This window comes from Lepidochelys olivacea (assembly GCF_965140295.1).
Source record: "Lepidochelys olivacea isolate rLepOli2 genome assembly, chromosome: 2".
In the NCBI taxonomy this organism is placed as follows: domain Eukaryota; kingdom Metazoa; phylum Chordata; order Testudines; family Cheloniidae; genus Lepidochelys; species Lepidochelys olivacea.
Window position 1 is genome coordinate 171,095,087 of NC_140412.1, and position 72,089 is coordinate 171,167,175.

Here is a 72,089-nt window from a genome sequence, read left to right on the forward strand (position 1 = left end):
CATGTGCTCCCTTAGTATGGTAAGAGTAATCTGTTGAGTTTTTTCCCAAATAAAGGACCTGATCCTACAACCTTTACAGTTGCAAGTAGTGTCATTGAAGTTGATTTTGCTCAATAATGGACAACTGTGCTGTGTGATATCATGTGGAGTGGTTTATAAAGCTGCCTTTTTGTGCTTCTAAGAATAGTTTTATTGTAGGATGATTAGATCCCTAATAGTTGGCTGGCAGTAGAAGTAAAATATCATTATAATAGTTTGTGCTGGTAATTGGAATTCCATATACTCACAGCATGAGCAGTGTTGATTTGGCCATGTTATATTACTGAAGCTATCAAAGAGATTAGAATTAACTGGAACCCCTGCTGTACCCAAAAAAAAAGGCGTTAACTGAATCTTACATTCATTTTGTTTCAGTGCCGCCCATCCAAAGGCCGAAAGAGAGGCTATTGCTGGTGTGTGGATAAATATGGACAGCCACTTCCTGGATACGATGGGAAAGGAAAAGGAGATGTCCACTGCTACAACTTGGAAAGCAAATGAGGGGCAGGTGCCATCTCCTGTGGAATCTGTTTGTGGCAGTTCAACCCATCAGAGATCTTGGAGGGACTGGGGAAAAAGCATGGACTGCATTGGACTTGGAGTTACGAGTTCTGCCTCCTACTGATACTGGGGGATTCATTGACTCTATGGACTCTGCAGCTGCACCCTGTCACTGACACACTTCCTGCTTTCTATAGAACATAGGGAGCTCTGAATTCCCAATTAAATCTGCACTATTTATCCCCAGAAAGAAAAAAAGGCACTTCAGAATGGATTCAGGGAGTCTCCACTGACTTTTTAAAATAACGGCCTGTGACCAATTTGATCCCGAAAGATACTGTATTTTATTTTAAAGAATTTATAGATTGTAAGCTTGTAAAAATATTAAGAAAAACCCAAGGATTTCAAGTTTAAGCTTTTTCTATACAGGTCTGACGGGAAACTTATCTTCACGGGTAAAATGTTTTATAAAAATCTCAAAGAACTTTTTAAAGAAACGTGTTTCTAAAATAAAGACATGGCTATTTTTTTCTGTAAAGTATATTATGAATATTCTGTTAGTCTGTATTTAATATAATTGTTTTTTAATAAACTTTATTTAAATGTAACATGTGAATACCAAATGTTACACATTCATTTTGGTGTATGCTACTGAATACATGCAAGTCAAAAAACAAAGGGGATTGTAAATAGAACGACGTATATATCTTTACTTAATGGGGATGAGCCAAAATAGATTTACTGCCTGAAGAAAAAGTTTCCTAAAAAAGGCTGTTTCCCTATTTAAAGTAGCTAAAACCATCAAAATAACTTTTTAATCAATCTTTCTATTGGTTTTTCTAGTGCATTCCTCACTGTAGTACTTAGATGTTAGATGAGCAATTAATAGTGGCATTGAAATTAACGATAAACAACTCTTCTCTCCTACTCGTTTCAGCTACTCTAACACAATTTTTTCCCTTCTTCTCCTCTTTTAAAACTGTTAACACTAGATTAATTTTCTGTCTGTGGATATTCTGCCTTCCTCTTATGACATTTTTTTTAAAACACAAGCTTGTATCCATTTTTAATTGTCTTACTACAAAAACCTTAACTAAAGGCCATATTCTACCTTCATTCTACATGAGGCACTCATATTAAAGTCAGTGCCAAACATATACAGAAAAGAGGTATAGACCTAAATTTTAGGAGTCTCTGAGCTCAACTCTTCTATTGCATGGTCGTAACTTCCACTGACTTCATTGGGAGTTGTCTGCTTGCCTTTAAGAGCAGAAGAGTAACCATCCAGTTCTGAAAAATATGTCTCTCTGTCATGAATTCACTTAGATTTTCAATCTGAAGAGAGGTTTTATGTTCTGAGTTTGTGGTTCTTTCAAATATCTGGCATATGGTATCAATTGGAGTCAGATTCCCATTAAAAGTAATGGGAAAGTCTACATGAAAATCAGTTGTGGGATGTGGCCTATGGAACTGAGCATCTTTTCCGTTTTGGATAAGATTTGAAAAGTAATAATATTTTATTACAAACTGCATATAAGTAAGTGGTGTAACTCAAAAAAAATCACTGTTAATTGAATGTCCTATTGAATATTTAGCGAGTCAGGAATTACGTGATTTGTGTGACTGCAGCCACCAGCCTTGTATTTGGCTTGGATTATCTGAACAGCTTTACTTGCATCCCATGCAGTTTCTCAGTTTATAATCTAACAAAATGATCTTGCATCATCATTAAAACTGAAATCCTAACCCAAATCCTAATCCAAACTCAGGTTAGTGAAGTAGTTGTTACTCCAAAATGTGTACAGTCCTGAATATTTGAGTTTCAGACAGATTTGTGAACTGATGAAAATACTGCAATTGTAAAAGTTTTACCAAGAAATCATTGCAATTACACTTTTTTAAAGCTGTAAACAATCTACCCTCGTACTATCACACGAGCAAGAAATTGTATACAGCAGCTTTATGTCATGTAACTGTAGACATGAAACTAAGGGCTAGATTCATGAAATGGAGTCAATATTTAACAATATTCAATAATAATAACTAATAATAACAATTCTTCTTTGAGTGCTTGTTCATGTTGATTCCAATCAGGTATGTGTGCATGGTAGCATCCCTAGCAGCATCCATTGGGTGGGCCAGGATGGCGCCTGGAGTCGTGCCTTCATGGCGCTCAATATAGAGCCCTATTGACCCACCACCCCCTCAGTTCCTTCTTACCGCCAGTGACGGTTAGCTGGAACTTCCCTGTGCTCTTGTCTTACATTGTTTTTCATTAGTTTTCCATTGTTCGTTGATGGTGAGTAGTTAGTAGTTCGTTAGTGTTAGGTAAGTTTCTTTTGTGGGGGGGAAATCCCCTCCTATGCTCTCCCAACGCCAGGGCATTCCAGGGTCTCCGGGCTTCAAAACCTGCGAAGCCTGTGCCAAGTGTATACCCAGAAGCAATCCTCACACCTCGTGTCTAAAGTGTTTAGGAGAGGGCCATCAGAAGGATCGTTGTGCCAGTTGGAAGACCTTTTGGCCCAGGACTTTAAAAGATAGAGAGCAGCGCCTGAAGGTCCTGTTGATGATGGAGGCAGAACTCCGCCCCCAGTCCCACCCTGGGTCGACGGATCCTGCGCTGAGTACCTCCTCCTTGGTGCGGAGCACTCGAGCACCATCAGCACGAGCACTGGTGCTGGGTAAGGATAAGGATTCATGGCACCGTCCCAGCTCCACTCGCTGCTCACATGCGGTATGCAGGCACCATTCGCAATTGCCAGTGCTGCAAAAAAAGAGGCCAGAGAGGGGTCATCCTCCCCCTGCTAAGGCTAAGGAGCCTCCCGCTGTTATACCCGAGTCAAGCCACACTAAAGCTGTTCCACCAGGGATGGTTGTGTTGACTCCTGCCCGTGTAGAAGGGCAGTTGAGTCCGGGCCCTCCTCACTCTCTGAGGCCGAGCCGTGAGCTGCACCTCCCTTTGATACTGGAGGCGTTTGAAGTGGCTTAAGAACTGCTTCACCTCATGTCACCATTCTCTCCTCCCAGACGGGACAGGTCGACAGCAACGGTCATTCCCCAGGCCCCTTCAAGGGGAAAGCCCGCTATGATGGCCTGCTGATCTCCAACCCCAGCGCGCCACTCCCCGGCACCGGAGCACACCCAGCAGCCATGCTGATCCCTCTGAGCCCTTAGCACAAAAATTTGGTGTTCAGAAGTACTGCTCCCGCGGTGGTCATTGTTTTCAGTCACCTCGGAGTCAGAGTCGGGCTCCTGTCTGTCCCGGAGGAGCAGGAGCAGATGGTCCACATGAACTGGGGACCAACACCCTTACCTAGCACCTTGGACGGCCCAATGGCAGCCCCCGGTGCAGTGGCCCTTTTGGACTCCCTGGGCTTTTCATCAAAGACAAGGTCGTAGCCAAGGGTCTCATTCCAGGGTGACGTCAGTAGCCTCGGCCTCTTTTGTACCCCCGCCAGCATTGCCGGCACCAGCAGGGTTGGGGATAGGCCCATTACCACCCTGCACTGCCATCTCAATGCCTCTGGTGCAGCCAGCAGTGGGCCTGGGGGTCCCGGCAGCACTGGCACCGGCGGGGACTCCAGCACCGGCAGCAACGTCAACTCCGGCTCTGGAACCAAGAGCGATTCTGGCCTCGACGGTGATTCCGATATCGAGGATGACTGATGGCACTTTTGGCACCGGCAGTGCCTGTTTCGGTATATGCAGCCCCTACACTGAGGGGTGCAACACCATCTGGGTCAGCACCGGCCCAAGGAACCCAGGCGCCGCGGGTGAGAAAGGAAAGGAGCAGCCACCCCTCATGGGGGTCTCTTCCTGACCAGATGAGGCATTGGCAGGCACGGCGACAGCCCCAGCCCTGGACGACAACACGGTTCTGCAGCAATTGTTGTGGAGGGTTGCCCAGGGCCTGGGCATTCAGGCAGAGGAGGTAGTGGAGGATGCAGATCCAATGGTGGACATCCTCGCCCCCTCTGGACCTGCATGTATTGTCCTGTCCCTCAAAAAGACCATCTCTGACACCACAAAAACTCTGTGGCAGACCCCAGCTTTGTTACCTGCTATGGCTAAGCGCAACGAAAGATGCTACTTTGTGCCATCCAAGGGTTATGAGCATTTATACATGCATCCCACACCTGACTCTCTCGTGGTCGATGCTGCCAACCAACACGAGCATCAGGGTTTCCAAGGACCCTCCCAAAAGAATCAGGAAGCAAAAAGGCTTCACCTTTATTGGAGAAAAGTTTGCTCCACTGGAGACTTACAGCTCCGCATATCCAACCATCAGGCCATCGTCAGCAGGTACTCCTACTATACCTGCTCAGCGGTGGCTAAATTCATGGAGTTGCTCCCCTCGAACTCCCATGCCGCGTTTCCTCTCTTGAGGAAGAGAGACTGATCTCAAAGGTGTCCCTTTAGGCAGCACTTGACAGGGCAGATGCGACCATCAGGGTTATGGCCACAGGAGTGGCTATGAGAAGGGGCTCATGGCTCCAGGTTTCTGGCATCCCCTACCAGGTAGAGTAAACTATTCAGAACCTGCCTTTTGAAGGTGATACTCTCTTGTCAGAGAAAACTGACAAAAGACTAAACAGCCTTAAAGACTCCTGAGCCACCCTTAGGTCCCTGGATCTCTATACGCCTTCAACGCAGAAGAGACACTTCTGTCTGCAGCCTCCTCAGCGGTTCGGTCATCAGATCTGCCAAGAGGGCTTCAGAAGGAAAAATCAGAGCAGCAGGGGAAGTCTACGTCAACGCTCTGGCTAGGGCTCAGGACAATCCAACCCTCTTCAGGGGCCAAACCGACCTTTTGAAGGTGCAGTCAAGGACAGCGCACCAGAGGTAGATCTGGATCCACCCTGCCTTACATTTTCGTCCGACTATCCCCTTTCTACCGTGCCTGGTCCTGTATTATTTTGGACCGCTGGGTGCACCACACGATAGGGGATACTCCATCCAATTCTGTGCCCTCCAGCCCTTCCAGCCCCCTTCCCCGTCCCTCTTCAGGGTCCCCTTACGAGCAACTCCTTATACAGGAGGTGCAGTCACTCCTATCGCTAGGGGCAGTGGAGGAGGTTCCTCAGGAGCAGAAGGGCAAGGGCTTCTATTACCGGTATTTCCTAATACCAAAAATCAAAGGCGGCCCCAGGCCCATCTTGGATCCGCGAGAACTCAACAAGTTCATGAAGAAACTCAAGTTCCACATGGTCTCTTTGGCCTCCATCATCCAAACTCACTGGATCCAGCAGACAAGTATGCCGCCCTCGACTTGAAGCATGCATATTTTCATATCGCAATCACTTAGTCCCACAGAAAGTACTTCAGGTTTGTGGTGAACAATACCTACTACCAATTCACAGTCCTTCCATTCAGCCTGTCAGCAGCACCTTGAGTCTTCACCAAGTGTATGGCAGTTGTCTCTGTGTTCCTGCGCAGGCACCAGTAGAGGTGTTTCCATACCTCAACGACTAGCTGATCGAGGGCCGCTCCAGGACCCAAGTGGAAGCTCAGGTCGGATTCATCAGAGCCACCTTTGACAACCTGGGTCTCCTTCTAAACAAAGCAAAATCAACTCTGTCCTCCGTCCAGAGGATAGAGTTTATGGGGCAGTACTGGACTCGACCCAAGCCAGGGCATACCTGCTGGAAGCAAGGTTTCAGGCCCTGACAGATATCATTTGAGGCATCAGACAGTTTCCCATCACCACAGCAAGAAACTGCCTGCAGCTTCTCAGACACATGGCTGCCTGTATCTACGTGATGCCGAATGCCAGACTCAGGCTTTGACCTCTTCAGTCGTGCCTTGTGCCAGTGTATTGCCCAGCCGGGGACAGCTTGGACAGGATCAACCCTGCCTTGCCAGGTCATCGACTCCCTCATCTGGTGGCTCGACCCTCAGGAGGTGTGCTTAGAGGTCCCCTTCACCAGTCCACAGCTGTCTCTCTCGCTAGTGATGGACTCTTCAGACTTGGGCTGGGGAGTTCATCTGGGAGACCGCAGGACTCAAGGACTCAAGCAGACCTGGATCTCCACATCAACATCAGAGAGCTGAGAGCGATGCGCCCAGCATGCCAGACCTTCTGTGCACACTTAAACGGGACAATGTGTATCAGTTATGACAGACAATACAACAGCAATGTTCTATATCAACAAACGGGGGTGCACGCTCCTCTCCCCTGTGCCAAAAAGCCCTCATGCTGTGGGACGTCTTTGTGGAGTATTAAATACACCTGCAAGTGTTGTACCTCCCCGGAGTACAGAACGAGCAGGCGGACCACCTCAGCAGGTCGTTTCATGCCCACGAGTGGTCCCTTCACCCGGACGTTGCGTTCTCAGTCTTTCAGAGGTGGAGCTTTCCCTAGATAAACCTATTCACCATGCAACACAACAGGAAGTGCCAGCAGTTCTGCTTCTTCCAGAATCACAGCCTGGGCTCCAGAGTGGACGCGTTCCTCCTTCTGTGGGGAGGCCATCTTCTTTTCATCTTTACACCCATACCGCTAGTTCACAAGGTACTCCTCAAGATCCAGAGGGAATGAGCTCAGGTCATATTGATAGCACCAGCCTGCTCTCATCAGCACTTGTACACATCTCTCCTAGACATGTCTGTGAAAGCCCCGGTCACTCTTCCACTCTTCCCGGACCTTCTGACGCAAGATCACAGTCATCTTCAACATCTGAACTGCGACTCGCTTCACCTCACGGCATGGAAGCTCCGTGGTTGAACCCGATGGAGCTTTCCTGTTCAGACCATGTTAGACAAGTCCCCCTTGGCAGCAGGAAACCCTCTACGAGAGCTACCTACCTGGCCAAGTGGAAGAGATTTTCAGTCTGGTTGGCGCAGCGCCATTCGTTCCTGACACGAGCCTCAGTGCCACTCATTCTGGACTACCTCCTCCATCTGAAGCAGCAGGGGCTTTCGTTGCCTTCATTAAGGGTGCACTTAGCTGCCATATCAGCCTTCCATCCGGGCGCGGGAGGCCGCTTGGTGTTTGCTAACCTATGGTCAGCTGATTTGTAAAAGGACTCGACAGACTGTACCCTCACATCCGTTAGCTTGTCCCCACCTGGGACCTCAACCTGTTCCTCTCTAGGCTCACGGGACCACCATTTGAACCGTTGGTGATGTGCTCCCTGCTCTACCTCTCTTACAAGGTGGCATTCCTGGTAGCGATGACCTGGGCCAGGAAGGTGTCTGAGCTCAAGGCCCTAACATCAGAGTCCCCTTACACCAGGTTCTATAAGGACACGGTTCAGCTCAGACCTCACCCTGCTTTCCTCCCAAAGGTTGTGTCACAGTTTCATATCAACCAGGACATTTTTCTCCTGGTGTTCTACCCTAAGCCTCATTCCAGCAGCAGGGAACAGAGACTCCACTCATAGAAAGTCCACAGGGCGCTTGCCTTTTATATCGAGCGAACAAAACCATTCAGAAAATCAGCCCAGTTATTCATGGCAGTGGTGGACAGAATGAAAGGTCTGCCCGTATCATCGCAACGCATCTCGTCATGGATAGCATCCTGTATTCATGAGTCCTACAGCCTGGCAGGGGTTCCCACACCTCTGATCACTGTGCACTCCACCGGGGCGCAGGCTTCATCAACAGCGTTCCTGGCTCAGGTTCTCACTCAGGAAATCTGCAGGGTGGCGACCTGGTCTTCCATCCACACTTTTACCATGCACTACACGATTACCCAGCAGGCCAGAGATGATGCAACCTTCAGACGAGCAGTGCTCCAATCAGTGGAAGACTGATTCCACCACCTAAACTTTGGCTTGTGAGTCACCTTGGGCTTGTGGAATCAGCATGAACAAGCACTCGAAGAAGAAAAAACAATTATTCACCTTCTCGTAAATTGTTCTTCGAGGTGTGTTGTTTATGTCCATTCCAATACTCACCCTCCTACCCGTCTGTCGGAGTAGCTGGCAAGAAGGAACTGAGGGGGTGGCGGTTCGACACAGCTCTGTATTGAGAGCCACGAAGGCACGACACCAGAGGGCGCCCCAGCCAACCCAACAGCTGCTGCTAGCAAAAAACCTTCCGGCTACTGTGCATGTGCGCGTACACACCTGATTGGAATGGGCGTGAACAGCACATCTCGAAGAACAAGAGTTACGAGAAGGTGAGGAACATTCCTTAGCTGCTGGGAATGTAAGCTAGTATCTTCACAGAAAAGGAGGATGGCTGCCTACCAAGCAACATTCTTCCTGCATGCAAGGAAAGTTTTAAAAAATCTAACCGCCTGTAGTAACATTTCTGGTTAGCTTTTTAAGTCCTTGAAAGTTTGTTTTGTCCCTTAACAGCAATGAAAAATATCTAAATATAGGCAAAATGGGATGGTTGATTAAGGTTCTTTAATGACACAAAGCCCTTTAATGGGCCATTGATAAGGCTGCGATTTGGTGACTTCAGCCAGCAGGAGCTGGGAGCTGCAGGGTCCCCTGCCTCCTATGGAGGCATGGAGCTGTGGGGAATCCCCGCAGCTCCCAGCCACCGCGAGCATTAGGGGAGAGCCCCACAGCTCCCCGCTGCCACTCCCAGCCCCACAGGCAGGGTGGGAGGCATCGGGGGGGTACCCGACGTCAGGGGGAATCCCTGCAGCTCACTGCCATCCTGGGCAGCAGGGAGGACCCCACCCACTCACCGCTGTCCCAGGTAGCAGGGGAGACCAGGCGGCAGGGGGATCCCCACTGTTCTCATCTACTGCAGGCAGCAGTGGGGAACCCCTGCTGCTCCTTGCTGCCATGGGCAGCAATAGAGACCCCCGGAGCTCCGGGCTGCTGTGAGCAGCAGGGGGGACCCCAGCAGCTCCTAGCCATGGTGGGTGGCAGGGAGGATCCCCAGAGCTCCCTGCTGCTGCAGGAGGCAGAGGGGACCCCCACAGCTTGGAGCTGCCAGCGGAGGGGTACCCTGGAGCTGCCCCTTAGCTGCCCAGGCTACCCATTTTGTCATGGGTGTTTTTAGTGAAAGTCAAAGACAGGTCACGGGCTTTCGTGAATTTTTCATTATTGCCTGTGACCTGTCTGTAACTTTTATTAAAAATATCCATGACAAAAACTTAGCCTTAGACATCGATAGTTTACAAAAATGCAAAATGTTTGATAGCTCAAACATGCTTCTTAATTCATTACGGCAACCTGGGAGACATAAATTATTTTAAAAATATGATTCATTGATTAACTTGCATGCCTGTGCACTGTTAATTACTCTCGTCTTTTTGTGACATACAAAACACATAACCTTAGCAGTAAAAAGGATTTTATGGCTATGCACGAGCCAGTCAACTTTTCAACTTTATTAAAAAAAAGGTTAATGTATCTAAAAATAGTAAATAAAATGTTTCTCTTGTGTGTGCGTATATATATATATATATATATATACCATTTCCTTGATGAGTAGTTGCCTGCTATATATTTCACATGACCATGGTATACTTACTCTAATACCAGACACTGCAGTTTGTGTATACAAGTATCCCAGCAGACAACATTCTTGGTGTGAAACACAAAGTAACCTTATTGCTATCACAAAAAACACTCATTAAAACGAAGATGAACTGTGCTTTTTTCATGTTACTATTTCTGTTAAGACAAGGGTTCAATTCAACAAACACGTTACATGGGCATGTAATGATTTTCCCAGGGAATGTTGCATGGGAGTTGGACTGTATAATGAATGCCCGATTTAAACACAAAATATTTGTGGGTTATGTTTGAGCAGTACAGTGTGGGCAGAATCAGGCGAACATGCAAATATATATAGGTCAATCAATATCAGCTTAGGGAAAGATCTCCTTTCACCCCACCCATAGGTTAAAAACTAGTCCTGTTAATAGCTGTCATTAGTGGAGGACTTTATTCAGTAAAAATGCGTGGCCCCTGCTTGTTACTGAGGGCGGAAATAGAATCAATGCATTAGATAGATTACTGCTGTTTTTCATGCCTTCCCTCTCTTCAGCTCAATATTTTATTAAGCAAACGTGTATTAGCTAATATTTTTTAAAAGCTATTCTGAGAATTACAGACACTGCAGATGAAAACATTGTAAAATTCTCAAGAAAAACATTATTATTTCTGACTTTTTTTTCACGAGGTCGTGCAGAAAAGTACAAAAGTTAATCTTAATGTCCATATTGTGAATGATGGCTTTTCTGAAAGATAATTCATCTCTAGATATTACATAAGTACCATATGTAGAACGTATTGAGGCGGTAAGTGTTTATTTTAACCAGAGGAATAAATAGCTGCATAGTAAGTCCCCATAAATGACCAGAATGCAAGTTAAATCTGCCTGCAGGCAGCTCTATTATCTTTCAAGCCATTTGAGAAAGTTTCCTTTTTAAATAAACATACTTTGCTATAATCTTTTGAGCTCAGAATATCCTTGTCCACCATTTTGGCATGCACATCCTTCAGGGCATAACGTGAGCTATTTGTGACAGGGGAAAGGAGGCTTCAATGAATACCAAAACCACAGAATTAATTAGTTTTTAGTACAGTCTGAACTTTTTTTATGACTAAATTCCATAGAAACAGCATAATTCTTTATTGAACTGAGCCCTAAAATTAAGTAATTGTTTTACAGATCTTTTGGGAAATAGTTTTTTTGATATCTCGAGTCACTCTTTAAAACTCGGTGTCCAGGGATGGCTCCAGAGAGTTTATGTGTTAGCCATACAAATTGTAGTTAAAGTATGAAAAGTGCTGAGCAACTTTGCTGGATGCCAGAGCTTCGTATTTAAAATGACATTTTGTAATGGACAAGTTGTGCATTTTAAAATTGTTGGTGTCTGAATTATTAATATCTATCAGGACATGTTTGCTTCTTATAAAATGATCCTTGCTCCCCTTTGTTTATTTATTTATTGATAAATAATTCTAAAGACTGAGGATGTGACTGTTCCAGTGTGGTTGGGATTTTTGGGGGAGGAGGTAGAGGGGGTTGGTTTTTTGCTTTTAGTCATCACTGAATGTAATAAGACTATGTTTGCAAGTGTGGGAAGTTCATTTTAGGTAGTACTTACTATTAGGAGGAAAATGTTTTTGCATATCCATTGGGGGATAAATATCTTCTTTCATCTTGAACCCATTTAATTTATCAACATGTGGTGTCCGGGTGACCATTGCTCTACTGCATTAGATCAGCTGAGTGAATATGATGTATCTTTCTACTAAAAGAAAACAGTCCTAGGTGCACTGGTAAGCAACATAAATGTGTTGTTCATTAGGAGAAGAACTTTTTTAAACTCACTGCCTGCTTTTTGTGCTGTGTAACTGCGGCTGTCCTGGTGATAATTCCACAGGAAGTTAAAAAAATCCTACTCAAGCTGTGGTTTTGCCCTATTCTTCCTCCTAACAGGTGAGAGGGTCATGAGGTATGGTCTGAAATCCTGCAGAACACAACCACCAAGGCAAAGGATAACGCCCCAGATCCCAGCTCATCCTTGCAAAAGGCCTGCCCCTTGTATTACTTTTCTGGCTCTCCATTTATGCTGGCTAACATGGCATCCTTAAGCAGGGTTGCCAAATGCAAGCAGCCCTGTCATGCATTTCCATAGCCCAGCTGAAACGCCCGGCACCCAGCTAGGCTGTAAGAAGGGCTTGCAACTAATGACTGCTGTGGTGCCAAATGAGCTGCAGTCCCCTCTACCTCTCTTCTCCCACTGGTAGATCTAAGTGGAGAAGGAACAGCCAACGGAGGTGTCAGGAATACAAGGCAATGCACCCACCACGGGTCCCATGCTCACCCAGACACCCCAAACCAGCTAATTCCCACACACACACACACAGCAGCCAAAGCACCCATTCATGTACCCTAACACCTCCCAGCCACTCTCCAGCACGGTGGCTGCATCAGGGTGTGTTGATCAGAAGCTGAAGGTGATGGTTATAACCAAACTATTGCAATATGCAAATTGCCTGATTAACTTATTTGCATTTAAAGGCCTCCATGGAGCACCACAGAACTTGTCAGCGATGGTTTACATTGAGTTTTTGAAGTACTTTTCCCATGATAAGAACATGATCAGTCTTTCCTTAAACCTGTTTACTACTGAACTAACTGGGGGTAGAAGCACCCGCAGCCCAGGTACCACTCCAGATGGGGGGAGAGAGTGAGTGAGCCAGGGGAACTGGCTTCAGCACACACGTGTGTCTGCACATGCACGCTGCCCCACCCAAATATAGTAGTCAAACTATGCCTACAGTACCTGACCCTGGGAGCCCATCTCAGCTCTCGCTGCCCTTTAAGCAATGTTTCAATCTGCAGCTCATATGAGTTGCCCCTCCCCCATCATAAGAACAGCCTACTGGGTCAGACCAATGGGCCATGTAGCCCATCCTCTCTTCCAACACTGCCCAATGCCAGGTGCTTTGGAGGGACTGAACAGAACAGGCAATCATCAAGTGATCCAGCCCGGGTCACCCATTCCCAGCTTCTGGCAAACAGAGAGGAACACTCAGCACATGGTGTTGCATCCCTGCTCAGCCTCGCTAATAGCCACTGGTGGACCTGTCCTCCAGGAACTTATCTCATTCTTTTTTGAACCCTGTTATAGTTTTGGCCTCCACAACATCCCCGGCAATGAGTTCCACAGGTTGACTGTGCGTTGGGTGAAGAAATACTTCCTTACGTTTGTTTTAGACCTTCTGCCTATTAATTTTATTGGGTGACCCTCCCCCCCCCCCAGTTCTTCCGTTATGTTAAGGAATAAATACCATTTCCTTATTCACTTTCTCCACACCAGTCAAGATTTTATAGACTTCTAGCTTATCCCCCTTAGTTGTCTCTTTTCCAAGCTGAAAAGTCCCAGTCTTTTTAATCTCTCCTCATATGGCAGCCGTTCCATACCCCTCCTCATTTCTGTTGCCCTTTTCTTTACCTTTTCCAATTCCAATATATCTTTTTTGAGATGGGGCGACCAGATCTGCACAAAGTATTTAAGATGTGGGCGTACCATAGATTTATATAGAGGCATTATACTATTTTCTGTCTTGTTATCTATCACTTTCCTAATGGTTCCTAACATTCTGTTACCTTTTTTTGACTGGCGCTGCACATTGAGCAGATGTTTTCGGAGAACAATCCACAAGCACTCCAAGATCTTTTTCTTGGTAACAGCTAATTTAGACCCCCATCGTTTTGTGTGTATTGTTGAGATTCTGTTTACCACTGGGCATTACATTGCATTTATCAACATTGAATTTCATCACCCAGTTTAGTGAGATCCCTTTGTAACTCTTTGCAGTCTGCTTTAGACTTAACTATCTTGAGTAATTGTTTACCCTTTATTCCAGATAATTTATTAATATGTTGAACAGCACAGGGCCCAGTAAAGATCCCTGGGGGACAGCACTATTTACTTCTCTCCATTATGAAAACTGGCCATATATTCCCACTCTTTGTTTCCTTCTTTTAACCAGATGATGATTCATGAAAGGACATTCCCTTTTATCCCATGAAGGCTTACTTTGCTTAAGAGCCTTTGGTGAGGGACCTTGTCAAATGCTTTTTGGAAGTCTAAGTCCACTATATTGTCATGGAGTCCCCACGCGTTGCTCTGGAACTGCTCCCTATGAAGCCAGTCAGGACTCTGGGGAAGTCTCCTCTCTGTGAGCAGACTGTCTTCAGGGCAAGAAGCTCACACGGCTTCCACCCTCCTGGGTCTGACCTTGGAGCATTCAGCATCCTCTGCCCCTCTGTGCGCTTCCCATAGCGAGTCCGCCCAGGTGGGGTCCTGGGGAAGCCAGAGGGTCTTGCACCCCAACTTTGCAGTCATACGTGACTCTCAGCTAGCCAGTAAAACAGAGGTTTATTAGATGACAGGAACATGGTTTAAAACAGGGCTTGTAGATACAGAGAACAGGACCCCTCAGCCAAGTCCATTTTGGGGGGCAGTGAGCCAGACAACCACATCTGCACTTGACTCCACGTTCCCAGCCAGCCCAAACTGACTCACTCTCCACCCCCTCCTCCTCTGGGTTTTGACCCTTTCCCCGGCCAGGAGATCACCTGATTCCTTGGTTCTCCAACACCTTTAGCTATCACCTTGCAGGGGGGAAGGACCCAGGCCATCAACTGCCAGGAGACAGAGTGTCAGCCATTTATGTACACTGGCCCTTTGCTCTGCAACAATTACACCCCCTTATCCCACCACCTAGAGACTTAAGAAATGCATAGGGGAAACTGAGGCACCCCTACAGTATTCAGAGGAAACATTAAGAACAGTCCCACTCTATCACATATATCCATTGGATCACCCTTGTCCACATGTTTGTTGACCCCCCACCCCAAGAATTCTACTAGATCAGTGAGGTATGATTTCCCATTACAAAACCCATCTTGACTCTTCCCCAACGAATTGTGTTCATCTTTGTGTCTGATAATTCTGTTCTCTTCTATATTGTCAACAAATTAGCCTGGTACTGAAGTTAGATTTACTGGCCTACAATTGCCAAGATCACCTCTGGAGCCTTTTTAAAAATTGGTATCACATTAATTATCCTCCAGTCATCTGGTACAAAAGTTGATTTAAATGATAGCTTACTTACCACAGTTAGTAGTTCTGCAATTTCATATTTGAGCTCTTTCAGAGCTCTTGAGTGAATACCATCTGGTCCTGGTGATTTATTATAGTTTAATTTATCAGTTTGTTTCAAAACCTCCTCTAGTGGTACCTCAATCTGGGACAGTTCCTCAGATTTGTCCTAAAAAAGAACCTAAAAAGAACGGTTCAGGTATGGGAATCTCCCTCAGATCCTCTGTAGTGAAGGCTGATGCAAAGAATTCATTTATTTTCTCTGCGATGGCCTTATTTTCCTTGAGTGCTTCTTTAGCATCTCAATTGCCCAGTGGCCCCACTGATTGTATAACAGGATTCCTGATTCTGATATACTTAAAATGTTTTTGCTGTTAATTTTTGTATCTTTTGCTGATTACTCGTCAAATTCTTTTTTGGCCTGCCTAATTCTTTTACACTTGACTTGCCAGAGTTTATGCTCCTTTCTATTTTCCAATGCCTTTTTGCCTCTAACCACTTCTTTTACTTGGTTGTTTAGCCAGGGTGGCAGTTTTTTCATCCTCTTATTATAATTTTTAATTTGGGGGTATACATTTAATTTGAGCCTCTATTATGGTGTGTTTTTTTAAAGTTTCCAGGCAGCTTTCAGGAATTTCACTTTTTATTTCTGTTTAACTAACGTCCTCATTTTTGTGTTGTTCCCCTTTCTGAAATTAAATGCTACCATGATGGGCTGCTTTGTTGTTATCCTCCGACAGGGATGTTAAATGTACTTATATGATGGTGTTTATTACCAAGCAGTTTAGCTAAATTCACCTCTTGGACCAGATCCTGTGCTCCACTTTGGACTAAATCAAGCATTGCCTCTCCTCTTGTGGGTTCCAGGACTAGCTGCTCCAAGAAACAGTTATTAATGGTGTCAAGAAATTTTATCTCTTTTATCCTGAGGTGAAATGTACCCAGTCAACATGGGGATAGTTGAAATCCCCCATTATTATTGAGGTTTTATTATTTTTATAGCCTCTCTAATCTCCCTGAGCATTTCACAGTCACCATCAACATCCTGGTCAGGTGATTGTCAGTAAATCCCTATTGCTATATTCTTATTATTCAAGCATGGAATTTCTAACCATAGAGATTCTATGGCACAATTTTGTTCACTTAAATTTTTTTTACTACATTTGACTCTACGCTTTCTTTCACATGTAGTACCACTCCCCGACCAGCACAACCTAGTCTGTCATTCTTATAGATCTTGTACCCTGGTATTCCTGTGTCCCACTGATTATCATAATTCCACCAAGATTCCTGATACCTATTATATCAATATCCCCATTTAATACCAGGCATTCAAGTTCACCCATCTTAGTATTTAGACTTCTAGCAGTACTTACAAAGTTAGTCACTTTTTAGCAGTCTTCCTTCATGTGATGCAACTGAATGGAAATCCTTTTCATGTGCTGTTTCTTATCACATACTGCCGTAATTTATCATCTGCCAGCCTTTCCTCCTTACTAGGATATAGAGAATCCCCTTAATAGATCCTCCCCTCTGAACCAGGTGCTCATCTGTATCTGTCGGCTTTCCCCCAGCCCTTCATTTAAAAACTCCTCTATGACCTTTTTAATGTTACATGCCAGCCGTCTGGCTCTGTTTAGTTTAGGTGGAGACCAATCTTCCTGTGTAGACACCTCCTTTTCCAAAAGGTTCCCATCAGACTCGGCCCACCCGTCAGCACCCAGGCAACCCAGCTGCTTTGGCCTTGGCACCCCGCCCCCCCCCAGTTCGTACAAAGGTTCCAGTGCCCCAGGCTCCTTCCCACCCCTCCAGTCATAGTGGAGGAGGAAGGACTGAAAGGGGAATAAAGGCAGCTTGGAGGGGGCAGGGATTGTTAGTGGGTTGTAGATTGTTGTAATAAGCCTTAAATCCATACCAAGCAAGCTAATATCTCCAGCCAGTCACTCACGTACCACGGACTACACTCCGAGGAGAAAGTCCGGGCTATATCTCTTAACACGCTCCAAACCGCCTTCACCAGACAAGGACAGTCCACCACAGAAGTACATTGCCTCATGCAACAGGCCACCCAACTACCCCAAGAAAACCTGCTTCAATACGGAAATCAAACCCGCTCCCCCGTTGTCACCTACCACTCCACACTGGAACCTATACAGGGTATTATTAAACAATTACAACCCATACTCGATGGGAACCACATCCTGAGAGAAATCTTTCCTGAACTTGTTCGTCAGGCCTTCACAGACACACCTCCTGCCTTGTCAAACTCATCATAAGAAACAACGTCCCCATAGACCACTAAACACCAACTCAAAGCAGCAACGGACCCTGCAGAGCAACAGATGCAAAATCTGAAGACATATCTCCCCTACTACAATGATCAGCACCCCCCCATGACACATCTTTCAAGATCCATGGGTCCTCACATACCTATCACAACATGTGGTGTATCTCCTCCACTGCGCTAATGGCCCCTAACAACAATGATGTGGTTGAAACTGGAAAATCACGATGCTCTTGAATAAACTCACCCAGGAAAGTGATAAAAGACAAAAACACCATATCACCTGTGGATGAACACTTTTTACAAAGTGATCACTCTATATCTGACCTCTCAGTCCTCATTCTCAAAGGAAACCTGCACACCTTCAAAAGATGAGCCTCGGAGCTTGAATTCATCACTTTGTTAGATACTAAAAATCATGGGCTGAATAGAGACACTGGATTTCTGGCTTATTACAGCAATATGTAACCCACTTACACCCCGCCACCCTCATATTGCTGTTTTTTTCCCTTGCCCTTCCTTCCCCCGCTATGACTAGAGGGATGTTAATGGGCCTACTTCCATAGGTGCCGACTCCAGGGCTGGAGCACCCACAGAAAAAAAATAATGGGTGCTCAGCCTCCAGCAGCCACAGCTATTTGGAGCCCCCCCCCCCATCAGCTGTTTGGCGGCTGTGGGGAGGCACTTTGGGGAGGACAGAAAGTAGTGAGCTGCTGGTGGGGGCTTTGCGGGAGGGGGTGGAGTGGGGGTGGTGGGAAGAGGTGGAGCAAGGGTGGTGGGACAGAGCAAGAGTGGGAAGAGGCTTAGCATGGACAGAGCCTTGGAGGAAGAGGCAGAGTGGGTGGGGCAGGGCCTTGGGGAGGAGCAGGGCTGGAGCACCTCCAGGGAAAAGTAGAAGTCAGCGCCTGTGGCCACGTCACCTTGAATGGTCCCTTGAAATATGTATTTACTACTTAGGCTAAACAATCTATTTCACCTTATAGTTAGCTGTGACAGTGAGTACGTTTCCCAGACTGAAAGAAGAGCTGTGTAAGCTCAGAATCTCTCCCTCTCTCTCTCTCGCTCGCTCACTCTCTCGCCTACAGACCCTGATGCAATAAAAGCTACCTTACCCACCTAGTTTCAGTAAGCTCAGGTCTACACTATGCACTTTGGTATAACTACGTCCCTCAGGGATGTAAAAATGCATGCCCCTGAGCAATGTAGTTATATCGACCATAGCCTCCTGTGTAGACAGTGCTATGTTGGCGAGAGAGCTTCTCGCCGTGCACCAGGCGGGCGGCACGGCCACCAGCCCCGGAGTGGCGGACGGGTGGAAGATGCAGCCTCTAGTCCCAGAGCGCCAGGTGGGTGGGTGGTGCAAGCATTGGCTCCAGCTGTCCAGAGTCCCTGGCCGCAGGCGGGTCGTCGTCGTCCATCCATCTGGTCCCCCCCCGCGCCCCCCCCCCCACTAGTCCAGCCTCAGAGGAAGAGCCACAGAGTGCTGGGAAGCAGGAGGAGGCCTGAGGGAGGAGTGTGAGTGGGGCCATGCACGACTGTTTGTGGTGGCTCAGCCTCCCCCGGCCTTTGATACCCACACCCATGGCTACCACCTCTCACGGAAGTGGCGTTATTAAGCTGCTGGGCGAGCTGTCTCCTCTCGGCTTAGAGCATCTTCATTAGATGCTCCAGTGCAGCTACTCCAATGCAAGTTTGTAGTGTAGACCTGCCCCCAGCCTACTCTAGGTGCATTTTGACTGAGCAAGCAACCCTTCACACAGTTCCTGAAGCTCTAATTGAAATATGAAAGAGCTCAGAGGCAACTTTTCAGTTTGTAAAGGGTTCTGGGCCTTTGAAGAGCTTGTAAATTAGGGTGTGGTTAAGCAGGGCTGCTGCCTGCTTTGCAAGGTTTGTTGGCTCATTCTCATGCACTTAGGAAGTTAGCAGCATGTGTTTTCAGAAGTGCAAGCTCTTGGTATAGTCCTCTTAATGTGCATGGAGTAGGGTGTTCTAGTTGTGGTTATGGAATTTACTGGCACTGTTGTGGCTAATTTTTTACAAGCCAGCAAAGAGTCAAAGGCTTGGTGAGGGAAAGAAACTTCCTTTTTAATGTCCTTTTTCCACCCCAACATTTTTAATTAAAAATTTATAAAATTCCTTACAAAAAAATTCACCTAAGACAACCTTATGGGTGCACATTTGAGTATTAAAGCATCAGGCAACAACACAAGATTGCATGTGTAACTATAACTCTCTCCTTTATGTGTATGCATTGTGGTAGTCATTAAATCAGTGGGCCCCAAACTTTTCACGCTCGTGCTCCACCCCAAACCCCCCCGCCACGGAGCTGCTGGGCCATGGTACACCTCTGCTCCCGGCCACAACTCATTAATTTTGCAGGGAGGGGGGGGGGGGCGGGGAGAGAGAGAATCATTGATGATTGTGAGATTGGGGACAGCAGTGCCAGGACACACCGGAACTCCAAATTTATCATTCAGGTCAGAAATGGGGTTGTCCTCTTAAAGGGCAGAGGCTTCGTCATCTGTGGGCACCTCTCCAGCTGACCTTTCAGGAGGAAGCAGCCTTCATCTATTTTTCTATGAGCTTCTGTTTAGGTTCTTATACCATGCCCATCACCATGGTCTGTGTGTGCCTTCAGCAACGTGACTAGCCTGTGTTACCTGTGGTTCCTTCCCCAGTCCACTCCCCCGGGGGAAAGTTGTGTGTGGATTTGATGATTGTTTGATGTGTTCAGAGTTTTTATTAGTGAAAACAGGGTCCAAGGAGTGCATTTTGCTCTAGGAAAGGAAAGTGGTGAGATTTGAGGTAGTCCTTAGTTCTTGCTGGCATCTCGGACCAGCCCCAGAGAGAGCTCTGCTCCCTGCACAAACAAACTTTGCAGCAGACTCTTCTATTGTGGAAGCGAAGCAGAGCTGATGCTGTTGATCTTTCAGTCCCTCCACTTTGCTACCCCTCCAAAGTCTACTATGAGACACAGCTGCCGATACCCCTCCAGGTAAGTGATGCACAGGCAACATTGCCTAACACTTAGCAGAGCCCAGTATTAGGAGGAGACTTGTGCTTGCGTTGGACTTTGGGGGTTAAAACAAGAGTGGGGGGAAATTCACTGCTGTACTAAAGCCAAGCCACTTCGGGGTGGGGCATGGCTGAGAGGCGGTCTGACTGGAGCAGACTTGGGTGCCTGTGATTCCCTGCCGCTGCAAACCCAGCAAAGCTATGGCAGCAGAAGGCACAAGTTAGGGCAGCCCCAGGGCTGGCATAGAGTCTTTCTTGGCCTGGAGCAGCAGCAAAACAGGGGAGATGCAAGCAGCATATTCTCCATCTCTGCATTGACTCTACTCCTGGGGCAGCGATCAATCTAGCTAACGCCTGGCAAATGCAAAGTCTATAAGGCAAAACAAATAAGATTTTCTGTTAAGCCAGCTTCTCCACCCCCATCAAACCTAAAGCCTTTTCCAAGGAACTGCAGAGGATTTTATGCTGAGCTCCTCTACTGTTGGGTCTTGAGACAAGGTTATCGTCTCCTCTCTAGCCTGTTTCTAAGTGGAAAGTAGATTTGCATGGTTCCCCTTCCACTTTTGGCAGTGGATAAAGTAGATTGAAACCAGATCTCACTGCACCATTCACTCACGGGGTGGGAAGTGCTGCTCCCACAAGCCATGGAGCTGCAGAACGGGAGCATGACATTCGGTGCAGGAAGCATTTCACTGTCAATCCTGCAGGTCCCTGTACTGTCTCAAACACACTCACGCTGCCTCGCTGCATGCTTTGGTCAGGGAATGTATCCAGCTGTCCTATCCAGGAAGTTTTATAATAACTTACATTTTGGGCTTTCAGTTCGCTCAGGCCAAAAGTACAAGAAGATATTGAAAAAGAGAGAAAGAAAAACCCAACAAGAAAAATGGATTGCCCTTAAGGAGACAGAACTTTAGGAAAAAGACAAGATTGGACTGCAGGATACATCTAATCTGGAAAAAGTCCCCTGGGGTGGGGCAAATATTCTGAGCTTCTTTCATTGTCTGGGCTATGACAAGGATAGGGAGGAAAGAGAGCAATTACCCACCCTCCTTATTGAGAACCTTTTTTGCTTCCCCAGAGGTGAGGGTGGAATCCTTAAGGAGTGATTTTTTTTCCCCTGTATCCTACTCCCTCTTGAGGCTTGCTGCTTTCATCACATGCCAGCAAACAGCACAAGGGGCCTGTGACCTCTTTGCAAGGTGATACCTGCTTTCAACTATACTGCCCACCATGCTTGTCTGCTCAGAGCAGATTGCAGTTTCACTCCTGCTCCACTGAAAGGATTCCATTCTGACTCTACAGCTTAGAGTTACAGTACAGTATATCTCTGAAAACAACAAGCCAGCAGTGTCCAAAGGAAATTATTTAATAGCTCATCTTAAATAACATGACAATGTCAGCATGTGAACAAGTTACCTGTTAAAGGTTGTACAATATTTCCTGTTATTTTTACAATATATCCAGTGCATATGTTTGGAAAATATAAACTAATACTCTCCTGTCAGTGTTTCACTATATATTCCAGAGTCAATATTCCTTAAAAGGCAAAAAACAAAACAGATTGACATTGAAACAGAGGTGGAAAAGCAACATGCTATACAAACGAAATGCGTTTTTAATAAGTTCCTAACCCTGTTCTTTTCTAACAGCTTTTTTCTAAAAAATTCAGCTTTACAGCTGCAATCTATAAATACATAATACAAAATGCAAGTTTTACATGCCATTTCCTTCTGATATTTAGTATTATTCCAACTGAAGTTTAACTAGTAGTGCTATTCTAGAATAGAAAAATGCATATCTTTAAGAGCAATAATATTATGTATTTACATATAAAGTTATGAAGTGTTTGAGAATATAAATTAACAACACAGACACAAAAAATAAATTTACTGTGAAATAAATAATTCAGTGGGTTTACATACCATGGCATCTGTAGAGTACAAAAGCAGTTCATTATAATATATATATATATATATATAATATTCAGGTTATGGGGCCCAATTCTGCAATCACTTAGACATGTGTGACTAGTCCCGCTGAATTCAATGGTATGCCTTGTGGGAGTGAGCACTACCAACAAATGGAAATGCTGTCATGTGTTTGGTCTTATTCTTGTGAGCTGAGATACTGTTGGCATTCAGGGTCGCCTTTCAACTCAGGAGATCCAGGAATTCTTTTCCCACTCCTTGGATAGACACACCAACATCCAGCAGGCTCTCCAGCCAGCGAAGTTTCACACTAGGATGATTGGGGCGGGGAAAAAAGACACGATGAAACTAAATGCACAAGTATTTGGAAATCGCAAGAACTAGAAAACAGGAAGCTGCACTGCACAGACTTTTTGTATTATCACACCCTATTCTTACAAAACCTCTCACCCTCCTCACTCATGGCTTAGGTTTTAGAAACCATATAGCAACTGGGCCTGTGACCCCAATTGAACTATGCTGGGTGCAATCTTGCAGCCTACTGGTATTTAAAGCAGTTTGCAAAATTCAGCTTGCTGACTTCCCAACGGAGAGTCATACATTTCTCCTGGGGGAGGGGGAGCGAAGGCAGAGTGTAGAAGCTGGGAGTAAGAACATTGATGCAGGGGCTTGATTCTCACTCCACTGAAGTAAGATTTCAGATGGTGCGCCTAAGACAACTGCATGTCACTGTGTGTTAGAATAGAGCAAGAGTGGGGGATTGGTTGTGGGGGTGCGAGGGAACGATGAAATCAGGAATGCAAACAGTGGAGACTGTGGGTGTGGTGTAAATTTAAGGGACCTCGAATGGACTGGTAAATTTTTTTGACAGTTTTTCAAGGTTATATTAAATCATGACAGATCATCCAGAATTTGGAGATTCATGCTAGTCTTAGCCATGAGAAGGCAGATATGGACTAAGCAGGTATGAATGGAGTTTAGCCTAAAGTCTGAATTCCTTCCACGTTAGATTAATCTGGACTCTTATCTGAATATAGTGTTGTGATGCTTCTAAAAAAGGGGAGGAACTTAACCCATCTACATGGTCATGCATACAAGACTTCTGTGAACCTGATTAAATAGCCAAAGTTTGTAGATTGTTCTTAATATTCATTTGTAATACATCTCATAATAGCTTCTTCAGATTAACTATTCTGTTTATAGGTTTCAGAGGGGAAGCCGTGTTAGTCTGTATCAGCAAAAAGAATGAGGAGTACTTGTGGCACCTTCGAGACTAACAAAAATTTGTTAGTCTCTAAGGTGCCACAAGTACTCCTTGTTCTTTATACTGTTTATGAATCTGAACAGTAATATCTTCCATATACAATGTATACAGCTGTATTTTGTGTTCTGTTCTTAGAAGGATAATCTCATCTCAAAATATGGAGGATAGAATCCTGACCTGATGTCCATGGGGCCTAATGTCACCCACAGTGCATAGATTTCCTTCCTTCTACGTAGCCCTTACTACACAATCACCATGCTAACTACAAAGCATATTGTGAATGTAGATCGGTTACGAATGCCATAACGGATTAGGAGCACAGAGTTGGAACTTGTTTAAGGATAGGCAGGAGGTTAAAGTACTTTGGAAGGGCTCAGTACTGCATCTGTTTTATGTATAAAAAGAGGACTTCAGCCTCCTTTTCTGCCAATCTGAGCATTAAGATCACACATAAAGAGAAAAAAGAAAAGAAACCCAATTTGCTCCAAATCTGAAAACTCAATATTCTTATTTTCACGATCAATTCATATAGAGTTAGCCACTGAAAACTCTGAGTTTGGGGATGGGTGATTGCAATGGAAAGGTGGCTGTAACTGACCACTAGTCACAGTAGTGTGAGTGGGCAATAAAAACAAAAGTACCTGTTTGCTGTGATAAAATCCATTCTTGTTGCAGTTTGGTAAATAGAATTTGTATAGGTCTTCTCCAGTTCTCTGTTGAGCTTTAGCTAATTTATCCAGTGCCCTGTAGAGATCTTTCTGGCAAGGTCCCTGAAAGAATATTTATATATGTAATATAAATGCTGACTTAAAAAAAAAAATCTATAAAAATCAGCATAAAGTCAACTAAGAGATGAAGCTGCAATTTGGGCCTGAATTCTTCCTTTGGATACATTGCCTGCAGTTTCCATTTGTGTCACTAGGAACCAAAATGGAATATTCAAGGGGATTTAGCCCTTTGTCTTTTAGTCATTAGGGTTATTTTCTGTCCCAAAACGCGAGGATTTATGTTCCTAAATTCCCATGCATTCCCCTTACTAAATAATCATGTTAATGGTTAGACACTATTGGCCATATCATCAGCTGGTATAAATCAGGATAGCCCTGTTGATTTCAAAGAAGGATCTGAGGATCTGGCTTTACATTTTTTAGGCATGTACGTTTCCTGTGTTATTTTTAATGTACACAGAATAGACTTTTTGCAAAAACGTATACCCTAATGTTTGTTGCCCTCTGTATGTACTGTATTGACATCGCAGGAGTAGATTGCAAATTCAGTCAAATGAATCATTATTCCTGATACATGCACAAAACATAATAAAATGTTACATTTTCAATGATTCTTACTTAACAATTCTTTTCTGGTATTTATTTTTGCAAATAATTATAATACAGTTAAACAATTGGACATGGCTGTCAACCAATCCTTAAAATGTACTGGACAGTAATTTTATAGCAAAGGATCATGTCACATCCGTAATAACAACAAAATCCAGAAAGTGTAAAATTGAGGGTAACACTCTCTGTAATTCTCACTGTTGTTTAAAAAATAAAAAGCATAACTTTATGAACAAAGAACTAAACAACAGCCTACATGTTTTATGTTGAATAATGGTAAATAGGGGTGCTATGATCAAACTAATATTTTTACTTTAGCAAAACAAAAATAACCTTAGTGTGTGATCCTGAAAAACTTCACACAATGGAACCCTCATGTAAGCACTTCTGGCCCCAATTCAGGAAAGCACTTAAGAAAACAAACATAAAGCTTAACTTTAAGCTCTGAAGTCAATGGGACTTAAACAGAATGCTTAAAGCTAAGCATGTGCTTAAATGCTGTCCTGAATAGCAGCAGACTAAGAATGTGCTTCTGTGTTCCTTTGAACTGGGGCCTGTACAAGTAAGGACTACTACTGTAAGGGTTGCAGGATTGGGTCCATACTACCTCTCTATCTAGTTTAGCTCCATCCACATTATACAAATACTCTGGATGACGCCTCCGAACGTCTATTCTTTGGTGCCCTCAAGTGGTGCTTTAAATTACTGATATACACACCATGCTGAATTTTAGTAGTCTGGCAGTGTCAAATGTAGAAATGAATCATTATTATCAGCCTTCCTAAATGTTTTATGTGCACCTGTTTAATACTATTTTATTGTGATCGTAAATAGGCAAATATATGTGGTTTTAGCTAGTATCTCATTATCAGTGTCTGGACTTTCTGGGCACTGGAGAGCTATGACATAATCAGGTATTTATCATGGGATAAAATTTACCTCTGTGTAGGGGCTTAAGTGATAGGCAAATTAGAAGTAAATGCAAAAGGTGTCTATCACTTAAGCACCTGACCAAGACATTCCAAAGGAAAAGGGCTGTTGGCTGGTTGCACAAAATAATGTGAAGTCAATGGAGCCTCTAGTCTCATATGAACATTTCATTCTGAATTGCAAATCAAAAGTTTATTAATAAAATGCTACTTGAAAGCTTGTAGGAGAACCCACCTGCTCCTTCCATTTCTTTAGTTCGGTGATCCTCTTTGCTTTCATGTTTTCATAAGCACTGATGGCGTTCCAAGGCAGAGACTTGTCCTGGCCAATGGGAAACAGTTGATAGTTGAACTGCTGATCCTGTGCTATTTCAGTAATTTCTGGAGGTGCATCCTCAGGTTCCAGAGAGTCTATATGGGAACAACAGTACCATTAAGGTAATAATCTAAGATACAGTAATCTTCTGCATTTATTTGACCAAACCCATCAAATGAGTCTAAGAAAAGCCCATTAATTCTAGTAGCTCACCTAGGAGTTATACTTGTGTATCGCAGCAAAATAAACTCCTGTCATAAATTTGTGTCAGCACAAATATGGCAGAGAGTCTTCCACGAGCCAATTATTTTGTTACCATTTAGGATGCAAACTATTAGAAACGAATGATCTCACCCAACAGTGGTATGCAGTGCAGGTGGTGGGCTAAACTACAGGACACTCAAATCGAAATTGTAACCAATTTGGAGCCTTCAGTAGTGTGAGGAGGTGTGGTTTTCAATTTTGAAAGGGATGGCCCCAAACATGTACTCATGATATGTTTCAGTGAGTTCCAGGGCCTAGCTAAAACATCAACGAAATAATTCATACAGATAGGCAACAGAACTGGCCAACATGTAGTAGATCAAATAAACAGGGACTAGCCCAAACAATGAAGCACTCAGGCCATGGTTCAGCAAGGTACCTGTACCTAACTTTAAGAACATGAACAGTTCCACTGAAATCAACAGAGGCTGTTAACACTAATTGAGACTACTCATATGGTTAAAGTTAGGCACATGCTTAAGTATCTTATTGGATCAGGGTCTTAAACAGTAAAAAAACAACTGAAAAAAATAGCACTAAGTACTTTTCCTGTGATAATATTTTGGGCAAACTGGGGGGCGGGGGGAGAGAGGGGGAAGAGTGTAAAATCACCAGGATTTCAATCACAAAAATTGCTGAAATTCTGCAATACTATCCAAATGCATCTCTCCTTGTAACACTTGAGCAACTGTAAGTGGTTTTGCTCTCAGTGCAAAAATTTTATATCCACTACCATCTAACCATTTGTTATGGTTCAAATCAAGTTTTTCCATGCGTTTCTGACCTGGTCAGCTATGACCATTTAACACTAAACAAGCAAAAATCAATAGATTCCTCTGAATCCCTTTCCAAGGAGGTATAGCGGATTCTGACTCTTTCACAACCTATGTTTTGGTTTCTCCCTTGTCCTGCCTTCTCACCTTAATAGCGTGTCTGATGCGTCTCAGGGAGAGTGGGAAAATTTTGCTAGAAAAAATTGCCGATTCTTCCCCCACCCCCGTTTCGCATCTACATTTTTTACTTTTCTAAATTTTCCAACCAGCTCAACCAGAGCGGATCATCCTCAATGCCCCCTCCTTCAGTGGTGCTGGAACTAGGGGTGCCGCCTCACTCCCCTGGTTTGAAGTAGTAATGACAAACACCAAATCTATGGTTTCCATCAGCAGCACCCCTGCACTCCTTCTATCACTGCTTGTTCCATGCACCCCCTGTTCCCACAGTTTTATCAACAGCGCATAGGCTTGAGTTCTGTATAGCACCTGCCATAAGAAGGCTGGCATAACACCTGCAGTATATGTAGGGAGACACAGTATGGATATGTTATGCCAATAAAATAAAAACCAGCAGGATCTTATTAAAAGGGAAAAGGCAAAATACCACATTTATTGTGAATATAGAAAGAATCATAGTAAGCCGTTAGTTAGAGCTATAACATTCCATTCAATCTCATATTTAGTCACACATTCATTCATATACACACACACACACACACACAGAGGTTCTGCAAGGTTGTTATCATAGTTACCAGCCTTAGAGTTGCTCATGCCAAGCCACTGGCCAGGTGGCCTGGACATGAGGAGGGAGCAGGGCCTTTTCAGATGCCTATCTGATGCTCCTGGAAGTTGGTTTGCAGAATCAGACCCCAAAGTTCTCACTTTCCAGAGTCCATTTTTATAGGCGTTTCTTCCTATGTCAGTCTATGGGAATTGCTTCATCATGCTGTTGCTGAATCAATCAGCAGATGGCACATTCCTGACGGCTCCGTGCTGCCAGATGTCATCTTGTTCTTTGGTTCTCCCATTCTTGAGGCTGTTGGGTGGATTCCAGTCTGCCCTCCGGGGGTGGGGGGGGTCCTCTGGTTATTTCCACTTGATGCCTTCTTCAGCCGATGGACACTGGATTCTTAGGCTGGCACTTCCCTGATCATTCAGTTATTATCCCCACCAAGCATCCATCCACGTACATCCTCTATCTCTATTTTAATCACAATTGTTAATACAACAAAAGGGCGGGGAGTCTCTGGGTGCTGTTTCTATTGTTACAGAGTATTGCTTTGAGTCTCTCTCTTTGTGAGTAGTTCTCATTACAAAGAATTAACAGACTCTGTCTTAGAATGTACTAACGCAATTAGCAGCTTGTAAGTTTCACACCTAGAGGGAGAGAAACAGCACCAAAAACCAAGAGACCTCTTAATTAGTAATACCCTGGAATTTAAACTATGGGGAATCAAACTCATTTGTGATTTTAATACAGAACTCCTTTAATATGATCCAACAGATATACCTGCAGCCTCTGCCATCCGCATCCCTTCTGCATCTGCTGCTGGCAGGCATGCCCCTTGCCCATGGGTCAGGGCAAACAGGGGTCTGAGCTCCCCTGGCCGCACCTGGCAGCTGAGCCCGTGGCCACAGCGCGCTGTGTACACCCCGCAGGCCTCCCCCAGCTGGAGGGCACAGGTCTGGCAGCAGCCACAGCCCGGCTGGTGGGCCCTCTCCGGGCAGCCGGCAGCCACCGGCGGGCACAGCGCCAGCTTCTCCGCCGTGCACGGGGCACAGTGCAGCGGCTGGAGGGCGGCCCCGGAGGCGAGGCGTGGGCCGAGGAGCAGCAGCCAGCAGCCGCAGATCAGAGCCCTTCTGCTGGTCATGGCGGTGAGGAGCCGGGCCCGCTACACCCAGTGGCGCGGGCTGCAGAGGCAGGTGACTCACGGGCGAGCCCAAGCCCGGCCCTTTATATCCTGCTTCGCTTGCCTATTAATCTTTAACCCCAGGTTAGCTATTATCTGAGCGGGAGGGTTGGAGAAGCATCCTGTCATTGGTAGTTCGGACCCCCTGCCCCTCTCGCCCCCATGCAGGTCTCTCCCCCGTTCAATAAAGATATAAATGTAAAAAGGAGGAGGGGGGACCTCTTGACACAGAAGCAGCTGACCTAATAGCTCCAGAGCAATGAAGGAGGGGGGAAAAACACAAAACCCCTTGTTTAATTTTCGTCATGTGGCTGTAGGTTACGAGGATAGAGACATACCAAGCGAGAGGCCCCGAAGGCAATAAAACTATCAGGATCCGGTGACTACTGAACGCATGCACGTAGGAGCTCATATCATTAACCTGTTTGGAAGGAGTGTTTAGCCAAGATTGGGCTGGTTTCCTGTGGATGTGCTCAGTTTCTGCTGCTCTTTGATGAAAGTTAAGGGGGGGGCTCTCAGCCATGAGCACTTGCTGTTGTGGGAAAACAATGCTTGTCAAACAGATAGAGAAGAAATGTATCTTTCCTGCATCTCTCAGCCACTTTGCTTCCCCATCTTGTCTCAGATCTCATCTGACAACATTTGTCTTCTCTTTTGCATACAGTGGTTGTCACTAAAATAAAGGAAAAAGAAATCGACCTTTATTGCTGTACCACAGTAAAGTAAATTTATCATGGCATTTGCACTATGTCCTAGATTTGAAATAGCAAATTCTTCAGTAAAGCCAGCTGCTGCAGTGTGTGAAATGGTCTCCTTTTTGTTCTTTAAACTGAATTCCTTTCCCCCTCTGCTCCTGAAAACATGCTGAGATACATTTTGCATGAAAGAAAGTGAAATAAAGATGCATTGTACTGTGAATTGTTTTGCATTGTGTCCTTTGGTCATGTCTTGACATCCCTCATTTACAGCTGGAGGGCTACATTTTCAAAAGTGACTAGTAATCTTAGGTACTCAGCTTGACATATTTTGACGAGGCCTGGTTTTCAGAAAATGCTAAGCACCGATCCTCTGAAAATCTGGTTCCTTTAAGTGTTTTCAGTTGCGTACCCCAAAATCAAAGCACTCTAAATCACTAGTCACTTGCAAAAGTTGTAAGCCAGAATATCTCCAGTGACTTTAAAAGAGTTACTCTGGATTTACATTGATGGAAATAGGAGCAGAATTTGGCCCAAAGCCCTGGTGCAGGAGTTCCATGGTAAAAACACAGCACTTGTGTCTTTTCCACGTCTGATGCTTATTTTCTCATGAGCTTAACATTCTTCTCCACCTGCAAACCTAGCACAGAAAGAGGCTAAGGAATCCCCAGGCAGTCTGCTGGGTGAGGAAAAAGACAATTCTGTGAAATTCTCTTAAATAAAACTAGTTACTGGAAATGATAAAAACCCAAAGATCATATATGTTTTTGCTTTGAAGTGGACTATTTTGCACAGAACTGAGTATAACTACGGACTGTTCAGCATCAGGAATCTCCTGCACATCAAATGACTGGGTAGCACGTATTTTACCAATCCTAATTCCTATCTCAAAGTCCTTGAAGCAAAAGGGGGGCATGGAAAGAGGTGAAGCACTTTCACTACAACAAAGTGCAACCCTTTCTAGACTACATTATTGAGTGGATGGTTTAAAGGAAGAAAATGATAATGCCCCTCCTAGTTGAGCATTACCGACAATAGGTTTGATCTGCCAAATTCTGATTCAAATCTTAATTCTTCCCAAATTCCCTGGTTTCAGGTCCTTGGAGTTTTATTTTTGGTTTATTATGTAGATAAGAGACAGCAGCAAATACCTGAGCCAGATCACAATTTTTTTTCTATTAGTTGGATCTGGGATTTGTTCAGATTCACCTCTAATTAACAAAACCATGAATTATACAGTATCCTGAGGAATTTTTTTTCTACAGTTGCTGGTGCGCATAAAGTTACAGGCCTGCTTCTCCACGGTTTTCCATCTTCTGTGCTCACTTGCACCTCTGCACAGAGAGGGTAAAAGTCTGCTAAACCAGATGTTGCATGGGTTTAAATGACTGCCCCAGGGTCAAGGTGGTGAGGAATCAAGCTTTAGCTATCTTTTACTATGTAAGTAGTTTACTTACTTTAGAACAGAACAAAACTACCTAAGACAGCCGTAATCAATGAAGTGATACTAGGGCAGCTGTTTATGTGTGCTCTGTTTGATGTAATACTACAACTTCCCAACAAAGCCCACATCCCTGACCTTGACATAGCTTTAAAGAACACAAACAGTGCAGATAAGAGTCATAGGATAAAAAAAGTGTTTCCCGTGTAAAATTGTGTTTACTGAAAACTGTTGACAGTAAGTTTTAGGTATTCTTACTAGTGTCATCTTATCTGAGCCACTCATCATGGAACAGCACATGCATCATAGTCTCTGTGTACTTGCATGCAGTCACCAGTCTCTCTGTCATTTCATTCGGTGACCTCATTCTTTTCCCTTAGTCAGCAGAAATTCAGTTGTCTTGTAAAATAATTTCCTGCCATTTCTGTTGGCCGTTCCCCAGGTTGTGGAATCATTGTTATTATTTCCCTCTAGGTGCGATATTGCTCCTGAGTTCTAAGTTTAATATCCTAAACTGGTCCTTGCGCACTAGAGAGCACCAAATAATGTATTCAATCAGCTTAGCCCTTTTTTCTGGTTGCGAAACTTATTCAAGATGATGATTTTTCTCAAATTTATTCATCAAATAATTTCTAGGAATAATTGTTGGTCTGTAGATTGCTCACAAGCAGTTTCTTAAACGTGTCTGAAATTACATCTATTGTTGGTTAATTTTGATTGGATACACAGGTCACATGGTGTTGTTTCTGTACTCAGAATGGATAAGGGTAACTCTTAGGGTATGTCTACACTAAACCTATATTAGGTCAGTTTACAGCCACCACAGTAATTACTGTGATGATGCATGTCCACACAACCCGCCTTGGGTCAGTGGTGCGTGTCCTCACCAGGAGCGCTTCCACCGACTTCAGAGGGGTAGTGTGGGGACCTGAGAGCCTGGTCTCTCAGCTACGCTAGCAGTTCCCTCCCAGGAACGCTAAGTCACATTGGCTCAGCTGCCCCACAGACTCCCAGGTTCCTGGTGGTCTGCCCTTCCGCTCCCTGTTCCCGCTGGGAGTGCACTTCTTGACTCCTTGTTCCCCACCTGGAGCGGGGTCCATTCTCACCCTCGCTTCCAGCTGGGAGTGGGGTCCAGCCACCCAGCTCTCCAGGGAGCAGGGGGTAGCTGGGCTCTAGGTTCCAGCTTTCTTGTCAATTTCACAGATCTTACTGGAGCTGTGAAATTGACAAGAGCGATAACAGCCAGTGTAAGTAACACAGTGTCTACACAAGCACTGGGTTTCCCTAACTACACTGACATAAGCCCTACGACCTCTTGTGGAGATGGAGTTATGATGTCGGTGTAGTAGGGAACTTACATCAGCAGGACAAGACTGTAATATGGACACTGACATAATGAAGTCAGTATAAGCTGCCTTATGTTGACCTAATTGTGGTGTGCAGACCAGGCATGTGAATCAGAGCAAATACTCAAGTTTATGTGTTCAAAATTTGCTTTTCACAAATATTTTCTAGCACTTGCTTAAAATTTGCTGTTTCCATTTACTTTCCAGCAAGTACATTGGTTTGCTAGAATATTTGTAGGCCTGCGGGGGCGGAGCCTGTGGGCAGCATGCAGATCCCCCTGCCCCCCATGCCTAGGCGCCAGAGGGACATGCTGGTCGCTTCCTGGAAACCGCCTGAGGTAAGCGCCACCTGGAGCCTGCATCCCTAACCCCCTCCTGCATCCCAAACCCCTCATCCCTGGCCTCATCCCAGAGCCCCACCCCAGCCGTATCCCTCACCCTCACCCTCTCCCATCCCCAACCCCCTGCCCCACCCCGGAACTCCCTCCCACACTCCAAACCCCTCAGCCCCAGCCCCAAATGCAGAACCCCCTCCTGTACCCCAAACCCTTCATCCCTGGCCCAATGCCAGAGCCCACACCCCCAGCCATAGCCCTGACCCCCTCCTGCACCCCAACCCCTGCCCCAGCCCTAAGCCCCCTCCTACACTCCAAACCCCTCATTCCTAGCCCCACCCCAGATCCCACACCCCCAGCCAGAGCCCTCACTCCATCCCTCACTCTGAACCCCTCATCCCCAGCCTAGAGCGTGCTCTTGCACCCCAAACCCCTTATCCCCGCCCTCACCCCAGAACCCACACCTCCCAGACAGAGCCCTCACCCTTCCCATACCCCAACCCCCTGCCCAAGTCTGGAGCCCCTTCCAAAACTTTGAACCCCTCATTCCTGGCTCCACCCTGGAGCCCACACACACCCTTCACCCCCTCCGGCACCCCAAGCCCCTACCTCAGCATGGTGAAAGTGAGTGAGAATGGAGGAGAGTGAGTGACGGAGGGAGGAGGGATGGAGTGAGGGGGTGGGGCCTCAGGGAAGGGGCAGGGCCTCAGCGCAGGAGTGGGACAGGGGGCAGGGTAAGGGTGTTTGGTATTGTACGATTAAAAAGTTGGCAACCCTACTCCTAAACCACTTTGGCCCAGATGCTCAGTGGAAGTTAGGTGCCTAAATACCATTAAAAACCTGGCTCTTAGGCTCTTTTGAAAATTCCAGTTACTGACCACAAAATGGGGCAAACACAACTCCTAGGCCGCACAACAATGGTCCTGCCTGCCCCTTTCCCATCTAATTCAGAAAGCGGCAGGTGTGGGCAAAAAACAGAGTACTTGCACATTTAAAGAGGAGACATGCAATATGTTTTTCTTTTCTTTTTTTACAAGCACTTGCTTTTCACTTTCTGCAGGAATCCTCCTAGAAGCTGAATTTTAATGTCCAGTGTATCCTCTACTTAAAATTGAATTAAACACAATAATTCACTATTAATTTACTATGTACTGTACATCAATAAATGAATCCATTGACCAATGATGACATCCCATATGCCAAGTTATGGCTGCATGGTGCAGCTAGGGGCATGCCAAAGAAAGGGAGGGCAAGATAGAAGCCTTCCTCTCTGTTTTGATCTCCCAAGCCCTCCCTGTAGCTCTCACAAATGCAGGAAGGCTTCTCTTCAATCCTTTGTGACTTGGAACATTCCAGGGTGGGGCTTAAGGTTCAAAGACTATTTATTAGTATTATTTATTTGTGCTCTGGTAGCATCTAGTGTCCCTGCTCATGGCTTACAACCCCACTGTGCAAGGGGGTGTAAAACCCAGTACAAAGAGACAATCCCTGTCCCAAAGATCTTAAAAATCAAAGTATAAGATGATACTTATGCCCCCAGTTTGACAATTTTAAGCACCCCGTCATAAATATAAAGGGAAGGGTAAACCCCTTTGAAATCCCTCCTGGCCAGGGGAAAGCTCCTCTCACCTGTAAAGGGTTAAGAAGCTAAAGGTAACCTCGCTGGCACCTGACCAAAATGACCAATGAGGAGACAAGATACTTTCAAAAGCTGGGAGGAGGGAGAGAAACAAAGGGTCTGTGTGTCTGTCTGTATTTTTTTTTTTTCTGCTGGGGATAGACCAGGAATGGAGTCTTAGAACTTTTAGTAAGTAATCTAGCTAGGTATGTGTTAGATTATGATTTCTTTAAATGGCTGAGAAAAGAATTGTGCTGAATAGAAAAACTATTTCTGTCTGTGTATCTTTTTTGTAACTTAAGGTTTTGCCTAGAGGGGTTCTCTATGTTTTTGAATCTAATTACCCTGTAAGATATCTACCATCCTGATTTTACAGGGGGGATTTCTTTATTTCTATTTACTTCTATTTTTATTAAAAGTCTTCTTGTAAGAAAACTGAATGCTTTTTCATTGTTCTCAGATCCAAGGGTTTGGGTCTGTGGTCACCTATGCAAATTGGTGAGGCTTTTTATCCAACATTTCCCAGGGGGAAATGCAAGGGGGGGTGCAAGTGTTGGGAGGATTGTTCATTGTTCTTAAGATCCAAGGGTCTGGGTCTGTAGTCACCTAGGCAAATTGGTGAGGCTTTTTACCAAACCTTGTCCAGGAAGTGGGGTGCAAGGTTTTGGGAAGTATTTTTGGGGGAAAGACGCGTCCAAACAGCTCTTCCCCAGTAACCAGTATTAGTTTGGTGGTGGTAGCGGCCAATCCAAGGACGACGGGGGGAATATTTTATACCTTGGGGAAGTTTTGACCTAAGCTGGTAAAGATAAGCTTAGGAGGTTTTTCATGCAGGTCCCCACATCTGTACCCTAGAGTTCAGAGTGGGGGAGGAACCTTGACAACCCCCCAGATTATCTGGTAACATAACAATCTTCATCTGTTCTGGAACATAGAATGGCAGCTGCCTCTGCCACTACTCCTGCTGCAGGCATTTATTTAAAATTGCAGTGAACAGAAAAATGAATGATATCTCCTTTCAGTTACAGGGTTACATACCTCAGCAGGGCCCTATACTAAGAGTAATTTGTATAGGCAGACCATTTCCAGTCACAAAATGGGAACATACCATGACACTGCCTTTTCTACCCTCCTCTGGCACAAAGAAACTCTCAACAATGAGAGCAGAGCTCATCTGTGTGGAAAAGAAAACTTTCTCTGGGGCTGGTCAAAACTGCGGCATGAACTCCCCCTAGGAACTAAGGACCATCACAAAGGGACCATCACAAAGGACCATCACTAAGGACCATCAGTTCTGCTCCAAGTGCAAAGCGCATTTCTTTGACCTTTCCTTCTCTCACATAAACACATAGCAACAGGTATATTTAAAAAAAGCCAACACCTACCAAAACAAAACACTCCATTGCACATGCCTCTTCTCTTAGGCAGAAGATGAAGGAACAAACAACACATGACAGATGTGTAGTTACATCTCTCAATGCACTACTGGAATGCACTCAGCTACTCCTAGTGGTGAGTGTGGTATAAAAGCCTATATAGACTAGAATAGAGTGTACATGGGAGTCCCTATGGGAGAGCATTTAAATGGGAAGGAATGATGCACCTATTTATTTTTATTTCCTAAACCAAAATTTCCAGTCCTTTGATGAAACAAAATGACAGAGGTCCAGATCCTCAAAGATAGTTAGGTGCCTAGCTGTCATACAAATCAATGGGAATTAGGCACCTAAATACCATTGGAAGTCTGGGCCAGCTGCAAAATATGATGACCTGCTTCACAGTTCATTGGCGTCAAGAAGGTACGCTTTTTGCCTTCAGGATCTCAGTTCAAATACACCCCAAGGTTGGTAGTGACTGAAAGATTTCTGCTAGCTGACCTAGATCCCTTAGTACAGTGATACTTAGACTGTGGCTCATGAGCAGCAAATGGCTCTTTAATGCCTCTCCTGTGGCCCTCTGCAGCACATGATATGAAAACACTGTGTGACTTAATTATTAACCCCTCAGGATGCTTTTACTATGTTATGAACCAATTAAGTTATCAACTTGCACTAAGTTATTAACTTATTTGCTATGAGAATAATATACTAAACATTTCCCCTGTCATATTGTTTAACTATGAATATCTAGCACTATAGTAAAAGATTCAGAGTAGCAGCCGTGTTAGTCTGTATTCGCAAAAAGAAAAGGAGGACTAGTGGCACCTTAGAGACTAACCAATTTATTTGAGCATAAGCTTTCGTGAGCTACTGCTCACTTCATTGCATCTGATGAAGTGAGCTGTAGCTCACAAAAGCTTATGCTCAAATAAATTGGATAGTCTCTAAGGTGCCACTAGTCCTCCTTTTCTTTTTATAGTAAAGGAAACCGTTAATTCACACTGCTGTGGCTCTTTTAGGTCATACTGATGGCTAATTTGGGTCCTGCGCAATGGAGGTCTGGGTATCACTGCCTTAGTATGAAATGATTTTCTAGCCTCATGTTGCGTTCCTGGTGAACAAGTATCCAGATCATAAACAAAGCATCACAACTAGCACAGTTGTTAGCAGCCTAGTAGAAGCTAAGGCTATGGCTACACTGCGCACCTCTTAGCGACACAGCTGTGCCACTTTAGCCGTGCCGCTAAAAGATGCATGGTGTAGCCGCTCTTTGTCAGCAGGTGAGAGGTCTCCTGCCGACAAAGAAATTCCACCCCCAGCAAGAGGCGGTTGCTTTGTTGGCAGAAGAGCTCTCCCGCTGACAAAGCACTGTTCACACCGGTGCTTTTCATTGGTAAAACTTTTGTCGTGCGGGTGGCTGTTTTTTAAACACCTCTGAACGACACAAGTTTTACCGACGGAAGTCCAGTGTAGACAAAGCCTAAGCTACTCTCTCTCCAGGCCGGCCAACAGCAATTCCGAGCCCCAGGGCAGAACAGTCAATGCCTCCCTAGAAAGGGAAAGCTGAGGTTTACAACGCTACGTTTTATCCTATTGCTAACACATTCAAGCCCACTATGCGTAAGCTGTGGCATTACTTGATCTAGGAAACTTTTTTTTCTAGTTACAGCACGAGTATTAAACAAATTGTGAGCCTAAATATAAGCTGTATGACTTGTTATTTTGAATTATATAGTTAAATTAAATAAATACATTATGGAATGACATTAATTAATATATAAAACATTGAAAGAAGCACAAAGTAAGAAAACATCTGAAGTATCAAGTAGGCTAATTAAACACCTAATCATGATTCATGTGTAGTCTAAAGACAAGGGGAAAAAACCCTGATATACAAGGTGCAACTGAATATGACCAACAAAGTTAAAATACACAATATAAGAATTGCGCTGCTGGTGCTGTGGGACATCAACACCCAGATAAGGAGACGGCAGCCTTGGTGCGCCATATCTACCGGGAGATCTCCAAGGAGGCGGCCAGTGGTGGAGGCAGAGGGAAACCCCATGCCTCATTCCCTGGCTGAGCGGTGGAGGAGGCCCCTCATCCTGTGCTCCTGATAGCGGCTCGTCAGCCGGCATTAGCGGCTGCGAAGCGGGGGCTAGCCTGAGCTGCCTCTTGGCAAACTTGGGGCAGCTCGATCGGTCGGGCGAACTTGCTGGCTTGTGTTGCCTCCTTGGGAAGGAATTCTGGAAGCACAGAGGGAGCTTGTGCCTCTTTAAAATCTCCCTGGGCCCTTAGCCCTGCAGCCGGAGAGCCAGCATGGCACAGCGGCTCCCCAGCAGCCGGAGGAGGCCGTTCCCCAGCTCTGCGGTGCCCCAGGCTGCTGTTGCGGATGCTCCGGCAGCCCAGCAGGGTGCAGCAGCGCTCTGGCAAACTGTTCCTGTCACAATGAGGGGCGGCACTCGGGACAGAGCAGCAGCAGCAGGAAACCGGATTTTCTTTTTTTTTATTCTTAATTTTTATTGAACAAACACGTATCTACCCCATCCACCTGGGCCCTTTTAAATCACTGGGCCCCTGGGCAATTAACCCCTTTGTCCCCTCCAGCTGTGGCCTGCCTCTCTCGCTAGGGGCACTGTTAGCTGTCAGGACAGAGGCACATGGACTAGGTAGTGTAGAGCAGCTTGGCTGTTGCCACCTGGGTAGTAAATATTGAGTACACAGAACGTGGCCTTGAGCCTCATGGACTGTCATTCCAAAGCCCTTTGCAAGTGCTTCATTTGTATTTTTTTTAAAGTTTGAAATTCTATGCAGGTCAAACAAACACATTCATCCCTGAGTTATTTTCACAATTTAAACCCAGTAGCTCTTTCAAACACACATTAAAGCGTCCTCTTCAAATTATGGCTTTGAATAGTAATAGAAGGAGAATTGTTTAACTTAAAATAAAGTCAGAGTCCACACTGTGGGCCAGACGCTGCCAACGTTGTAGAAGGCCCCCCGGTCTGAGCTGGGGGAAAGACATATAGAAACTATATGGGAAGTCTCGACACCCTGGTGCACAATGAGGCAGTACAGTGCATCTCTCCATGGTGAGGATAGGCTATAAGATGACTTGAGCATCTCCTTTGCTGCATTGATTTACTGTCCCTTGTACAGTAGGGTGATTAGGAGCACAGGAACTGCCCTACCAAATCAGTCCAGTGCTCTGGGTGATCTGATGTCCTGGCTCAGACTGTGGACAACACTTTATGCTTTAAAAGAAGGTGCAAGAAGCACCTTAATGGACAGCTTCCTGCCCACAGGGAAAGTTTCTTCCGAGCCCCATCAGTTCATAGTTAATTTATGCTGCTCTGCAATGTGTCAGAATGACTTCTTGGAGACCTGAAGAAGAGCTCTGTGTAAACTTGAAAGCTTGTCTCTGTCACCAACAGAAGCTGTTCCAATAAAAGTTATTACCTCACCCACTCGGTCTAGCTTGTATGCATTGAATGCAAGTGAGGATGGTCGCATTCATCATATAAGGCTGGGATTTTCAAAGGAGCCTAAGGGGAGTACATGACCAGCTCCCGTTGAAATTCAATGGGATTTGAGCACCTAAGTCCCTCAGGCCCTTTTCTGAATGCTGTTAAACTCTTTGCCTCAGTGATACCTTTTTGCGGTGAGTCCTACAGGCTAATTATGTGTTTGTTTCCTTACAGTTTTAAACGTGTTGCCTTTCAATACCATTGACTATCATGTTCTTGTATTAGGAGAAACGGTAACTAGGAGTGCAGGATTTATCTTCCCTACACGATTTATTATTTTGTGAAGTTGTGGTATGTCTCCTCAGATCCATCTTCTTGCTAAACTCACCAGACCCCAATTTTCTAAGCCTCTTCTCGGACAGAAATCGATCTGTGCCTTTGGTCACTTTTGTCACCTGTCTCTGGACACCTTCCAGTGCAGCCATATCATTCTGTGAGATTGCAGCCACTATTACAACTCCAGGGCATAGGCCAGAGAGCCCATTTCCTCTGGGTCCCATGGAGATCCCTTGAACAAAGCCCATTTACTCAGGCTGTGCACAGGGGACTAGAATTTTTGCAGTATGTATTTTCAGATTCATGGTCTTCTATTTCATTAGCTCAGTTTTATTAAAATCAGAATCTGAACCCTGATCTTTGTCTAGTAGATCAAAATTAATTATTCCTGTTTCCCATCTTAAGCTCTAACACCATAACACATTTGCTTGGGGTAGGGAAGCACTCAGATTTGCAGGGGTTAACCCAACCTGTTAATAAATCAAAATCACACTGGAGTCCAGACTAAATGTCACACGAATATTTGCCTGCCCCACCGTATAAATAATCTGAGCCATCAGGCACAGAGATCACATTGAGTTACTGGATACAAAAAGAATCAATATCATTAATGTATAATGAAACAAAACAGAAGGCTAAGATTAGATTGTTGAGCTACTTCGCTAAAGATGAAAGCAGAGTGCCCTCTTTTACAAACAGCTATTTGACTGCTTTCAGTAAATGAGCACTCTTTCGCCCCCTGTGACTGAAGCATGACATGTAACCTTTGGTACAGGAAAATAACAAGATTTTAGTGACCTAAAATCAGTGACTTAGGGCCAGCTTTTCAATGGTATTTAAGCACCTAATGATGAAGACAGGCACCTAGTAGGATTTTCAAAAGCAGATTCACAAAGGAGAGCCTTGCATGCATTACTTGAGTATTCATGGAGGTGGGACTGGAATATGGGTCTCCCAGATGAGTGCCCCTAACCACTAGGCACTAGTGTCATGCTCACGTTCTCTCTGGACCAATGCCAATTGTAAGTATTCCATACAAATAGCAGTTAGGTAGCTAAGTCCCTTCGTGGCTCTGCTGCTAGGTGTTAAATCTGGCCCCTAGTGACCAGTTAGTGGTGGTTTTATGCCCTGAAGTGTGAGTTTAAAAAAACAAATGTTTTAAACCTATTTAATTTAACTGTAGATATTCTCATTCCATAATATAAATGTCTAATCTTTTTCTGAATCTTACAAATTCCTTGGCTTCGATGATATGTAGTGGCACTGAGGTCCACACATTAATTATGCACTGTACAAACAGTATTATATCAGTTTTAAAACTGACTTCTTTAAAAACGTCTTTCAATTTCATTGATTGTCTCCTTGGTCTTCTATTATAAGACATAAGAGTGTCTGATTTATCTTTTTTCTAATTATTCATTATTTTCTATACCTCTATCATGTCCCCTTGAAACTAAGCAGTCCCATTCTTTTCATTTTCATGTCACATGGAAATATTTTTTCCTTCTTCTGTTTTTTGGGGTTTTTTTTTTTGCTTTGTTTTTTTTTGCCACCTGTCCCTGAATCCCCACTCATTCAGTGACATCTTTTTTAGCTATAGGGTGGCCAGAATTGGCCACAGTATTCCAGGTCAGGCCATACTCCTGATTTGTATAAGGGCATCATAACTTTGTGGTATCATTTTCTATTCCATCCTTTATGCAGCCTAACTTTTTCTTTGCTTTTTTTGGACCATCCGTGCACCCTGAGCTGAGGATTTCATTGAGCTACATTGTGTCATTCAAGGCTTTTTTTTTTTTTTGAGCAGTCACAGTTAACATAGCTCCCCAACCATGTTTAAGAGTTCAAATTATTCCTCCTATTGTGCTTTACCTCCCATTTGGCACCAATGAAATCAGCAGTCACCATATTGCCTGTTTTTGTGAGACTCCTTTTTAAAGACAGTCAAACATTTGCTATGCACTAGTCTCCCTGCATAGTTACTTGTGAGGAACATTCTGTTTGACCTACTTGCCAATTTGATCATGCAGTTAATTGATCAATGATCTATTAGCTGGTAATTACACATCTAAACCTACTTTATCTATGTTTTGTACTTTTTCCTGGCAAAAGATGCATCAGTTTGAATGTTTAAATAAGTCTCAACCTTCATGTGAGGTGGTCCTGAACTGTTTTGTTTTCCAAGGGAATTTTGATAGCAATATTGCTCAATCCTTAGTTTATTTGTTCCCAACTTACTGTATCTGAACTCATGTGACTCCCCTCTCCCATTCCAGGGAGTTGGATCATCCTTTTTCAGGGGGACACACACTTATGTTTCTCTCAAGGTCACATGCAAGTTTTCTACTTTCGCAGCTGCCATGTTTTTCTTGCATCATTTAGATGTCCTAAGGCAGCAGCCAGTGGGTAAGTGGCACATAAGCAATCTAAAGAGACAGGACTGCAAGAAGATAAACAGACATAAGCAAAGACCTTGTAGAAGAGGAGCTGGAAGAAGTAGAGAGCCAGGATGGGGCAGGAGGCGAGGATGGGAATAGAAAGAGCTGAAAAGATAGTGGCAGTTAAAGAACATATGAAGAGATAGAAGAGACAGGGGTGCTTCTGAGAGTAATCAAAAGAAAAAAATTCTGTTGAGACTGATTTTAGGTCACTCAGCTACTTTATTGGATTGAACAGAGGAAGAGCCCAATTTGCTGCTTGCAATTCTATTGACTTCAGTGGATTTGCAGTTGTTTATGGGGTGAATCTGGCTTACTCTCTTGTCTTTCTTTCAGTCAGTTAGCCTTATAGCTCTGTGACAGTCAGTGGGTGGAATTTTGAAAAACAACTTATGCCCAGCTCCTCAAAGATATTTAGGTTCCTCTCTGCTGCTGTAGGCACCTAAGTCCTCCATTTAGATATCACTGACATTTTCAAAACGACTGCTCAGCTGCTGCAAAACACCATAGGTGCCAAAGTCCCAAAGGCAGCTAATTTCCACTGGTTGGCATTCACAAAGCCACCAAAGCACTGAGGATGCTGCCAGCAGGACCCAATCCCCCCAGAGGCAAATTCAGAGTATGCCGAAGACCTGATAGCTGTCAGACCCCACATTAGGAGGGCTAGATGCAGGCCACCTGTAGGTTGTGGGAGGCCCCAGCCCTGTGGTGCATCAGTAGACTGTGGGGGGCACCACAGGTCTTGCACAAACGACACACAAGGGCACAGGGAAACGAAAGGCAAGCATGAGAGTGGTATCGAGCAGGAGACAGAGACATGGTTTCGGCTGCCAAGTCAAGGGCTGTCTAAGCAGCTGACCTGGCTTAGGTGCCTAACTCCATAAGAGGGTTTGTGGCTGAGGATCCTAAGTGGAAGAAGGCACCAATCTCTGGCCTCCCCGTTCAGCTTGTTGGCTTCTGTGAATCCTTTTTTAGGCACCTAATTCTCCACGTGTTGTACGAGGTGCCTGGGCCATTCATTTGGGGCTGTGCAGGGGGTCTAAAAATTAAGATTTGAACGGCTGATCCTCAGTCCCCTTTGTTGAGCTGGTCCTGAGTCACTTTTGAAAATGTTACCCTCTAGCTTCCGTTCTATCAGCTTCTTTTCTTGTTATATGGGAGCCCACAAGAGCTGGCCAACATTTTTCAAGTTTCAAGATTTTGATCTCATTTTGCAATGTCATAATAAATAAAAATAAAAACACAGGGAATAATGTTGAGGAGCTTTCCCTCCCTTTTTCAACCAGCTCTTCAGAGTACAGATACTCCTGAGCTGAGAGAGAGTCTCCAAGTAGAGTGAGAAACTGAATACAAGGGAGATTAGACTGAGGCATTGTCTTCACTAGGAAAAAAGGTGGAATTTTAGTGTGTGATATCTCACATGGTAAAATCCTAGTACGGACAAGGCAGCTGCAGTTTTAACATGTGTTAACAGGTTGAGGTAAACACTCGTAAGCCACCCCAAACATGGCAGCTCCCAGGGGATCTGTGGGCAGTCAGTGCCATCCAAGTGGAAGCCCTGTCTGCTCAGAGCAGTCTTTCCGCTCGTGTCTCAGCCCTGGCAGCGACACAGATTGCATGCATCCATGCTATCAGGGTCCCTCTCTGGCCAGGATTTGCAAGGTGTAAGGCAACATCTGCATTAAATTGAATACAGCCTGGGTCTGTGTGAACACCTCTGGAGGAGGTGGAGGTAACGTTGTGCATCCCTGTTACCACTCTCAGTCTGTCCCTTTCTCTCCTGGCCCTCCCTGAGTCCACCCCATTTCTTCTACATGGACCCTTTAGAGGATCTATGGAGGGAAGTAGAGAGTGGGGTGCCATAAGGCACTTGAACCTCATTTATGCATGGAATGGCTCGTCCATGTGTGATCTCAGGGGGCATGATCTGGTTCTATGGTCCTATGTAATCGTATATACGGACCACAGTTCAGTAATACTGTAATTAATAGGACCACATTGTCCTGCTAGTAATTTGCTACATAGTATTTTGTTTTGTTTTGTTTTTATTGGCTATGAAATTGTACTGTGACTTCAGAGGAAATAATCAATTACTAAGAAAGGTTTTTTTTCCCTCAAATAACATGAATGCATTAAGTGAATCATTAAAAAGAGAAGCTAGACTAAATATGGCAAATTATTTCTTTACCATGAAGATATTTTTAAAAAGATATTTTTAACCTGTCTCTTTAAAATTCTCTCTATATAATAGTGCTCTAGATGTGCACCCAACAGAAGTATTACCAGTTCTTGCACCTCCGATGTGAGTGGCAATTTTGCCATTGCTTTCAGTGGAAGCAATATCAGTCTCCTATGCTTAAAGTGAATTCAATCTACGGCATTTGTTTTCAAGTAACCCACTTCTATAGAGTCTTTGTTGTATTTTGCACTTCTCCATCCAACATCCTGCTTAGTCACCATCGCAGGTAGATTGTGTAACAAATGAACTGAAAAACAATGTTTGGGTCAAGGTCACCATTTAACTTCTAAAGGAAAAATATTGTAATGAGGGGGAACCCTCCAAGGGGAGGTTGTTCCAAACTTCAGAAAAACACATCCCTTGTCACGTTTGAAAGGCAGCCAGATAGCATGATGCAAGAACCTGTTCAAACTCTCGTTTTCACTTGAGTCCTATGAAAGGCACTTTTCAGACTCCTGTGCAAAGAGATGAGGCCCAATGTCTACCGTTCAAAGGTGCTTACGGGAGATAGCCCCTTCCCCACACTTACTGACTTTAGGCCCTTTTGGAAATGCCATCCCAAATTTTCAAACCTCATTGTCTAAAGTTAGGCCCCTAAATCCACATTTAGGCACCCAACTAAAGAAGGCTTATATTGAAAGGTGCTGGGCACCTGCAGCTTCCATTGACTTCAGTTGGATTTGTGGGTGCTTAGCCGCGCCGACAAGCAGGGTTTTTGTTATGCACCAGGCCCTGCCATAGTGCAAATAAATAAATAATAATATGCAAAAAGAACCTTTTTCACAATGTGTAAAGCAAGGAGCAGAACAAACCAGCAATTCACCTTTGCTGCCACTAGAGGATGAAAATTATAACACTGAAATGCTATGTTGCTGGTTCCTCTGGCTACTCTGGACCTGCATGCTACGGAGGAGAAACAACTAAAAGATCTGGTATTTAGCTCAAATCATAAAGTGAAATCCTAAATCCCTGTAACCAAAAGAAATGTTGGGTTGTTTTTCCTTGGATATTGTACTCAAATATACAGTTGTTTAATAATAAATTAGTCGGTACATAGCCTTTTCTTTTAAAATAGTTGAACTGATAAGACACTGAAATAGCTCTTTGGGCAGTGACTATTCTTGACTATAGGGCCATAGGCTGCCTAGCACAATGGGGGTCTTGACCTGGTTGAGATCTCCTCATGCTATCTCCACATAGATCAGAATTAACAATAATACTGTTATCACGCACCGTTCCCTGTCAGCGTCTCAAACTTTGCTGAAATTCAGTTTCCTTTGATGAGACTTTTAAGTGAGAGACTAAAAGGGGCGATAATTGAGTGTGACTTTTTTCTAATCCACAGAGACCTGAATTACGACAAGGAAATGCTTTAATTGTTACCATTTATCATTTCATAGTCATAATTCAGATAATTTAGACTATCCAATTGTACTTAAAATAAGAAAAAAATCCATGGATAAATCAAATGCTTTTTCTCACATGGAGAAGAAAATGAAAGTGACATGCAACATTTTGGAAAGGACAAGTATAAAGGGTTAGTTCTTTCTGTCTGCTGCAGTTTCAGGAAGAATACAGACTCTGTGAGTGAAATTCAGCCCTCACTAATACATGTGCAATCTGCTCCCCCCGTTGAGGAAATTCCAGTGGAGTTCATTAGAATCTTACAGCTGGTCTGTATAGTTGCTTGCTGATCACTGTTGATTTCTACTGAATGTTACTTATTACTTTGTATCATGGTACTGCCTAGAGGGGCTCCACTGTACAAGAGGCTGTATATACATGTAATGTGAGAGTCCTTACTCAAAAGAGCTTACAGTATACATAGATAAAAGAGAGAACAAAGTATTATTAGCCCCATTTTACAGCTGGGAACTTACAAACAGGGAGGTTACATGACTTGGCTAAGCTCACACAAAGCCTGCAGTAGAGCCAACAACTGAACCCAAGTCTCCACCATCACCGTCCCTAGCTTTAGCCACAAGACAACCTTAGCCTCAGTGACTAGTGATTAGATCCACAAAATAACTTAGGTTCCTAAATCTAACATTTCAGCACCACTGTGAACCTCAGACCCCACTACTGCCTAACCCTGGAGGCACTTGAAGTCCCTAGGTGCCTAGATTTGTGCCACTAAAGTCCTCTAGCCACATATGTCCTGATGCTACTGAGCTGCTCAGAGACTTAGCAGGATTCTCAGATTGGGCAATCCCTGCCTATCTCACCTGTGTGGCCTCATCTGGTAGGTACGCTCTGCCCAGTTGTACCAGATTGGGCCCTGCACAAAAGAAAGCCAGGGGTGAGCAGGTCAGAATCTGGGGTGCTTGTGTCCTGTTATGCTCAACGGACCAGAGGTCAGAGCACTCCTTTGGGTTGTTGGAAAACCAGGTTCAAATCCCCCCTGGTTGATTTGGAGCAGGAACTTGAAGCTGACTTTCCTACCTGCAAGAGAAATGCACTAACCACTCTGCCATAGATAGAGTCACTCTCTTACTTTTTTGCTCTCTGGGCCAATGAGCATTTGTTTATTTCCTACAAAGTGGAACAGCTTCACCAGGAGAGACTGAGAGAGAGCCTTCACACAATAGCTTGGTGGTGGTCAGGGCACTCTCCTGGGAGCTGCGAGACTTTGGTTCAGGTCCCTGCTCCAAATAAGGCAGATTAGGGGATTTGAAAACAGATCTTCTGCATTCCGGGATAGTGTCTTAACCACAAGCATAGTGGCTCTAAGGAGTGGTGAGGAAGGCTGACCAGTCTGAGGCACCTAGCTCCAGGAGAGGACTCATGACTGCGAACCCTGAGTGAAGGGAGGTGCCTCCCTTTGCCTGGAGTCAGACACCTATCTGAGTCCTGCCCCATCCCTTTCCTCAGGCAGCTCCCCACTCAGTTGCTGGCCTCCCTTTCTTAGACAACTAATTCTCCCCATGCAATTCATAGGGAGCCTGGGCACCTAACTTGGGCTGCAAATTTCACTGGGCAGCAGGGTACCTAGAAGTTAGGCACTGCAACATCTAATTCCCCTTTGTGTATCTAGCCCCAGGAGACTAGAAGATCCATTGTTGTGTTCCAAACCCTAACTGCCAAGAGGAATAGGACCAGACAGCCCTTCCCACTATTAAAGATTAATTAGGAAGCTCTTGCTATTAGTTCCTGGGTGAAACTCTCCAGGACAGGCACTAGATTAATCTCAGTGGAGTGTCTTCTTTGGAGTACACGCTCCTTGGAAGTGTGATGGAGCCTGGGCGTGGTGGCCATCAGGTCATGATCCAAGGCATATTCACTTGGTTTAGTATGTAGTTAATTGTCCGGTGCTTGTTTGTTTGTCCACGCTACTTTAGCTCTTGATCAGGCCTCCCCAGGTTTCCACTTGCAAAAAGGGAATCCCTCCCTGGACGAAGTAGAATCACGGCTATTTCTGGGAGGAATTAGGAGTAGCTGCATAGTCCTCGTTCCCCAGCAATCCCCCTGGAATCATAGGCAACTGGGCAGCTGCAGTCATAGGCGCCGACTCCGTGGGTCCTCCAGGGAAGGTGAGTGCTTAGCACCCACAGGCAGCCCCCACATCAGCGCCTTCCAGTCCCTCCCTCCCCTCCAGCACCTCCCGTGGCCCTGCTGGTCAGTGCCTCCCCCTCAGCACCTCCCACCCACCGCGATCAGCTGTTCCACGGAGTGCAGAAGATGCTGAAGGGGAACAGTAAGGGTGGGGCACACCCAGGGGAGGGAGGTGGAATGGAGCAGGAAGAGGCAGGGTGGGAGTGGGCCCTGGGGGAAGGGGTGGAGTGGGGGCTGGGCCTGGGGCAGAGTCAGAGGGGAGCACCCAGCCGGCACAGTAGAAAGTCAACACCTAAAGCTGCAATAATTTGCGCCAGAGACAGAATTAGGAGCAGGCAGCTAGAAGGATGGTATAAACTCCCCTATTCCTGGGCTCAGTACAAATTGGTTTGATCTCTGCAAGCTCAATTCCAGCCTCCTTGTGCATGTGTGTTAGGATACAGTTGTTAATTACATGGTCACGTTATTTTTTTCCATAGGACCTATCTTGTCTCTTCCCCACTCCAAACTCCTGGTGTCAGTTGTATTTTCCTCACCTAGCCAAGCCCACTCTTCAGGGCTCTCATCCCAGTCTCCTTGTCCATTACATCCTAGTCTCTTCCCTTCAGACTCCTAGTCCCACTGTCCTTGCCCGGCCATTACCAGTTCCCTCTCACAACTCCTGCCCCAGCATCCTTGCCCAGGCAGTCCCAGTCCCCCACTTCCATCTCCTTATCCAATCTCTCTCTTCACCCTCGCCTCCAATCAGTCCCCCCACACCCTTCCCCATTGGCTCACACTCCCAATCTTCCTCCTGGGGCAGGGGCTCTTTGTCCAGTCTCCGTGTCTGCACACACCCCTTCCTAGCTCCCTTGTCCAAGTCTCTTCATTCACCCAGTCCCAGTTCTCCCACTTGAGGAAGTTGGCTCCTCATCAGATCGATCTTGTCCCCTCTCTCCCTTGATCTCCATCCCAGTCGCCTTCCCAACCAGTTCAAATCTCCCCAGCCACTCCTCATCTGCTCTCAGTTTCATCCACACCTACTGGCTTCCTTCCTTCCCAGCTCCCAGATTCTGCCCCAATCCCCCACCACAGGATACTTGTCCTAGTGAATGCCCCAGACGGACACCAGTCCAGCTTCTTCATGCTGCCTGGGACCGGGAGTAGGGGAGTTTGGGGGGGAGGGAAAGGGAGAGAGAGAGTTCATTGGGAGCACAGGAGAGACAGGCTTTCTGCTCTCAGTTCCACTTCTGTGACTGGATGTGGCACAGCCTGCAATCATTTCAGAGCTGCAATTGCAGGGGAAGCGCAGCTTAGGCCCAGGTTGGAGCATGCCCAGTGCAGACAGAATTTAGTGGCTAAAATTTAAGAGGTTGCCATTGAGCATGTGCAAACTGCCATTTTGCAAATACTTATAACTTGACTGAATTTTCACAGGCACATTCCCCTCCGCACTTTTGTCAAATCTCTCCTCTAACATGAGGGCAGCAGAACTTTTCCAAGAAATACTTTAACATAGGGAAAACAGCATAGTTTGCCCTAGCTTTGTTTTTGGAAATGGGTGAAGCATTTTGGCTGAAACGTCCACAAATATTCTGCCTGAGGTAGACATACTACCTGTAGAATTTCAAACCAAACAGTTAAAAATTGGCAAAGTTATAAGCAACTGAAAACGGGGTCTTAGAATGGGACTGTCAGGCAACTTTAGTAACGCGTAGTGCTACCAGCCTCACCCCTAATAATGGCATTATAAACTGTTGGTTGGGACCAGAGGTGTATTAGGTGGTTTATAATGGCATTATATTCTCTACATTACTTAGTGGCCCATTATTAACATAGTGGAACGTCTGCAGTGAATTAAACAGACATTTCAGTGGTGTCTTTCAAAACAGGTTGATTTTTTTTCTGGGTACCGTAGTTCCAGTGAGCACCCAGAACAGCAGGAAGTGCTTGGGGCAAGTAGCAACGCGGGAAGAGTCAGTCAGTGCTATGTGGTGCACTTAGCAGAATATTAAGGGCTAGAGCAAGTTCAGTTAGAATCAAGCCTTCCAAACAGACTGTAATTAATTAATAATCTCCAGAGGCTGTCCTCCCTCCTTTGTGTGCCTCTTGCAATTTCCTCAGATCCCCAGCCAACAGCAAGAATGCTCCTGATTGCATCAGCATTGATTACTCTAGAGATGAAGAAATTCTTCTCTGGCTAACAAGTTGATATTGCAAGCAGCTTGGTGAAGCAGTTACTCATGTTATTTAGTCTACATCCATAGCCTAAATCTTCTTGGACTATGTCTACACCACAAATTACGTTGGTATAATTTACATCGCTCAGGGGTGTGAATAATCCACACCCCTAAGCGAAATAAATTATACTGACCTAAGCGCTGGCATGGACAGCACTATGTTGGCAGGAGAGGCAGGAATTATTAAGCCAAGAGGAGAGCTTTCTCCTGTTGTCTTAGAGCATCTTCACCAGCAGCCCTACGGTGATGCAGCTGCACCACAGTAGTGTAGACATAGCCTTAGATATTACATGAAGAAACGTGGGTCCTCACAAGGTGAAGTATAACCCTTATGGGGGCAGTTTTCCACCCCCTGGACCTGCTCTTAAGCTGGTGTAAGTGACCTGGGAATCTACTGAGGATCTGCCCCCTTGGCATCGGGCCTCTTAATGCTCTGGAGGTTCCTTATTTAAAAAATTTGCTACAGGTTTGCTTTAATTCCGTCCTTTCCTTCCCCCCACTCGCCCCATTTGCCACACAGTTACAGCAGACCCAACAGCCAAATCTATAGTTTAATGGAACCTCTTTTTCCAGTTGTACAGCGTGCAGCAACACTCATTTGGGAATTCATTACATCAAATTTCTTCAATTGTCAGCTCATGTCTCGTTGCCTCTTCGATATTTTTAAGTTGACGTAATTCCCATTCTTGCTGTTTTGCTTCCTATTTTAAAGAGAAAAAAGTTTAGCTTAGCAAACTGTTCTGTACAACCAACACAACAGGACTTTCTTCTGCAATTAACAAACAAACCAAACATCTGCTCTATTTAGTAAAAGCCTGATTCTTCTTCCACACTACCTTACACAGCAGTTTTACTACACTAATGGTAATAGTTACTATGGATTTACACCAGTGTAACACCTATCAGAAGTTAATGCTGAGTCTCAGCAAATCGAGAGGCTGATCCAAAGCCCATGGAAGTTAATAGAAGGACTCTACTTTGTGACAGCCAGTAGACGAAATTGCAGGTGTTGGAGTCTACACTTAGTGGAAAACCTGGAGAAAGAAATGCATCTTATATAGGCTTTGTCTACACACATTTCCCCAGAATTCAAAGTAGATCTAAGGTTTAACTAAGCCAGATATTTAAACAAATAAATAATGAAAGGTTCCAGTTATTGGATCCTTTCCTACATCAGGTTTAAAGCCAGTTTGAATTGCTGGGAGAGTTTTCCCCTGTGAAGACAAAGGCTATGGGTGTTCCAGAAAGGAGTAGGATTTGACATGTTTTCATTAGAAGCAAATCCCTAGATGAGGGTCTAACTTTAAGCAATGACCTGCAGTGGCTTCATTCATTCATTCTCCAGCTTTCTACAAGCAGTTAAATCTTTTGTTTTGTTCCGTTCCATTGTTCTTTTGGCTTGTTTATAGTTTGATCTTGAAGCATGATAAATGTAATGCTTTGCAAACTCAATTCATGCAGCCTCCAACCAAGAATCTGTTTCTTCATTCTGCATATTTACCAGTTTATCTCTAAAACATAATAATTTTAAAGCATGTTCCCAGAAGAGGTTTATAGAAGACAAATAGTCATTGCAAAATAGAGGCAAAAATATTAATTAATCCACCAAATGTGAGCAAACTTTGCATTAGAACTGGGTGGAAGTTTTCCAACAGAAAATACTTATTTTATTGAAATAGAAACATTTAGATTTTGATTAAGCCTGACGTAACCCAGGCTAGTTTCTGACAGAAACCTGCCTAGTTTCATGACAAGTTATCCACCTGTCTACTTCCCCAGCTCCTTGGCAGCTGTGGTTTCCAAGAAGCATATTTTGTTTTGTTGTTTCCTAAACAAAATATTGTAGAATTTCACTTCAGCAAGAAATTGAAGGGGGGGGGGAGGGGGGAAGATGTTCCAAATCAGGATGAAAAGCAAAACCCTTGACATTTTTCATAGAGAAATTCAGGTTTCCAGTGAGCAATACTTAACATTAATCACTATTAAAAGGACACATATAAATGCAACACAAGTATAACCCTCCTAAAGATTAGAGCTGGTTAAAAAACGGGATGAAGGTTATCTGAGAGTTTTGTAACACTCCCCATTGATGTTCAAATTAAAAAGGGTCAGGGTTTTGAAGTTTCTGGACCAGGTCTATAACTGAACAAAGCATTGGACATACAAAAAACAAACAAAACACACAACAACAAAACCCTCACTTTTAACAGAGAAAATCACCTTCCCCGCAAAAAGCATTTCAAAAATATCCCCCAACTGCTGAATTTCAATTTTTCTCAACAAGCTTTACTAAAATGTTTGTATGGAAAGCCTAGTTATAAGGGAGGCTACTGTGTATGTGCACCATAGCCCTTTTCTGGATGAAACCTGAACTGCTTAAATTGGTGTTGTGGATAAGGCTACGATGTAGTCATGGGTATTTTTAGTAAAAGTCATGGACTGGTCACGGGCAATAAACAAAAATTCAAGGCCCATGACCTTTACTATAAATACCCCTGACTAAATCTTAGCTGGGGAGGCCTTGGGCACCGCTGCTCTGGGGGGCCTCCAGAGAGCTGCTGCTCAGGCGGTCCCTAGGACCAGCCACATCAGCCACTGCTCGGGTAGTCCCTAGGGCCAGCCACACTAGCTGCTGCAGAAGTTATGGAGATCACAGAAAGTCATGGAATCTGTGACTTCCATGACCTCCTTGACAGACACGCAGCCTTAGTCATGAGCCATTTAGTGGTAACAATCCATGGAGAGTCTCCTTTAATTCAAGAGGTAGTGCTTGTTACAGGAGAATGTGGGTTCTATTACTTAACCATTTTTTTGTTTGTGTATTGTCTTCACAGAGATTGAGAGAGTCTCAAATGTATTTTGACAGGTTTCAGAGTAACAGCCATGTTAATCTGTATTCGCAAAAAGAAAAGGAGTACTTGTGGCACCTTAGAGACTAACCAATTTATTTGAGCATAAGTTTTTGTGAGCTACAGCTCACTTCATCGGCTGCTGAGCTGTAGCTCACGAAAGCTTATGCTCAAATAAATTGGTTAGTCTCTAAGGTGCCACAAGTACTCCTTTTCTTTTTTCAAATGTATTTGTTATTTGAAATTAATCACTAATTTCTACAAGCAAATAATTCTTGGGCTGCAAGTTGTTCTATTAAAATGGAATATACATTTTGCAGTTCAAGCTAGCTAGTTAGTTGTTATATATTTGACAGTACATTACACAAGTCAAAGTTGATGCTGTATTTAAATATGGCATTTAAGAGAGTAACACAGGTTATCCAACCAGGGAACTGAAACAGAACCCCATGACTTATGTAACGAACCATCAACATCTAATAAATTGAGTTATATGTTCAAAAATATTATTTGAACTCTGCTGTTGGCAGGTAGCTGAACATATAGGCTACACATTTACTTGGTGAGTGTTTGTGGTAGTAGAGTTCAAGCAAAGAATTTAAATTACACAACTTTTATCAGCAGATTTAAGACTGTCCTGAACTGTCATTGAAAATATTTGGATTCATCCTCCAGATAATGGTAGAATGTCATGCAACTTGATTACCTCAGAAAATGTATGAATAGTGTATTTACCAAAAGTTTTTTTTCAAATTTCCTTTTTCTTCTTTTTCTTACTGAGGGATCTTTTATCCCAGGAATTTCAGTAACCAGCCATGCAAATACACTTTTAGAAGTTACTTTGGCTGTCTTCTTAGATGGTTCAGCAGGGACTTCAGCTGCTGCACTTACTATAGGGGGAACCATTGTCTTGAAGCTTGGCTCTTCACTGGATTCCTCTGAAGCCAACACTGTTGAAAGTCGTCTTCTGGGAACTGCAGCCCAAGAGCTGTGGCTCATCTCTTCACTTGATTCCTCTGGGTCCAATACTGTGGAAAGCTTTCTTGGAAAAGTGACTTGAGAAATGAGCTTGTCAAGGTGCATTAGTTGTTCCTGGGACGATGCTTGTTTCTGGAAGGATGATTTTGGCATTGGAGACCCATAGACTCTCTTACTTATGTTTTGTTCTCTGATAGATTGATTCGTCATATCCACCAGAGATAACATACTTTGGGAGAACATTGAATCCACTGGAGTGCTATGTTTCACTGCTGCCTTTTTCAAAGATCTTTTGACATTTAAGAAAGAATCTTCTTCCACTGACATTTTCTATTTTGGTTATGTGTTTTCAATGCAAAAAAAAAAGAAAAAAAAAAGTTAGTCTTTGAAGGACTATGGAATCGATTACCACGTGTAACATGATAGCACAATAGGAATGAAACAGCCACCATTAGGGCGATTTCATCGTAAAACTCTATCATGTTTATTCTCTACCACAAGTAATGCATTTGTTTGTTTGTTTTTTTAAAAGGGAGATGATAGCAGTTTAAGTCACCCAAGTGCTTTTATTTGTGCTCAGAAGTTACATGGAGTTACTCCTTTTAGAGGACTAGTGCACTGGAAATGTTTGAAGAAATGTCATTTTAAAATGAAAGGAAGGCGCATTAGAAGACTGGTTACTGCACAACTGATATTTATTTAAAAAAGAAAGAAAACTGCATATAAGAGAAGGAGGAACTCTCAGGTGTGGAGCTCTACACTTGGACCTTCATTTATTTAAATATATTTCAGGCTACCTGAAACATTCATTAAAATAATGGTGGTTGGGATAATCAGGTTCCTCCTAGGTCAGTATAGAGAGCTAATAATCCACTTAGATTGCAGTATTTCAGTGATAGGGAATAACTGCTGCATTCCAAGTCAACCAGTGTAGTGTAACCCAATTATAGAAGTGAAACTTCACTATACAAAGGGAGAAAACCCAATAAATTAACAATCTGAGAATATTCTACTCCACTCCACTCTGAGCAAGAGCTCAAAGTCACTGGCAACACTCCCATTGATTTCAGTGGCACAAGATTAGACCACATGCAGCATTTAGCTATGCTCAGATTGACTATAAAGTGATTCCCTGTATTTGAAAATAATTTCTTCTTTTACTCACCTGCCAGGCCCTAACATCAGGATTCTGCAAGATCTGAAGACAACACAAACACCTAAAGAAGAATCAAGAAAGCAGCTCTGGTCTCTGCTTTAGGTGTTCTGGCCAGATCCAGTAGTAGAAATCTGCTCAGGCATAGCCATGTACAATATATGGGCCTTAATAATGCCACAAATGCTTGCAGAGGAGCAAAAAACCTTTGACTTTTTAAGAGAAAAATCTGTCATTTTAAGATGTATTTTTTTAAAGGTCATGCAAGTATTGAGTAACTGTTCTTATAAGTATTGTATTTTATAAACCAGTTCTTTTATAAAATTTGTAGTGTTAACTATTTAAATGGCTGTTTAAACTAAACCAACTAATATCTACACTCCAAACAGAATAGAGCAAAAAGATCTTACACCAACAAACAATCAGTTCTTCTACTGAAGAAGTGGGGCCTGATTCTCTGCTGCCTGCCACTCTTTGCACCTGTGCTAAGTGCTATCATTTGAGTTTAGTAGAGTTTTACACCCATCTTGCACAGGTGTTAAGAGACACAGGATGAGAAGACCTAGAGAATCAGGAAAAACACTTTAAAAAAGCACTAAAACATCCTTTTAAAAATATTTCTCCTCAGGACTTTCATTCAGGTGTATCTTTTAAAAAGAAAATTAATTTCTGCTGCATTGTAATGTAATTTATAGATTAGAAGAGCTGTTTTTTCTTGCCCTATGAAAGCTGTCTGTGGCCACAGATTTTTGTCCTTTAATGAAATCATGACTTTAAAAGAAAATAATCTTTGTTTCTATAGAAGCCCAGTTCAGATAGTTACAGAGCTAGTAGTATTAAGTGGGCTTCTTTTTAATTAATAAAACTTAGGGATAACTAGCAGCTAATTTAAAAAGCCTTCCCTGATAAGCACTTGAATTAAAGAAATAAAGTAATCACAAGCATTGGTAAAAGCTTAACTATTAAATTGAACATTACTTCTCTTCTAAAGTTGGAGTTCTGTTTTAGGCTTCATTTCCAATAGAAGTGTCTGATGAGGCTAGCCATAAAGTATGGTAAGCCCTTTGCTATATTCAGATAGATTCCCTCCCTCCAGGTCACTCATTTTAACAGATAAACAGGAGATAAAAGAAAAATCAATCAAAAACAACACATACTGGAACATTCGGGTCTCTAGCGTGAGGACCATTCCATAGCTTTTAATTGTTTTGGCAATAGTGAAGCCAGCTAAACAAATTTCATCTAGACAAATTCAGAGTGGAAATAAGATGTAAATTTTTCACAATGAGAGTAATTAACCATTGGAACAATTTACTAAGGGTCTTAGCAGATTCTCCATCACTGACCATTTTTAAATGAAGACTAGATGTTTTTCTAAAAGACCTACAATAGGAATTATTTTGGAGAAGTTCCATGGCCTGTGTTATACAAGAGATCACACTAAAGGATTGCAGTGGTCCCCTTCTGGCATGGAAACCTACACAGCAAAGTCTTATCAGTCCAACTGGACCTACTCAACACAAATAGACTTCCTGGTTCCAAGTCAGATGTTTTAGGCTTCAGCTACATTTGGGCTCTTGAAGCCGAAATAGCTTCTGAGAATCCTTTGTTGTAGTGGGGGATGGTAATTTGTCCTCTAAATTCCCCTCATTACATACTTGGCCACCGCTAATCAGATCCAAATTCCAAAGAGAAATAAAAACAAAGACAAAATGAGGCTCATCAGAGGGAACTGGGGACAGAATCCCTCTAGAGTTTGTAGGCTAAGGACATATTCAGTTGTGGAAATGGCATATCTTTGTCTTGAAACAAATGCCCCCCCAAAATATCAGTGCCTAGATGAGAAATGTGCAGAATTGAAATGATACAGTCCACATGTAGCACCCAATTTAGCTTTCAAAGCCCATTAGACATTTATTAAGACACCGATTTTGTCACAGAGGTTGCGGAAGTCATGGAATCTGTAACTTCCAGAAACTGCCGTGACTTCAGCTGTGGTGGCCAGAAGCTGCAGAGTCCCCCCCACTGCTGGTGGCGGGGCCCCCTGAGCTCCCAGCCACCACTGGCAGCGGGGGCACCCCGCTGCTGCCAGCCACCATGGGTGGCAGGGGCCTCTGGAGTTCCATGCTGCCACAGGCGGTGGGGGTACCACGCTGTACCTGGCTCCTGCAGGTGGCGGGGGTACCCTGCAGCTCTTGGCCACTGTGGGCAGCAGGGGGACCCCAGAGCTCCCGGCTGCCATAGGCAATGGTGGACCCTGAAGCTCTGAGACAGCACAGGCAGTGGGAGCCCCTGGAGCTGCAAGCGGGCCCCTGCAGCTGCCCAGGTGCTGAGGAGGTTGTAGGGACCCAGCAGCTCCCCATAGATATTTTTAGTAAAAGTCAGGAACAGGTCACGTGCTTCCATGAATTTTTCTTTATTGCCCATGACCTGTCCCTGACTTTTACTAAAAATATCTGTGACAATATCTTAGCCTTAGAAATTATATATGCACAGCGGCACCACTGAACTACACCTCTGAGGTACAAGGTGGTAAACAACTTATGCACAGGACATTGCAAAACAAACTCTGTTGGTGGGGTCCACTTACAAGGACACTGAGGCAACTCCCTCCTCAGAATGTGCCAAATGATCTGTAATATCCGGACAGCACAGCCAAGACCTGACCTCATTTTAGTGTCTTATCCAAGTGACCCCCACATAGTAAAGTGCGTGGAACATATTTAATCTATGACAGAAGGAGGAAGGGCTGAGTTGACCTTGCTGGGATTTGAACTTGCAGTTCCAAGGAGTCTAGGTATAGCAAACCTAATCTTAGAGCACTAAGTCAGCCCTTGTTAGCTGTATTAATAATTGCACTATGAATAGAGAACGAGGAGGTGCCATTTAGAAATAACAGTCTGTCAGTATATGGGGCACGTTGCTTGGTTTAAGTTATGTGCCCCACAGGAATTGAAAGAGAACTTGAGAAATGGAGGCACACAATCACATGGCTTGCACAAATAAACATCCAGAAAATAAGCAGTTTGTTCAGAATAAGCTATTTATTTCATAGACTCCCAGTGGAGGTTCCTGTCAAGAACATTTAGAGAACTGAACAAAAGCTATTTTGAGATATTTGTGGCTGAGCAAAAATCCCAGAGTAAAGCCCTCAGTTCTTTACAAACATAGGAGAAAGTAGACCAGCCCTTACCTTATTTTGAATATTAGCAGTTAGCTTTTCAAACCAGAGGTGTTGTGGCTTGGTGAAAGAACCAGCTAGGTTGTTACTGTACGTTGCAGAGCTGGAAAGTCAATTCCTTATATAATGAAGAGCAGAGAGTGATGTCCTGACATAGCATTGGCGTGTTATCACTGTCAAGTTGTGTCACAGTGGGCCACAACATTGTTGCCTGTTTCAGCAGGACGATGATGCAAACATCACTGTGTAACGCTGGGTAGTTGAGGCAGCTTTATTTTGTGGTTCTGAGTAATTTTGCGTCACCTCATTCTATGGGTACTTCTACACAGAGCCGCAGGATGGAACGAGGAGGACACAGCATGGGCTAGCAAGCCATGTTCATACACAGGGTCTGTGTCCCACTTGTACCACTTGCACTGAAGCCTTGGCTGTGCTGTTTTCTCTATTAATGGTACCCATACTAGTTGGATTCAAGCTAGCTCAGGTAGGCCAGCTTGTGCACAGCTTTTGCTGTGTATACATGCCTTATGCATCCCTTTACTGATTTCTTATTGTATATCAGAGCAAGTTGAAACTTTTCATCCTTGCCTCAAGCCCCTGTATAACTCTGTCCTGTACCTGCGTCTTTTTCCATACTGCCCCCTAGGCATAGACCTCCATTTCACAAAACCATTTCCCTTTGCTTCTTTCTAGTTCCTCTTTCAGGACCCAGCTTTTCTGGAATGCCCACAAGAAGGGAGCTGTTAATATAACAGGTTTCAGAGAAGCAGCCGAGTTAGTCTGTATTTGCCAAAAGAAAAGGAGGACTTGTGGCACCTTAGAGACTAACAAATTTATTAGAGCATAAGCTTTCGTGAGCTGCAGCTCACTTCATCGGATGCTGTAGCTCACGAAAGCTTATGCTCAAATAAATTTGTTAGTCTCTAAGGTGCCACAAGTCCTCCTTTTCTTTTTGTTAATGTAACAGTAATTTTGGTGCTGATTTGCAGGCGAGTATTGCTATTAATCTCAGCTGTTGGTTAATCTGCCGATTTGTCTCTTTTGAGGGGTTGGTGTGCAGAGTAGGGCCACTGTGATCTTTGTCATGACAGAGGGGCTAAAGGGGGATGGTTTATATTGGTATCTTTACCTAGTATCTATACACACATTTCCAAACATGTAACAATGACCAGTGGGCCCCAGCTTTCATGAAATGCGTGTATTAACTTCAGTGATTCCTGGGAGCTTGCAATAACTAGATTGCTTTATGTGGAGAGAGCAAACTTGGGATGCTTTAGTAACATACCAAGGAACAGCACATGCCACCATTGTGCAAACTTCCCCTCCCTCTGTGCCCAGGTCTTGACTTGTGTGACCACCTCTTCAGTCTCCACTGACAAGGCCTACCTTTTGCTGGGCACTCATTAGTGATAGGCCAGTACCCGGGCCTGAGTCCAAGACTCCCCTAATGAGTGCCTTGTTGGTCCAGAGGTATAACTCCAGCCGGAGAAGTCACATGTTCAGCTCACCTCTAACTTTGGTCCTGATGCAGTTCTAATAAAAATACCTATTTCTTATTTAATGCTTTTTATCAATAGCTCTCAACGTGCCTCACAGTCTTTAATGTGTTTATTGTCACAACACCTCTGTGGGGCAGGAGAGTATTAGCCGCATTTTATAGGCACTTAGAAGCTAAGGCCCAGATTTTTAAAGCAACTTAAGTGTTGCCACACTCAGCCTCTCACCCCCTAACTGATTTAGGAACCTAAATCTCATTTTCCAAAGAGATTTAGACACTTAGGCATCTGAATTCCATTGCCAGTCTATGGGCTTTTGAGTCCTAAGTGTCTAAATCCCTTTGGAAAATGCGATGTATGTTCCTAAATCAATTAGGTATTATTATGCTGAGCACAGCAGTGCCTAAAAAACTTTAAAAAATGAGTTTAAGTGACGTACCCAGGGTTATATAGGAAGCTTTTGGTAAAGCAGAGAATTGAACCCACCTTTTTAAGCGCTAGGGTGGTGTCCAAACCACTGGAGCATCCCTCATCTACTGGAAAGTACTAAGTCAGGTTCTTTGACTGTTATGCAAGAGGTCAGACACCCCAGAATGGTCCCTTCACTATTGCTCATGCTACCATTCTGCTGGCCCTTGGTGAGAAGGTTCCAGATCCCATGGAGAGCAAAATCTGCCATGCAGTGGAAAAAAAGACTCTTGCTTCCATGGAGGGTGGGAGATAGCTCAGTGGTTTGAGCATTGGCCTGCTAAACCCAGGGTTGTGAGTTCAATCCTTGAGGGGGCTATTTAGGGATCTGGGGCAAAAATTGGGGATTGGTCTTGCTTTGAGCAGGGGGTTGGACTAGATGACCTCCTGAGGTGCCTTTCAACCCTGATATTCTAGGATTCTATGACTTCCTCCTGTCCCTTTCCCCAGGGCCACCTTCACTGTCTGTCTGTGGTGTGATGTCAATGGACACTCTTTGGTTTGGAGAGATGAAAATGAGGCTGGGAGAAGGGTGAGCTGGATGGAGAACGGAGCATGAACACACATAGTGCAATGACAGCTAGAGTAGAAGTAGAATTAGAATAGAAGTAGAACAAGAGCGAATATACAGAAGAAAGGGAAAAATGAGTGAGCTGGAAGGAACGGGATGGGGAGAAGAAGACAGAAGAAATAAACTAAACGACGAAAGAAGTAAAACTACATTTTTAAGGTAAAATTTTCAAAAGGACCTAGATGATTTAGAATCCTGAGTCCCATTTTTCAAAAGTCATGTAGATAGGTATTTAGGTGCCTAAAGATGCAGGTAGGTAGCTAGTTGGATTTTTCAGAGGTGCCTGTCTGTAGATTTAGGTGCCCAAAAAAATGTGACCCTGAGTGATGTTTTTGTTATTTTTTTAAAATAGGACTGATTTAGAATCACAAATTCCAAAGAGACCAGTGTTATCATCTGAGTTCCAGTATTTCACAGGCCATTGAGCTTCCCCAAGCTCATAAGGCACCTAGAAGTCGGTTCTTAAAGATATTTAGGCATTGTTGTGGTCAGTGTCACAATGTTTAATGGATTTAGGAACCTAAGACTCATTGTTGATAAGTATTTAGGCACTTAGGAGCCTAAGTCCCATTCACTGCTGTCTCCTAGGCACCTAATTTCATTTAAAAATGAGCCAGGCTCCTAAATCAGCTAGGAATTAAAGAGCTGGGCTGGGCCTTAGGCTTCTTTTGAAATGTTTAACTCATAGTCAATAGTTGCATGGCACTGTTACCCTTAAGTAGCCACAAATAACCTTTTTTTTTTAATAACAGAAAGGTTATGGTCCTGCTTCTGGTGGACTATCTCCTATTGAGGACTAGTGTTGACCCTTTCCTGCCAAAGGTGAAAGCAATAGGTTTTGTAGCTGCTCAGAAACCTTGGGGACAACCCCGACCCCTGCCCCCCACTCCTTAGTTAGGAGCCAAAATATGGCTTCAGGATGAAAATTTCAAAGGCAAAAACGGAGTCTGAACATCATTGGGAGCTGGGTGCCTATCGGCCCTTTGTACCCTTGAACATCTCCTCTTTAATTGCCTTTAACTTTAGGCATCCATTTTGGCTTAGGTTCCCGCACATCCTTACATGGCCAGGGAGTAAAGGTTAGCATCCTGTTACCAGAACCCAGAACCTTTTTTGAATTGACATGCTACCAGTACTGGCATGAAGTATCAAGTATAGCATTGAAGAGCACATAGGTGAGACATATTGCATAGAAAGGGCTATGTGGAGGAAGTAAAAATTCATGTGCAAGCTCAGAAATGAATATTTTGCTACCACCTAGACCCCAATGGCCCAATATTACCCTCAAATATATAACTTCAGAGGGATCCCCACTTGTGTCTGCAAGAGGAGAATTGGGCTTTATGTATTTAAAGATTTTTTTAAAGCCTTCAAACATTTTCAGTGGATCAAGGGATAAAATCACTATGGCGCTTTTTAATTGATTAAAAGGGCTTGTAATACATAGGGCGTTGTTTTTAAAATGTCCCAGGGAATTCCAATCAAGGGAAAATATTTATTTTGCCCTACAAGTTGGCTACTTAGTGTTTGACCTTTTTTGTCTAATTACCTTGCTGATAATGAACTAGGTACAGTTTGATAGTTGTACAGGTCATTAACCTTCTGAAAATCAAGACATCATCCACTTAATAGTGATGTCAATGATTCCTCTGCATAAACTCCATCTCACTCATAGACTGTGCCCATCCAGTTCTATCATAGCTGCATGCCACATAGTGCTCTGTCTTCACATTGTTTGTATGTTACTTGGCCTCCTATACAATTTCTACAGGGTTCTACAGAGTTGAAGTCAAGCCAAGTTAATGTTCAACAGGAATCCTTCCTCTGTGTATTTTCGGATGAGACTGCTCCCTTCTAATTCTGTTGGCAGCGTTGCTAAGTAGCACAGGATACTATTACCAAAGTTCAATGAACATACATAGTAACTACAGAGTTTGAGGGGAAAACAGTCAGTGATGATTCCAAACCCTTTGGCAACAATAAGAGTGCAGTTTGACCAATGCCAAACAAATGTCTAAACTCCAGCTCTGTAAGTGATGGATTTTCATTACTTTGTTCCAGCTAATAATAAACAAAAAAGTTTGTTTGTCACATTCGAGTGGTCAGAGTGTAACCCAGATCTAAACTGCACCAAATCATTGAATAGATGCAGGAATTACTGGGTGACATTCTATGATCTGTGTTATGTAGGAGACCAGACAACATAGTCATAATAGCCCCTTCTGGGCTTAGAATCTATGGGCAAGAACCTCAGCTGGTGTAAAATGCCGTAAGTGCACTGAAGGCATTGGCTTTACACTGACTAAACAACCACTGAGGCTCTGTATCTGTTGTAGTTTAACACCACTTAGTATGCCATGTCAATTGCTAGAACGGCATCTATTGATGCACCCACTGGTATATTTAGATCATGTCTAGCTAAGAACAAATGTAAAGTAGACACCTACACTATTCAGTCAATATTAATTCCTATATATATATAGTAAACTGTAATAGTATTGGGCCAAAGTCTGGCTTCAGGCATGAAAACAGCATAAACCTGTGTCAAACAGTGGGCTCAACTGATACCTTATTAATGTAAGCATGTATTCTGACTGTCCTTGGCCTCATACACAGTAAACCTATGCACATTACTACTGGACTGTGTGTGCAATCAGGCCAGGATTCATATGCACCAAACCATGTGAGCCTTGCTCCCTAAGTCCCATCCTCAAATATACCCTGCACAGCTCCATGGGCCTGATAGGGAGCCAGAATCACAGTGACAGTTTTTGATATGTGGCTCCCTTTCCAGCGGTGGCATTTTTGGTATGTGTGTGTGGGCAGCCCCAGCTAGAATATGGGCCGTGATCAGTACATGTATAACTGTTCTAGTCCGTTATGCAACAGCACATCACGTTCCACCATCAGCAATGGGAACCCAGTTGACCTACTGATTCAAGAAGTGGCTGCAGAACTCTGGATGAAACTGGCATGCTTTGACATAGGTATAACGCAATGACAACCAACCAGTAATGCCCAGCCAATGCACAGAATGGTCTCTTTTATTTTAAAGGTAGAAAACTATTTCATAACAGCAAGAAGACATTCCAGAGGCTGCATTTCTATAGTGTTATCCCACTCCTTGGGTGGTTTGGCCTTCTTGTCCCAGAATATCACTCCGGGCTATGGACCAATTGCAATGTAGCACACTGCCTGTAGTACTTCATTGCTTAAGCAATACAAAAATCTCAGAGCGTGTGATTATGCTACTGACCCAGCTCAGCTATGTAGGGGGGACACAAGAGGAAACAAACTGTTCCCAAGGTTCAAGGTACTTGAGCAAAGTCATTAATCAGCACAGATGCAGGAGCTAAAGTGTCTTACTGAGACTGTTTAAAGAGAAACACTGTAAAAGTTACAAATTTTAATATTAAAAAAAATGGCATTAAGTACTTATGTGGGCAAGAATTCCAACCTCAAAAGGCCAGCTCTTTAGCTAGTGTCTCCATTGACATCAGTGGAGCTCCACTGATTTACACCAGGTGACAATCTGCTCCATAGGAAAAATGAATGAAAAATAAATGGTTATTTAAAGTCTCTCACTTATACCAGGGTGAATCAGCTGTAATTGCATTAACATTCAGTGTCATTGTGATCACTGTGCAGCATAAGCTGTGTTCTTTAAGCTACAAGCTAGAGTGTCTGCGAACTACAGTCCAACATGCTGAATAAAGAATCCTTCACATGCATCCTGTCTGGCTTCCATCACAAGGGGACTCCACAGTTCCAGTCTCTCCAAGGTACCTATGAGATCTTCTTTTCTGCAGTGAGAAGAAAAGGAGGACTTGTGGCACCTTAGAGACTAACTAATTTATTTGAGCATAAGCTTTCGTGACTAACACGGCTGTTACTTTGAAACCTGTCTTTCTGCAGTGCTAACCTCTGACTACAAAACCCATTTCGCAAAGCCAAGTGGAGTGACCATGACACTTAGCTTTCAGATCAAAATGCAAAACCTGCTTTTTTGCTATACCTTTCCCTGCATCATAACACTAGGAGGAGAGAAAAGAATGGTTTTTCATTATCTATCTCTTGCTGCCCAGGCCTTGGGCTGAGCCTCACCTGCCCCCATTGAGCATATGTGAGAATTATTTGTATATATCCGTGGGCAGAATCTAGGTCTCATTTTGAGTGAATGCAGCATGAATTTTCCTCAAAGCAGTGTAAATTCTTTATGCTTATCTTCTCAATAGCTTCAGACTTTCCCTCCAGGGGATGATCAACACTCCATCGCAGTCAATGGAAAGACCCCAAATGCTTTCAATGGGCTTTGGAACAGGCCATTAATGAATAAAGCTTTCTGGTAGTACCCATTGCTTTTTCACACCCTGATCATCCCATCAAGCCTTGTCTTCACACATTTTAAGCACAGCCACCACCTCCTGTGAACACTCTTATTTCAGATTAAAAGCTTGCCTTATTTTGGGCCTTAAGTCTCTCAGTGACTGATTTAAGCACAATCAATGTAAGCTACAGTTTAAGAACGTCCACACAGGGGTTTTGTGCTAATGTAACTACATCTGTTTTTAAACCAGGTCTGTTTAACCCAGTGCAGCTTTGTGTGTGGACCAGCCCTCTGTCTTCATGCAGCATTCACTCAGCACAAACTTCCTTTGGGAGCTGCCATACACAGCAGCTGCTCTACCCCTTCTGAACATTGTGTGGATCCCTAAATACAGGTTACTTGCATGGAAGGACTGTTGTTAGGTTGGGGGGAAGTGTGGCAGCATATGATCCAGCTGCCATTTCTCTTCTGCTCTTCTCCCTGGACACACACAGCCAGTATTTGAACTTCCCTCTGCATAGCTCCGTAAATGGGAGCCTATGGCCTGAGCTAGCTCCGGCTGTAGTCAATGCACAGACTCCCATTGACTAAAATGGGAGATGGATTGGGCCCAGAGGATTCTGTGGTCCCAGGCAACCCTGAATGTACAATGGCAATCTTCGCTGTGAGTTCGTAGAATGCAGATGTAAAAGCAGCGCTGTGAACCCTGTGAAGCACAGATTCGTGTGGTTACTGTATAGAACGTAGTAAAAGAAACAGCAGTTGTTTACTCAAGCAAATTTTCCCTTTATTTTTTTTTAGTTCGATTTCAGAAATTATAATAGTGCAAACACTCAGTATAAAAGTTGCAATAAGAAATTTACATTCACATTTAACATTTCAGCCCATTCACTTTTTAACATAAAAATAGGACAAATATTCAATTGCTCTTCTCAAATTTAACAATGCTGAAAAAGAGTGGAAGATACTCTACAGTATTCTATTTACATAAAAATAGACCCGTATTTATGCAAATCTAACATTAGATGTTACCCAGTGTTGTTATTGTATTAATATTTTACATATATAGTATATGTGTATGTGTGTGTGAATAATATTTCTTTGAAGCATTAGTGGGCTACAGTAGTTGGAAAACACTGACATCTTGGCCCATTAGTCCATTCCTCAAAGCTATGAATCTCTAGGTTGTTTTACCTAGAGATGTTCTATTACAACACAATGAGCTCATTCTATTACCATAGAAGTCAATGGCAAAACCCCCTTTGGGGAGCAGACCCTTAATATAAAACCTGATACGAATCCCATTGAAGTTGATGCTTCCATTGATTGCAGTGGCTTTTGGATCAGGCTGACAGCGTCTCTTATACCAGTACAACTGAGGAAAATGTCTGATTGGCTTCCCATAATTAAGGATGGAATTACATTATAAGAGGTGATGATGAACTCAAATACTTTCATTAAAGTATGCAAGTTACTTTGGAAGCCACATAGAATTTACTGCAATCATCTGTGGTACAGGTAAAACACCGATAAGATTACTGTAACATGGTCTTCTTACTGAATGGCTAGATTCAATTTAGCTCACAATAAAGTATAATAAATGAAGTTTTAATCCAAAAATTGCACAGTTCAGAATCAATCTTTGCTCTGATTTTTGGAGAAAAATATCCTGATAACACTCAGACTAAATGATCATTGCTGAAATTACTTTACCTATGTTATGTATTTTCAGCAGAAGAAAAAAAATATCAAGTTGCTTACACTATATCGTTTGGGCCACATTACTGCTTGCCTGATTCCTTTAATGTCAGCCGCATTAAAGCATGTATTATCACATATATCTTAGTACACAAAGCAGAATTATGCTACCCTCTGAAATGTGTGTGTGTGTGTGTTGGTACCTGGCTCTTTTTCTTCTTAGCATCACTCTATTTATTGATTGGAGTTTAAATGTCTTTGGGTCACTTTCAAGCATTTCATGGGGCTACAATGGATAGGATGGCTGGCTGTCATCTGACGACAGACAAGTTTTGATTGTGGAACATACACTCCATTTTTGCTATCTACCTGCTTGGTGCTGGGACAGTTTGTGGTAGAAAGCAGAGACACAAGAGTCAGAAAGAAAAGATAGTTCGTCATCTCTACCCTTTTCTTTTCAGCCATTTATAATTGTTTGTTTGCTATGAGGTGAAATCAAGCCCATGGAGAGGCTAGCATAGAGACTCACCAACACTTGAGAGAGCAGTAAGCCAAGGCACACTCCGGAATCTCAGCAAGCTGTAGCAGTGTCCACATTGGACGTTACGTGGTAAGCTGCTGCTCTGGAGATTCACACACTCACTTGCCAGGCAATTACTTGCCACTAGACAAACCCTTAGTCCTACTTGAGAACCACGTAGGTGGTGGATAGTCCTTGGGTAAAATCTTGGCCCCACTGAAGTCAATGGGAGGTTTGCCATTGACGTTAATGGGACCAGGCTTTCACCCCTTGTGCTGGCTCTCAACAGAGAGCCAAGCTCATTGTTTAAACACACATCTAGGACACTTTAAAGGACCCAGGGAACATACTGAGGATTTCTCAGAGGAGAAACTTAAGTCAAAACAAGGCATATTAAACATCATGGGCCAGATCTTGCAGAATTTGGCTGTGTTTTGTGCTAAACACCCAATCTTCCCAACGGCCCAGGTCGTAGGAGATGGGGACAACCCATAAACTCAAACTGTGTTCAACTCAGATTGCATTTTTGCTTTACAGTTCAAATCAGGGGCTGAAATCCTGTCCCCACTTAGGTCAATCCATAGACTTCCACAGAGCCCAGATTTAACTGAGGGTCTTTAATTAAGCTGTTGAAATTAATAAATAACATCATGGAATGGATTATGTTTTAATAAAAGGAAAGTTGAAAATTAAAATGCACGCAGCCTGCCAGATATTAAAAATGTTTAGAGAAAGGGAAATGCAGCAAAGGGGCATAGCAGTACGTTAGCAACAATGCCATACGAGAGAGTCAAGCAACTACTGTGCTTCTGAAAAGGACAATCTTTCTATAAATGAGAACAGACACGGCAACAGAGCTTACTCATGTCAATAGCCTCATTAACTTCAATGGGACTATTTGTGTGAGTAAAGTGAGCAGAATTTGGCCCACAGTGTGTCTGCAATAAGTAGACTTGTTCATACTTAAACCAACACTTCTTTCAAGATAATGGAGGAAAAAATATGTACAACATTGTGAAGGGGTTTACAGACCTGATGCTAAGACTAAGGGAGTGAAGGGGCAGTATTGGACCAAGAAGGCCCTGCCCCCAGCAGCTGCAGAGCATGCTCCAAATGGAGGATCTACTTAAAAGGGGACTCGGACAGTCAAGCAGGAGGGAGAGTGAAGGAAAAACAGACTGTCTGCAGCTTTTGGGACATAGGGATCTACAGGGGAAGGATCAGGATAAGACCTGATTGGGAGAACAGGGGCCCGACCCCCTTCACCCTGACAAGGGAAAAATGGGGATGCTGAAAGTGAGATGGGACGCCCCAGCTGATGATCTGAATTGTTGACACTATGTGATCAACCCACTTCTGAGAGGGAAGCAGAGTGCTGGGACTATGCCCCAAACCTAAGAGAGAACCAGGGAGGTACGAAAAGGCCCAGGGGAAGCTGGGCTGGTGAATCAGCTAAGAGGGGGCTGAGACTCTCCCTCCCCTCTTTCCCCTGGGGCCCTGGGCTGGGAGCTGGTGGAGCAGAAGGGCCTGGGTCCCCTTACCTTTCCCTCCTCCTCTGGCTGATTGCAAGAACCCCAGGAGCAGCAGGCTGACTGTAACTTGGCGGCTGGGCCCTAAGATTGCCTGGCAAGGCCATCTCAAGGCTCTGAGAGACTGTTGAGCTGTGACCGGCCCACTAGGCCTGCTGGCCCCCAGCAAAGCCTGCTACAAACATTGAAAGAAAATCACTTGCAACATAAAATATATTGTACAAACTCAAAATGAAAAGGGCATGTTCACATGAACGTGAAAGCAGGCAAAAGATCTGTAAATCTGCAACGTTTAAAAACAAGTTCTCATAGCTCCTGTACCACTAACTCCTGTTAAAAATGTTTGCATGAAAAACACACACATACACTGCTGTAAGACTTAATACTAAGGACCGAATTCTGGTAATAAGCAAAATGATCCCCCTAAATGAATATTTATTTTAAAAGCAACATTAATATGCCCCTGTGTTCTGGCTGATAACAGCTTCACACCCTGCTGTCAAATGGAGGCATAAATCTGTGCAAGTGTACGTGCATAGGACCATTGCTGGATCAAAGCTGTGAATCATACCTCCTGACTGAAGTACAGATTACACCTTGGCAGTTGTCACAGAGAGACTGTAGAATGTCTTCTCTCAAAGGCCATACGGGGGCAGAATAAGGGTTGTTGGTACGGGATTTCTAGCTTGCTAGGTAAAATTTGTCCCCAAAAGCTGTAATTTTGAAAGGCATATTTTTCTTTTTAAATGTTAAAGTGCCTTATATTCAAAATTGCATGCTTACTTTGTGTGTGCAATTATACCAATTCTGTGCAACATTGGTCATTTGCACATCAATACCTTATGGAAAAAACGTATAGAACAGAAAATCATACCTATCTATAGAATTTCTGAACCATCCATAGAATTTCGTAGAGAATTATGTCCATGCTAGTTGCTATGGAATTCTATAGATTGATTTAAAGTTCTAAAGAATGGATGTTCTCTATTGAATTCTGTTTTTAGAGTAGTTTCTATAGAAGCTTATTGGCTCCATCCCTATTAAGTTCTATAGGGCTTTCCCATCTGGTTTTCTATTTGTGAGTTTAACTGCCTGTCTGGATGCACAGATAACTCGCTATTTGCATATGCTGAATCCAAATCTGTAAATGCAAATGTTACGAATTTGCAGTGTGTGCGTGCAAATCAGTCAATTTACCATTACACAGTTTTGAAAACCAGACTGTAAATGTTCAATGTGGTTATCAAAGCAAAAGCAAGAGTAATGACAGGAAAAGGTTTTTATTGGGGCTACTCTTTAAAAACATTAAGTACTTTTCTTTAATAGTAAACACAATTAACCTTAAATTAATCTACATTTAATCAGAACACGCTGATGTATCACTTGGATTTCGAACTGAAAGCAAAGGAAAAAAAATCTCTAGGTTGTCTAGAGAATAATACAAGTTTTACAATAGCCTAAAATGACTTCAATTTGCTAATTCCAATTTGTCATAACTGCTCCCAGCATCAACACATCTCGGGTAAAAGCCATGTGCCAGGCACTTTAGCAGTAAGACACAATGGAGTGTGTGATAGCAGTAATTAATGCACACCTTGGCCTAGTCTACAAGGAGAATTTTTAGCAGTTCTAACACCATTGGTCTAGCACAGATACAGTTACATTGGAGCTAATAAATGTGAGAGTGCTGCTGTAGATTGGAAATAGGTGTTTTTATCAAGATGTCTGTTCTGTTCAATATAGGGCCAGATTTAAAACAAACAAACAAACAAAAAAACCCCACTCAGCTCCCCCATTTAGGCACCAAAATAACTAGCCAGATTCTCAAAATAGATTGGATGCTGAGGATTTAGGAGAATCTGGCCCTTATTTAGCTTTCTAAATGGGAGCTGAACACTTTTTAAAAGCAGGCTCCTTAATGATAAACAACAATAATAATGGTGGTAAACATTCCTGTGTGTGGCCTACACAAGCACTTCCATTCCACCCCTGATGGCACTGGTGCAGACATGTTTGTGCTAGATCAAATTGGGGAGGAAGAGGTAAAAATGCTCTTTACAGATACAGCTCTTGGGCCTGACTCTCCATTCTGTTCCACCAGTTTTAAGATGGTGTGACTTCTTTGATTTCAGTGGAAGCGCAGTGGATAAAACTGGAATAGCGGACTGGAGAACCAGTCCCCTAAACCATATGGTAAGGCACAAGCAAAGCCAAGTGCTTCAGCACATTGGCCATGTACATTAATCAGTGCTAAGCCACATTCTGAAATATCGTGATCATAAAACAACCATTTAAAAAAAAAAAGAAAAATAACATTCCAAATTAGTTTAAAATTCTGAATACAGGTAAAAAAACAGCCTATTAAGAGATCTTACACTTTATTGTGAAAACGTAAACAAACAACACAAATTGGGCCCTGATTCAGCTAAGCACTTAAGCAGTTGCTTAACTTTAAGCACATGCCTAAATCCAACTGAAACTAGGCACATGCTTGAATACCTTGCTGAATTGAGGACCTAAGCATTGAACCCTGCACCACTAAATCAACAGGGAAATTCACCACTAACTTCAAAGGGTGCAGGATCAGACCAGTACTATTCCTTTTCCTTACCATAGATTTTCATCCCCTTCAGTATTTTGGACCCCCTGCTTTGTGCTTTTTAATTGCCCTCCCAGTCCTTGCCCTTGCTGCAGTCTGGCCCATTCTAGGCTAGTCAGCATGCGAGGTGCTGTTTGGCAGTTCAAAAATGGAAATAAGGACCAACAGGGAGCTCCCAATTAAAGTGACACTACCAGCAACATGGGCTGTGATGGGGCAGGTTGGATGGCTGTGACAGGAGAATGTGTGTAAGGTGTAGTATAAACACTGGGTAAGGAAGGGGGCAAAATCAAGAAAGAGGGAGAAAATTAGATGGAAAGGAGGAGAAAGCAATATATGAAAACAAAGAGGGTGAGGGGTGGTGATGGGAGCAGGGGAAGAGATAGGCAGAGGTGTAAGAGTCCAGATTGTCATTACTCATAACAAATATATCACATTTACAATAAAAACGTACTGAATTTGAGATGAATTAATCTATACATACTATTCAATGGGTTTAGAAAATCCTTAAATTGTCATATGAAGCCAGTCATTCAATAGGATGTAATGATTCATG

The 72,089-nt window shown here is 43.8% G+C and overlaps 3 protein-coding genes across 3 annotated transcripts in view; 1 reads left to right on the top strand and 2 right to left on the bottom strand.

Moving 5' to 3' along the window:
• The window catches only part of IGFBP3 (insulin like growth factor binding protein 3), a 15,945-nt gene extending 14,769 nt beyond the window's left edge, over positions 1 to 1,176 (top strand). Inside the window, exon 4 of the mRNA XM_084618557.1 lies at positions 415 to 1,176. Within this exon, the coding sequence (XP_084474683.1) occupies positions 415 to 540 (126 nt within the window). The 3' untranslated portion in view covers positions 541 to 1,176. The remainder of the gene's footprint in view (positions 1 to 414) is intronic.
• Positions 1,177 to 21,754: 20,578 nt separating this feature from the next.
• On the bottom strand, positions 21,755 to 29,107 carry IGFBP1 (insulin like growth factor binding protein 1). Its single transcript, XM_084618296.1, has 4 exons — positions 28,700 to 29,107; positions 26,072 to 26,247; positions 24,212 to 24,340; positions 21,755 to 22,616 (listed from the first exon to the last, which is right to left on the bottom strand). Exons 1-4 carry the CDS (start codon positions 29,058 to 29,060, stop codon positions 22,485 to 22,487), a joined length of 798 nt encoding a protein of 265 aa, XP_084474422.1. The 5' UTR covers positions 29,061 to 29,107; the 3' UTR covers positions 21,755 to 22,484.
• Positions 29,108 to 29,746: 639 nt separating this feature from the next.
• Positions 29,747 to 54,318, bottom strand: CCDC201 (coiled-coil domain containing 201; the record flags this gene model as incomplete). The annotated part of the gene is made up of 3 exons (XM_084618359.1): positions 29,747 to 29,772; positions 50,726 to 50,865; positions 53,749 to 54,318. The coding sequence occupies 2 exons, from the start codon at positions 54,316 to 54,318 to the stop codon at positions 50,779 to 50,781; spliced, it is 657 nt and encodes a 218-aa protein (XP_084474485.1). The 3' UTR covers positions 29,747 to 29,772; positions 50,726 to 50,778.
• Positions 54,319 to 72,089: the final 17,771 nt, after the last annotated feature.

Bases quoted from the DNA above. Each gene is read 5' to 3' on its own strand.
- IGFBP1 (XM_084618296.1), bottom strand. From the start codon at position 29,060: ATGACCAGCAGAAGGGCTCTGATCTGCGGCTGCTGGCTGCTGCTCCTC. The intron at 26,248-28,699 runs GTATATCTGTTG...GTTCCCATATAG, and splicing joins GCGGATGGCAGAGGCTGCAG to ACTCTCTGGAACCTGAGGAT. The intron at 22,617-24,211 runs GTACTTTTGTTT...CAATCATCCTAG, and splicing joins GATTTTATCACAGCAAACAG to TGTGAAACTTCGCTGGCTGG.